Source organism: Phyllobates terribilis, unplaced genomic scaffold (assembly GCF_046119375.1).
Source record: "Phyllobates terribilis strain yellow unplaced genomic scaffold, ASM4611937v1 Scaffold_1__5_contigs__length_1240528914, whole genome shotgun sequence".
NCBI lineage: Eukaryota > Metazoa > Chordata > Amphibia > Anura > Dendrobatidae > Phyllobates > Phyllobates terribilis.
This window is the reverse complement of record NW_027362761.1, coordinates 256,931,026-257,003,114: the sequence shown is the minus strand read 5'-3', so window position 1 is coordinate 257,003,114 and position 72,089 is coordinate 256,931,026. Positions and strand designations below refer to the sequence as shown.

At 45.3% G+C, this 72,089-nt stretch overlaps 1 protein-coding gene and 1 pseudogene across 1 annotated transcript; both read right to left on the bottom strand.

Moving 5' to 3' along the window:
- Positions 1-18,442: 18,442 nt before the first annotated feature.
- LOC141166722 (olfactory receptor 10A7-like) lies at positions 18,443-19,360 on the bottom strand. Its single transcript, XM_073653683.1, has one exon. It carries the CDS (start codon positions 19,358-19,360, stop codon positions 18,443-18,445), a length of 918 nt encoding a protein of 305 aa, XP_073509784.1.
- A 15,199-nt stretch (positions 19,361-34,559) lies between these two features.
- On the bottom strand, positions 34,560-69,959 carry LOC141257125 (olfactory receptor 11A1-like; annotated as a pseudogene).
- Positions 69,960-72,089: the final 2,130 nt, after the last annotated feature.

Sequence of the window (72,089 nt, the reverse complement as noted above, 5' to 3'; positions counted from 1 at the left end):
GATATCAAATATGTGTATTTTTTTATTGTTTTATTGTGAATGGAGAATGATTTGAATTTTTTTTTTTTTTTATTTAATATATTTTTTAAAACTTTTTTTACCTTTTACTTGCTTCAATAGTCCTCTTAGGAGACCTAAAGCTGCGATATTTCGATCGCCTGTGCTACACATAGCAGGGCTTCAGCTATGCTATATATAGCATAAATGCTGATCTCCTATGAAGAAAGTTCTCAATGACAAGCATGGGTGTCTTCTGCAGACCCCCGGCTATCATGACAACCCATCGGCGCCCTGCGCTCACGTGACAGGGGTGCCGATGGGCGTGTCTTGTGACACGCTTCCTGTTAGCGTGAGTTCAATGCCGCTGTCAGAGATTGACAGCGGCATTTAACATGTTAACAACTGCGGATGGGTTGCGATTTCACCCACAGCTGTTAGCAGCACATGACAGCTGATCGGGAAAGATGCAAGCTCAGCACTGGAGCCCGTATCAAATGCAAGGAGAAAAAAGGGGTTAATATACAGTGAAGGAAATAATTATTTGATCCCTTGCTGTTTTTTTAAGTTTTCCTACTGACAAAGACATGAACAGTCTATAATTTTAAGGGTAGGTTAATTTTAACATTGAGAGATAGAATATCCAAAAAAATAATCAAGAAAATCACATTGTATAAATTAGATAAATGTATTTGCATTTTGCAGTGAGAAATAAGTATTTGATTCCTCTGGCAAACAACACTTAATGCTTGGTGGCAAAACCCTTGTTGGCAAGCACAGCAGTCAGATGTTTTTTGTAGTTGATGATGAGGGTTGCGCACATGTCAGGAGGAATTTTGGTCCACTCCCCTTTGCCGATCATCTCTAAATCTTTTAGATTTTGATGCTGTCGCTTGGCAACTCGGAGTTTCAACTCCCTCCATAAGTTTTCTATGGGATTAAGGTATGGAGACTTGCTAGGCCACTTCATGACCTTAATGTGCTTCTTTTTGAGCCACTCCTTTGTTGCCTTGGCTGTATGTTTTGGGTCATTATCTTGCTGGACGACCCAGCCGCGACCCATTTTTAATGTCCTGAGGGAGGGAAGGAGGTTATCACTCAGGATTTTGCGGTACATGGCTCCATCCATTCTCCCATTGATGCGGTGAAGTAGTCCTGTGCCTTTAGCAGAGAAACACCCCCAAAACATAATGTTTCCATCTCCATGCTTGACAGTGGGGACGGTGTTCTTTGGGTCACAGGCAGCATTTCTCTTCCTCCAAACACTGCGAGTTGAGTTAATGCCAAAGAGCTCAATTTTTTTCTCATCTGACCACAGCACCTTCTCCCAATAACTCACAGAATCATCCAGGTGTTAAATGGCAAACTTTAAACGGGCCTGCACATGTGCCTTCTTGAGCAGGGGGACCTTGCGGACACTGCGGATTTTAAACCTTTAATGTTTTACCAATGGTTTTCTTGGTGACTGTGGTCCCAGCTGCCTTGAGATCATTAACAAGTTTCCCCCGTGTAGTTTTAGGCTGATCGCTCACCTTCCTCATGATCAAAGATACCCCTCGAGGTGAGATTTTGCTTGGTGCCCTAAATCGATGTCGATTGACAGTCATTTTGTATTTCTTCCATTTTCTTACTATTGCACCAACAGTTGTCTCCTTCTCACCCGGCGTCTTACTTATGATTTTGCAGCCCATTCCAGCTTTGTGCAGGTCTATGATCTTGTCCCTGACATCCTTAGAAAGCTCTTTGGTCTTGCCCATGTTGTAGAGGTTAGAGTCTGACTGATTAATTGAGTCTGTGGACAGGAGTCTTTTATACAGGTGACTGTGTAAGACAGCTGTCTTTAATGCAGGTAACCAGTTGATTAGGAGCGTCTAACTGGTCTGTAGGAGCCAGAACTCATAATGGTTTGTAGGGGATCAAATACTTATTTCTCACTGCAAAATGCAAATAAATGTATCTAATTTATACAATGTGATTTTCTTGATTTTTTGGGGGGGATATTCTATCTCTCTATGTTAAAATTAACTTACCCTTAAAATTATAGACTGTTCATGTCTTTGTCAGTGGGCAAACTTACAAAAACAGCAAAGGATCAAATAATTATTTCCTTCACTGTATAGGAGGCAGTACTAATACATATAGGCACAGAGTAGTAGACTATTACTATATTGAGGCAGAAAATATCCATATTGGTGGTGAGGGAACTGTTAATGTGGGGAGAACAGCACAGATGTACTAGTACTAATAAATGTAAGTCACTTGGGGGTATGAGTACTGTCTAAAATACTATGAATAATAATCTCATTATGGAGTGCCAAAAAAGAAGGCAGACAAAAATGTCTGAGATACACAAGAACCTGTTGAAGTACCAGTTAGTGAGAAACAGATGTCGCCCTGTAAGCCTTCCATTCACCCCTGCAAACCCTATGTTTTAATTTTCCAATAAAGAAGAGACATTGGACGGTGAGTGTAATTTTGGCTCTATTTTTCATAAGACAAAAATGTCTGTGTGCTAAATTCTGCAGAGACGAGATGTGGACGTGTTCGTGGCGGCCTGGAACTGATTGAGAAGGAAAAATAAATTACTCCAACCAAAGGTGAAATGTTCTGTGAGTAACTGCATTTACCTGTGCAGTAATCACTCATACTATCTCACATCTGGTGTATGGTCACCTTATGGGTGTCATATTAGTACAGTGTTTTTTTGTTCATTGTAATATGCAGTCATTTTATGGCAGAATTATTTTTTTTGCCCAGTATTCAGTGTATTATTATCATCCTTGAGAAAGCAAGGATACCTCCACGCCCAAAGCAAGTTGGGGACTCCCCTGGCCCATCCCCAGCAGCCTACCTGTTAGACATAGGGGTAAATGGTGTTAACTAGTGTTGAGCGAGCATGCTCGACACTGCTCGGTACTCGCCCGAGCATCTCACTACTCGGGATGTTCGGTGAGCACCGAGCATTTTTGGGTTACTCGGGTGGGAGCTCGGGTCTCCGCCCTAAATGTTTGGCCCTCTTTACAGAGCCAATGAACATGCAGGGATTGCCAGCCAGTCACTGTAATGCCGCAGCCATGTTCGTTGTGGGCATTACAGTGATTGGCTGGCCGCACAGAGTCACCTCGAGTATTTAAAACCGGGCGCCGCCATCTTGGACACAGTCGCTCCGGATCAGACAGTTTAGGGAGAGTGCTGCTGAGCTAGGAAGAGATTTATACTGTGAAATAGGTAGTATAGGGTCTGTAAAGCCTGCAAAATCAAACAAACAGTCCTTCTGAGTAGAGATGAGCGGTGTTCGACTAGAACTGTTCGCCAATCTCAAATTCGAGCTGTTTTGGGCGGTGTTCGAGTTGTTCGACGAACCCGAACGATTTGCAAAAAATTTGGCTGTTCGAGGTTATGTTCGATAACTGTTCGTGCACCAAAAGCGTGTCCTGCATGTCTGGCGCTATTTAGAGCACCAATCATGGAGGGATTGTCTGCCACTCACTGTAATGCCACAGCCATGGTGGTTGTGGCATTACAGTGATTGCCCAAATCTATGGGAACAGTGCTCACAGTGAAACATGGAAAGCCGGCAATTCAGCAGCGGCATACACCGGTACTAACAATTTAGAACAGAAAGAATAGAGCTTCACACATAGATTAGATAGATAGAAACATATCAGTCACATATATATGAAGTACAGTGACAGTGTTGCTTACTGTACTTGTCATTTAGTGTAAAGGATTTATTAAAAAAAATAATAGTGTTTTCATGCACCGTCTGTTTAAAAAAGCCGGCCGGCAATTCAGCATCGGTACCCGACAATTTAGAATAGAAGGAATAGAGAATCACACATAGATTAGATAGATAGAAACATGTCAGTCACATATATATGAAGTACCGTGACAGTGTTGCTTACTGTACTTGTCATTTAGTGTTAAAATAAAGGATTTATTTAAAAAAAAAATTGGCGTGGGATTCCCCATAATTTTAGTCTCTAGCGGAGGTTAAGCAGACAGCTGGGGCAGATGTTTGAAGCCTGGGAAGGGGGTAATACCCACGGAGCTTCCCAGGCTACTAATATCAGCCCCCAGCTGAATACCTAGCCATTACTAGCTATTAAAATGTGGGACCCCCCAAAAATTGACGTGGGGTCCCCCTATTTTAATAGCTAGCAAAGGCTAGGCAGACAGCTGGGGGCTGATATTAATAGCCCAGAAAGGGTGCCATGAATATTGGCCCCCTCCCAGGCTAGAAACACCAGCTGTCAGCCGTCCCAGAAATGGCGCATCCATAGGATGTGCCAATTCTGGCACTTAGCCTCGCTCTTCCCACTGCCCTGTAGCGGTGGCAGTGGGGTAATAGGGTTGGGGTTGATGTCAGCTTATAATGCCAGCTGACATCAAGTCCAGGTTAGTAATGGAGAGGCGTCAATAAGACACCCCCATTACTAACCCCATAGTCGAAGTTAAAAAAAAAACACAAACACCCAGAATAAAGTCCTTTAATTGAAATAAAGACACAATTCTTTATTGTTCTAAATTAAACCATACTTACCATCACACCCATTCCAGCTGAAGCCAACGATCCCCTGCAATAAAAGTAAAATAATAAAGCAACATCATCCTTACCTTTCCATGGTTCCCACGACGGCTTCAGCTCTGCTGCATTCACATGACAGGCTGGATCGCAGCAGAACGCTGCCATCCAGCTTGCCATGCTGCACACACTGAGAAGCGCAGGCATGCTTGCGCTCCTCAGTGTCTCGCTGTGACGGCATAAAGATGAGCCGAGGTCATGTCCAATGAACTCGGCTCACCTCAGGCACATCACTGACAGCGTGGGAAAATTCTCCTGCACTCAGCGCTTCAGCGTGAGAATTCTTCCACGCTGTCAGTGACGTGCATGAGGTGAGCTGAGATCATTGGACATGAACTCACCTCATGCACGTCACTGACAGCGTGGGAAAATTCTCACGCTGAAGCGCTGAGTGCAGGAGAATTTTCCCATGCTGTCAGTGACGTGCATGAAGTGAGCTGAGTTCATTGGACATGAGCTCACCTCATGCACGTCACTGAGAGCGTGGGAGAATTCTCACGCTGAAGCGCTGAGTGCAGGAGAATTTTCCCACGCTGTCAGTGACGTGCATGAGCTGAGCCGAGTTCATTGGACATGACCACGGCTCATCTGGATGCCGTCACAGCGAGACACTGAGGAGCGCAAGCATGCCTGCGCTTCTCAGTGTCTGCGGGATGACAGGCTGGATGGCAGCTTTCTGCTGCAGTCCAGCCTGTCATCTCGATGTAGCAGAGCTGAAGCTGTCCTGGGAACCATAGAAAGGTAAGGATGATGTTGCTTTATTATTTTTCTTTTATTGCAGGAGATCGTTGGCTTCAGCTGGAATGGGCGTGATGGTAAGTATGGTTTAATTTAGAACAATAAAGAATTGTGTGTTTATTTCAATTAAAGGACTTTTTTCTGGGTGTTGTGTTTTTTTTAAATACTTTACATGAAATTCATGGTGGTCATGTCTAATAATGGCGTGACTCCATAAATTTCGGGCTTAGGGCCAGCTGATAATGCCAAGCTGGCCCTAACCCCTTTATTACCCAGTGAGCCACCGCACCAGGGCCCTGGATGAGTTGGGTACAGCGCCAGAAGATGGCACTTCTATGAACGCGCCATTTTCCGGGGTGGCTGCGGACTGCAATTTGCAGTGGGGGGGGGGGGCCCAGAAAGCTTGGGCCTCCCTGCTCTGCGGATTCCAGCCCCCAGCTGCCTAGTTGTACCTGGCTGGACACAAAAATAGGGCGAAGCCCCACGTATTTTTTTTTTTTTATTATTTCATGAAATTCATGAAATAATTAAGAAAAAAAGGGCTTCCCTATATTGTTGTGTCCGGCCAGGTACAAATAGGCAGCTGGTGGTTGGGGGCAGCCCGTTCCTGCCTGCTGTACCTGGCTGGACACAAATATAGTGCGAAGCCTCACGTCAATTTTTTTTTAATTATTTCATGAGATAATTTAAAAAAAAGGGCTTCCCTATATTGTTGTGTCCGGCCAGGTACAAATATGCAGCTGGTGGTTGGGGGCAGCCCGTTCCTGCCTGCTGTACCTGGTTGGACACAAATATAGTGCGAAGCCCCACGTCAATTTTTTTTAAATTATTTCATGAATTTCCTGAAATAATTTAAAAAAATTGACGTGGGGCTTCGCACTATATTTGTGTCCAGCCAGGTACAGCAGGCAGGAACGGGCAGCCCCCAACCACCAGCTGCCTATTTGTACCTGGCCGGACACAACAATATAGGGAAGCCCTTTTTTCTTTAATTATTTCATGAATTTCATGAAATAATTAAAAAAAAAATACTTGGGGCTTCGCCCTATTTTTGTGTCCAGTCAGGTACAACTAGGCAGCTGGGGGCTGGAATCTGCAGCGCAGGGAGGTCCAAGCTTTCTGGGCCCCCCCCGCTGCAAATTGCAGTCCGCAGACACCCCGGAAAATGGCGCGTTCATAGAAGCGCCATCTTCTGGCGCTGTACCCAACTCATCCAGGGCCCTGGTGCGGTGGCTCACTGGGTAATAAAGGGGTTAGGGCCAGCTTGGTATTATCAGCTGGCCCTAAGCCCGAAATTCATGGGGTCATGCCAATATTAGACATGACCGCCATGAATTTCTAGTAAAGTATTTAAAAAAAAACACAACACCCAGAATAAAGTCCTTTAATTGAAATAAACACACAATTCTTTATTGTTCTAAATTAAACCATACTTACCATCACGCCCTTTCCAGCTGAAGCCAACGATCTCCTGCAATAAAAGTAAAATAATAAAGCAACATCATCCTTACCTTTCCATGGTTCCCACGACAGCTTCAGCTCTGCTACATCGAGATGACAGGCTGGACCGCAGCAGAAAGCTGCCATCCAGCCTGTCATCCCGCAGACACTGAGAAGCGCAGGCATGCTTGCGCTCCTCAGTGTCTCGCTGTGACGTTATCCAGATGAGCCGAGTTCATGTCCAATGAACTCGGCTCTCCTCATGCACGTCACTAACAGCGTGGGAAAATTCTCCTGCACTCAGCGCTTCAGCGTCTGAATTCTCCCACGCTGTCAGTGACGTACATGAGGTGAGCTGAGTTCATTGGACATGAGCTCACCTCATGCACGTCACTGACAGCGTGGGAAAATTCTCACGCTGAAGCGCTGAGTGCAGGAGAATTTGCCCACGCTGTCAGTGACGTGCATGAGGTGAGCTGAGTTCATTGGACATGAACTCACCTCATGCACGTCACTGACAGCATGGGAAAATTCTCATGCTGAAGCGCTGAGTGCAGGAGAATTTTCCCACACTGTCAGTGACGTACATGAGGTGAGCTGAGTTCATTGGACATGAGCTCACCTCATGCACGTCACTGACAGCCTGGGAAAATTCTCACGCTGAAGCGCTGAGCGCAGGAGAATTCTGCCACGCTGTCAGTGACGTGCATGAGGTGAGCTGAGTTCATTGGACATGACCTCGGCTCATCTGGATGCCGTCACAGCCTGACACTGAGGAGCGCAAGCATGCCTGCGCTTCTCAGTGTCTGCGGGATGACAGGCTGGATGGCAGAGTTCTGCTGCAGTCCAGCCTGTCATCTCGATGTAGCAGAGCTGGAGCTGTCCTGGGAACCATCGAAAGGTAAGGATGATGTTGCTTTATTATTTTTCTTTTATTGCAGGAGATCATTGGCTTCAGCTGGAATGGGCGTGATGGTAAGTATGGTTTAATTTAGAACAATAAAGAATTGTGTGTTTATTTCAATTAAAGGACTTTATTCTGGGTGTTTGTGTTTTTTTTTAACTTTGACTATGGGGTTAGTAATGGGGGTGTCTTATAGACGCCTCTCCATTACTAACCAGGGCTTGATGTCAGCTGGCATTATAAGCTGACATCAACCCCAGCCCTATTACCCCACTGCCACCGCTACAGGGCAGTGAGAAGAGCGAGGCTAAGTGCCAGAATTGACGCATCCTATGGATGTGCCATTTCTGGGACGGCTGACGGCTGGTGTTTCTAGCCTGGGAGGGGGCCAATATTCATGGCACCCTTCCTGGGCTATTAATATCAGCCCCCAGCTGTCTGCCTAGCCTTTGCTAGCTATTAAACCCCACGTCATTTTTTTGGGGGGGTCCCTCATTTTAATAGCTAGTAAAGGCTAGGTATTCAGCTGGGGACTGATATTAGTAGCCTGGGAAGCTCCATGGGTATTACCCCCTTCCCAGGCTTCAAACATCTGCCCCAGCCGTCTGCTTAACCTCCGCTAGAGCCTAAAATTACGGGGAACCCCACGCCAATTTTGTTTTTAATAAATCCTTTATTTTAACACTAAATGACAAGTACAGTAACCAACACTGTCACTGTACTTCTTATATATGTGACTGACATGTTTCTATCTATCTAATCTATGTGTGATGCTCTATCTTTCTGTTCTAAATTGTCGGGTACCGCTGCTGAATTGCCGGCCGGCTTTTTTAAAGAGACGGTGCATGAAAACACTAATATTTTTTTAAATAAATCCTTTACACTAAATGACAAGCACAGTAAGCAACACTGTCACTGTACTTATTATATATGTGACTGACATGTTTCTATCTATCTAATCTATGTGTGATGCTCTATTCCTTCTTATCTAAATTGTCGGGTACCGGTGTATGCCGCTGCTGAATTGCCGGACGGCTTTTTTAAAGAGAGCGTCTTCTGAGCAGTTTGTCAGCTTTTGGACACCTTTGAAGGTGTTTTCTATGTGTTTCCATGTGTTTTTGCTTGCCTGCCATTGGTTTTAACGGTGTTCGACGGTGTTCTAAGGTGTTCGACGAACAGTTCCTCGAACATCCCGGTGTTCGACGAACCGAACCCGAACACTACGGGGGAGGCTCAACACTACTTCTGAGGACTAATATCCATCCCAGTTATCAGGCAGGCTGTATAGGAGACGCAGTGGTTATACCAACAAACACTGCGTTACAGTCCTGTTTGCTGCTGCTTCTCAAATTGCTAGACTTAGCCCCAGGTCTCAGGGGCCAGGAAAAATCCTTTTTTTTCATCTAAATCCTCTTCTTTTTTTTTTCCTCAGTCAGACTGTACAAATACCCATCTTATTAACCTTTTGGTATTCCTCCCCCCCCCAAAAAAAAAAAATTGAGTGTGTCTGTGAATGTTCAGACACAAATATATCTGTTTAAAAGATTCTGATGTAGGCCAGAGAAATAGAACTGTGGTTTTGCAGTTCCACGGTTCAAATCTCTGTATTATCCACTTTTTTGCCTTTTTTCCATAAAAAAAAACAGTGAGTGTCTCGCTGACTGTTCAGACACAAATATATCTGTTTAAACGATTCTGGCGTAGGCCAGAGAAATAGAACTGTGGTTTTCCTCTTCCATGGTTCAAATCTGGGTGAAATCCACCTTTCTGGCTTTTTTACATAAAAAAACAGTTTGAGTGTCTCGCTGACTGTTCAGACACAAATATATCTGTTTAAAAGATTCTGGTGTAGGCCAGAGAAATAGATCTGTGGTTTTCCTCTTCCACGGTTCAAATCTGGGTGTAATACACCTTTTTGCCTTTTTTACATAAAAAAAACAGTTTGAGTGTCTCGCTGACTGTTCAGACACAAATATATCTGTTTAAAAGATTCTGGTGTAGGCAAGAGAACTAGAACTGTGGATTTCCTCTTCCACGGTTCAAATCTGGGTGAAATCCACCTTTCTGGCTTTTTTACATAAAAAAACAGTTTGAGTGTCTCGCTGACTGTTCAGACACAAATATATCTGTTTAAAAGATTCTGGTGTAGGCCAGAGAAATAGATCTGTGGTTTTCCTCTTCCACGGTTCAAATCTGGGTGTAATTCACCTTTTTGCCTTTTTTACGTAAAAAAAAATAGTTTGAGTGTCTCGCTGACTGTTCAGACACAAATATATCTGTTTAAAAGATTCTGGTGTAGGCCAGAGAACTAGAACTGTGGTTTTCCTCTTCCACGGTTCAAATCTGGGTGTAGTACACCTTTTTGCCTTTTTTACATAAAAAAAACAGTTTGAGTGTCTCGCTGACTGTTCAGACACAAATATATCTGTTTAAAAGATTCTGGTGTAGGCAAGAGAACTAGAACTGTGGATTTCCTCTTCCACGGTTCAAATCTGGGTGTAATCCACCTTTTTGCCTTTTATTACATAAAAAAAACAGTTTGAGTGTCTCGCTGACTGTTCAGACACAAATATATCTGTTTAAATCTGGCCGTGTAGGCCAGAGAAATAGAACTGTGGTTTTCCTCTTCCACGGTTCTAATCTCTTTTCTATTATCCTTTTGCCATTGATAGTGCAATTGTAAGCTATTTTACTTCATTTACAATGGGCAAGGCGCGTGGCAAGGGACGTGGAACTGGACGTTCTGGTGATGGTGCGTGCAGAGGATGGAGCCGTGACCAAGGTGAAAATGTGCCACAACCAACAGCCATATCTTCTCGCTCCCAGCTCTTGACTGAATTACTAGGGAAGAACACAACAAAAACACTATTGCGAACTGATCAGTGTGAACAGGTTATTAATTGGATAGCAGATAATACTTCCAGTCACCTGGGCACCACCACCTCCGGTCTGTCTTCCACATGGTCAAGTGTTAGTAGCCGTGAGTCTCGACCGCATACTCCTCCTCACCCTGATGCTCCTTCCTCCCACCATGCCGAGTGTTGTCAGACAGCAACTGATCCCACAGTTGGACACTCAGAAGAGCTGTTCACTGGTCCATTTCCATATTTGGGCCCCTTGCCTGCTCCGCTTGAAGTAATGGAAGAGGAGATCCCATGTAGCGATGTCCAAATATTTGAACAGCCACGGCCACAGGAAGGCGACGCTGGCAATTTTTCACAAGAGGAGGACGATGACAAGACATAATTGCCACAAAGGGAGGAGGAGGACCGTGGTGAGGAAGTGGAAGAGGAGGAGGTGGTGGGTGATCTAGTAACTGACCCAACGTGGTAGGAGGACACGCAGAGCAAGGCCAGCAGCACACAGGGGGAGGGAGGCAGAGTACCCCAACAGGCAGGAAGAAGCAGTGTGGTGGCTGCAGACAGAAGGCGGGCAACCGTTCCCCGTAACACCAACACGAGGGACATTGCCAGTACAACTGGTAGGTCTTCCAGAGTCTGGAATATTTTTAAAGACTCTGCTGATAACCCCAAAAAGGCCGTTTGTACCACCTGCCAGGCCATCATCAGCAGGGGTGACAAAACTACCAGCCTGACCACCACCAGCATGATCAGGCACATGTCAGCAAAGCACCCAACTTTGTGGGGCGAACCCCAGGGTCCACGACCTGTGTCAGCGGGTGTCACCACTGCTTCTTCCACTGTTGTGCGTGTAAGAAAACCCCCTGTTGTGCGTGCAAGGCAATCCCCAGTCCATACTGCATGCAAAGATGTCCCCTCCTCTCAGTCTTCACTTGTTATGGCAGTTTCTCAAGAAACAGCATCAACGTCCACGTCCACGTCCCACCGTAGCGTTCAATTGTCCATATCCCAGACCTTTAAATGAAAGCGCAAATTCGCAGCCAACGCCCCACAGGCCACAGTCCTAAATTCGCACATTTCATGACAGCTTGCATTGGAAATGCTGCCTTTTAGGCTGGTGGAGACAGAATCCTTCAGCAACCTTATGGCGGTGGCCATCCCTCGGTACTAGGTCCCCAGCCGACACTATTTTGCCCGGTGTGCCATCCCCGCACTACACAAGCACGTGTCCCAAAACTTATTCCATGCCCTCAACAACGCAGTTACTGAGAGAGTCCACCTGACAACGGACACATGGACATGTGCTTGTGGCCAGGGGTGGTACATCTCCCTGAGGGCACACTGGGAAAACATAGTGGAAGCCGGGACTCAGTCGGACCATGGGACGGAACACATCCTCCCCACACCGAGGATTGCGGCCCTATGTCAGTCAGAGTTGCCCCCACAGTGTACAGCTCCTGCGCATCATCCTCCTCCTCATGTTCAGCCTCCATCTCAGATATCACCACATCAGTTACAAGCTGGAAGCACTGCAGTACTGCTTCAGCCAAGCGGCAACAGGCTGTGCTGAAACTCATAAGCTTAGGTGATAAACCTCACACTGCTTGTGAATTGTGGACAGCTGTGAAAGAGCAGGAAGATCTGTGGCTGAGACTGCTGAACCTACATCCCGGCATGGTCGTGTGTGACAATGGCCGTAACCTGGTGGCGGCTCTGAGCCAGGTGTGCCTGGCTCATGTGCTTAACCTCGTGGTTCAGCGGTATCTTAAATCGTACCCCGAGTTGCCAGATCTGCTCGTCAAAGTACGCTGCCTGTCAGCTCATTTTTGGAAGTCGGCTACAGCTTCCGCCGCCCTTGCTGTGTTGCAGCAGCGTTTGCAGCTTCCGGCACACCGACTGGTGTGTGATGTCCCCACATGATGAAACTCTACCCTCCACATGTTGCAAAGGATTTGTGAGCAGAGGAGAGCAGTTGTGGAGTACCAGCTGCAACAAGGCCGTCGATATTCAGGTCAGACTAAACACATAAGACCTCAGGAGTAGACCTGGATGTCTGACATATGTGCCATCCTGACAAACTTTGAGGAGTCCACCAAGATGGTGAGTGGCGATGACGCCATCATTAGCGTCAGCATCCCACTTGTCTGTCTTTTACAAAGCTCTATGCAGAGAATTAAAGAGGAGGCATTGCAGCCAGAGTATGATGAGATGGATCAAGAAGCCGTAGCAGGCGATTACATACAGCCCAGCCTCATCTCATCCCAACGTGCATTGGGGGACAATGAGGGAGAGGAGGAGGAAGGACAGGTGCTGGTATCATGCGCTGTAGACGGTAGTACCTGTACTACTGTCATACCGTCGGTTCAGCGTGGGTGGCCTGAGGACAGGGGGGAGGAGAAGAAGGAGGAGGAGAAGGAGGAGGAGGAGAAGAGCATGGTCAGTTGTCATCTTGGTGAGGACACGGAAGTCTTGCGCGTTACCAGTCTGGCACGCATGGCTGACTTTATGTTATGCTGCCTTAACCGTGACCCTCGCGTCAAAATGTTGGGTGACAGTCATTACTGATTGGTGACACTTTTAGACCCCCGCTACAAGGAGAACTTTCACTCTATTATTCCTGAGGTGGAGAGGTCTACAAAAATGGGGCAGTACCAGAAGGCCCTTGCTGCAGAACTGTTAAAAAAATTCCCATCTGAACATTCTAGCGGCAGAGGTCACAGTACGTTGCCCAACCGAGGCGTACAGGCGAGAGAGACTCAACTCCAATCCAGCAGAGGCAGGGGAACACTGTCAATGTTCTGGGACCGTTTTCTGAGACCCGCCCAGCTTACAGGCCCTGAGGTGCGGGGTACTCTCGCAAGGAGTGTAAAGTTTCAAAAGATTGTGAAGGAGTACCTGGCCGACCGTACCAGCGTCCTCCGTGATTCCTCTGTGCCTTTTAATTATTGGGTATCCAAGCTGGACACGTGGAATAAACTCGCTCTGTACGCCTTGGAGGTTCTGGTCTGCCCTGCCGCTAGCGTGTTATCGGAGCGTGTTTTTAGTGCCGCTGGGGGAATTATAACTGACAAGCGCACTCGTCTGTCAACTGACAATGCTGACAAGCTGACCCTTATCAAAATGAACAAAGGCTGGATTGGGCCAGACTTTTCATCACCACCAAATGACAGCAGAGAAACATAAAGTCAAATCCACTGTGTTATTTCGGGAGGTGTATTCCCATGCACCGCTTCACACCCACACATGGGTATACGCTTCCTCATTTCGGCTGTTTTTTGCTCTTCTCCTTATCCTCAGCCTCCACCACCACTATACCACCAGAGTGACCGTGGTCCATGTTGCCAGCATTGCAAGTTCCTCCGTCCTAATTTTTGGCAGCTTTTGCTTGGAAGGCATTGGCAAAGACTATGGGAGACCCACTCCCCAATAATGGGAATAATGTTTTTAATATGCTGTACTGCATGGCTCTTGTAAGGGGCATTGCAAGTTCCTCCGTCCTAATTTTTGGCAGCTTTTGCTTGGAAGGCATAGGCAAAGACTATGGGAGACCCACTCCTCAATAATGGGAATGTTTTTAATATACTGTACTGCATCGCTGTTGTAAGGGGCATTGCAAGTTCCTCCGTCCTAATTTTTGGCAGCTTTTGCTTGGAAGGCATAGGCAAAGACTATGGGAGACCCACTCCCCAATAATGGGAATAATATTTTTAATATGCTGTACTGCATGGCTCTTGTAAGGGGCATTGCAAGTTCCTCCGTTCTAATTTTTGGCAGCTTTTGCTTGGAAGGCATAGGCAAAGACTATGGGAGACCTACTCCCCAATAATGGGAATAATGTTTTTAATATGCTGTACTGCATGGCTCTTGTAAGGGGCATTGCAAGTTCCTCCGTCCTAATTTTTGACAGCTTTTGCTTGAAAGGCATAGGCAAAGACTATGGGAGACCCACTCCCCAATAATGGGAATAATGTTATTAATATCTTGTACTGCATGGATCTTGTAAGGGGTATTAAAATCATCTTGTTAAGCTACTGTGACCTCCATGTCTCTTCCAAGGGTCATTGATATTGTCTTTTTATTCCACTGGAACCTCCACGTCTCTTCCCAGGGGCATTGATATTGTCTTTTTATTCCACTGTGACCTCCACGTCTCTTCCAAGGGGCATTAAAACCGTCTTGTTAAGCTACTGTGACCTCCACGTCTCTTCCAAGGGGCATTAAAACCATCTTCTTAAACCACTCTGAACTCCATCACTCTTCCAAGGGGCATTGATATTGTCTTTTTATTCCATTGTGACCTCCACGTATCTTCCAAGGGGCATTAAAACCGTCTTGTTAAACCACTCTGAACTCTATGTCTCTTCCAAGGGGCATTAAAACCATCTCTTAAGCTACTGTGACCTTCACATCTCTTCCAAGGGGCATTAAACCGTCTTGTTAAACCACTCTGAACTCCACAGCTCTTCCAAGGGGCATTGAAATGTTGTTTTTAATTACCTCTAACCTCCACGACTCTTCCAATGGGCATTGCATTTCCTCCTAATTTTAGTCAGCTTTTGCTTTTCAATGCATAGGCGAACACTAATGGAGACCCACTCCCCAATAATGAGTAGAAGGTTTTTAGTATGCTGTAATCCACATCTGTTTCAAGGGGCATTGAAGTTCCTCATAATTTTTGGAAAGCCTTCCATTCACTGCTTAGGCCAACAGTGTACAGGAGACCCAGTTGCTATAAATGGAAAAAACGGTTTAGTTAAGGCCCTCTGACCTCCATGTCACTTCCAAGGGGCATTGGAGTGCCTCGAAATTTTTGGTAAGTATTGCACTCACTGTATGCCCTATAACTGTGTAGCCGAACCACTCCTTTTGGTACAGAAACATATCCTACAAGACATGTGTGGTTGACTGGCCTGATATTGATGTGATTGGTCCCTGTTCCTCCTGCTCTTTCTCCTTTGCCACCACCTCATCCATCATTCATCACCTGAATCTTTGTTTTAAAAGGAGTCATAGAACTGGAATAGTAGCAGGAAAACATCCAGCTATCCTCGGAGGAGGTAGGATATGCGCCAAAACGCTGACCACCTCAGGCCTAGCCGCTACTACATACATGCGCTTGCATTCCAAGGAACAGAAAGCTAAGGAGATGGATGGCCTCATGATCATGAATAATTTACTCGTTGTGTAGGAGGCCGACCACTGCTGCTGTCTACCTTCTGAACTTTGTGTTGAAGCCTGATTGACCCAGGACCCGCAATCCTCTATGTCTGGAGGACGTGTTGCATCCCAGTGTCCAACTGTGTCCCGGCTTCCACAATATTAACCCAGTGTGAAGGCGTCAGTGAGATGGACCATCCCTGGCCACATTCACTTGTCCACGTGTTTGTGGTTAGGCTGTCCTTCCCACTAAATGCACTGGGGAGGGCACAGGTAATGTTTTGGTATGCGCACTTGTGTATAAGGCGCACCGGGACAAATAGGGATGGCTGGGGACCGTTTATGGACACCCGGCCGCCCCCAGGAGGCTGGGGACCGTGTGTGGGCACCCGGCCACAGGGCAGCTGGGGACCAAGCGTGGACACCCGGCTGCCGGGCGGCTGGGGACTGAGTATGGATACCAGGCCTCCGACGCAGCCATGGCCAGATTCTGCCTCAACATGCCTAAAAGGCCCAATTTCAAGTGAAAGCAAGCAAGCAGTATGGTATTGCAGCCTGGGGGTGGGTGGGTGGCAGGCTGCATACTTGCAAGGAATGGGGGAGGTACAATTGAACACTGCCCTGGGACAAGGACTTGCACAGGGATAGTTGCAAGTCTGCATCTTCTGATGTGGCAAGGATGACTTCTGATGGGCACACCTTTAGGCAGTGACCTGGGTGTCAGAGATGCTTCCAGGGGTCTTCTCCATGCTGTTCCCATGTCTTTTCAGCACTGTATGCATGTGTCACACAGCACATGGGCAGATAAGGTTGCAAAATGTTAAAATGACATTTTACCGGTGAATGCATTTGTCACGGTTGAAAGCAATACAAAAGTGCAAAAACGCATAAAAAATGCTACTTGTGAACATAGCCCAAGTTGTGGTGGAGTATTTTTGTTTTTGGTTATTTATTTTACCTTATACACAAGTCTTTACGCTGGAATGGATGTTCCTTAACATATTTCACAGGAAAACAGTTTCAGTTTCGTTTTTGAACGTTTTATTGTGAGCCCATAAAAGTGGCTTAATACCTCTGACCACGTTGTTGACAGCAGTGACCTGGGGGTCAGAAATGCTTCCTGGGGCGATCCCCATGCTGTCCCCATGCCATTTGAGCACTGTCACTATAGTTTTGGGCACTTTTTAGGCTTTTTAAAGACTGAAAAAATGCTCGGGTCTCCCATAGACTATTATTGGGCTCGTTGCTCGGGTCGAGCACCCGAGTATCACGGTGAGCTCGGCCCGAGCTTCGAGCACCTGAGCATTTTAGTGCTCGATCAACACTAGTGTTTACATATTAAGTTGCATGTAACATCGTGTTTTTGGGATTTAGAGACACTTGTATTGGTCAATGTGATCCATTCTTATGCACTGTCTTGTAAATTTACTTACCTGCTTGACCAATTGCATGTGTCTCTCCCACTTACACTGCATAACACACCCCGACCCCCTGTGTCTATCCCTTATATTTATTATTAATTCTTTATATGATACTAATTACTAGGGATTTACTACAAGTGGTTTGCCAGGGTGGCTCCCCCTTTTCCTTACAAACATATCGCTTTTATCTATTTTTGTATGTGTTGTTTTTCTACATTATTTAATTCTTATATTTAATAAAAATCATGCTATATTTATACCAAAAACTCCTTTGCTCTACTGTTTTAAGTTATGATTAAAGGGGTGGTCCTAAACAAACATTGATTTAATCCTAAATGCCTATATATTTTATGTAGTAATCAAAATTTTTTTCTAATATGTTTTAATTAAAAAGTCCCTACTATTTTCCCTCTTTTCCACTTTTGGGTGCGGGGCTGGTTTATGCTTTCCCTGCTGGCTGGATTATCTCCTTAGAATGCACACTTTCCGGCTTTTCGCTTCTCATTAGAGTCTAGAAGGGAGCGTACTAAAAATAATATTGCACAGTGACAAGATCCTACTGAGCATATGTTGGAATTAACAACTGATGCATGCTCAGTAGAGAAGGGACTAGCCCAGCCCCTAAAATGGATGACACTTCATTTCAGGATGGGAACAGAGGCCGTGGCTGTAACCGCAGCCTCTGCCCCCTGATGACGTTTCACTTGAGTATTACAGCATTCACTGGGGATTCTTAAACATAACATCCACACACAAGTTGGTAAAAAAAATGCAGCTAGAAAAAGTAGTAAAGGGAAAGATAGAGACGTTTTAATTAAAATATATTAGAAAATAGGTTATATTATTACAATAAATAGACATTTAGAACTAAATCAATGTTCATTTCTGGCCACCCCTATAAAATAAACTTGAAATGATAGCTTTTGCTCAGTAGCAGCATGGTGGTATAATTAAGTCACATCATATATATTTTTTAATATATATATATATATATATATTTATATTTATATATATATATTTATGCACAATTTTCTCACAAAGGGGAGAACATATTGTATATAAATCTTAGCAATGGGGCAGCCTAACAATAAGCTGGTGGGGATGACAACCCAGATCCAGGAGTTGCTCTTTAAACCTTTAGTTGCACCCTTTGGATAGAAAACATTCAATTGTAAAAATTGTAAAGTGCTGTGGAATACGTAGTCACTATATAAAAAAAAATATTATTATTATTAGGTGGGAAAGTGCACTGAACTGCCTCGCCATGCCCAGGAAGCACCAAGTACTTGTCCTTGGTTTGAACAGTCATTTTGTGCTGACAGACTCCCTTGGCTGTTTATTATAGTTTTATTAATTTAGTAATAGCATTCTTAATTACTGAGTTTCTTAAACTATATATTAGGGGGTTGAGCATCGGTATGAAGACAGTGTAGAGCAAGGATATTACTTTTGTCCCTCCAAATGTTTGCAAGGATTTTGTCTTTAGATAAGTTATAGTGGCTGTTCCATAGAATAAAGTCACAGATGTAAGGTGAGACCCACATGTAGAAAAAGCTTTCTTTCTCCCAATAGCAGTAGGAATTTTTAATATACTGTCAATGATACGGATATAGGAGACCAGAATTAACAGGAATGGTAACGGTATAACCAGAGAGCTATATATTAAAATAGCAATCTCATTTGCAAAAGTGTCAGCACAGGCCAATTTTACCACTGGTAGTATATCACAAAAGAAGTGGTCAATGATGTTTGAAGAGCAAAATGGCAAACTAAAGACATAGGAAATCTGGATCAAAGACAAGAAAACCCCAGAAAGCCAGGAGCCCAAAGAAAGCCCTAAACACTTAGTTTTAGTCATTATGGCCATGTAGTGAAGTGGATGACAAATCGCCACAAATCGATCATATGCCATAAATGCAAGAAGGAAACACTCTGTTGTACCAAGGAAACAGAAGAAGTACAGTTGAGCAGCACATCCTATGAATGAAATTCGTTTATCCAAATATAAAAAGTCTCTAAGCATCCTAGGAACTGTTACCGAAACATAGAAGATTTCAGTAAAGGACAAACTGCGGAGGAAAAGATACATTGGGGAGTGGAGTCGTGATTCTATGGTCACAATCAAAATGATCATCATGTTTCCCGTTAAGGTGAAAAAATAAATAATTACAAACATTGTAAAAAGCAATGGCTGATGGTTTGCTGTGAATCCCAGAAGAATAAAATCACTCAACCGTGTCTCATTTTGCTTGGTCATTATAGTCAATCTATGCATAAAGATGCAAGAAGGTGAAGTTCAAGAGATGTCAGTCATTATTTCTGATCTAGATCTAAAAAGGGGTTGTCCTCTACTCGGACAACCCCTTCTCAATTGCTATATTCCATGCAAAATATAATCAGGCTGCACTCACCTCCAGTGTGGACTTAGTTCCAGCCATATCGGCACTGGGGCTTGCGTGACATTGTTATGAAGGACGTTTTATTCTCACTTCCTTAGGACAAAACTGACATCTGGAAGAAGTAACAGTTGTTGCTCTCTGACCTCCTCAAAATGTCAGTTGTGCCCGAGGGCAGGTCTCACATGGCATAATAAGAACAGGTGAACCCTGGGAGACCCAGCACCAACAACACTAGGATAGCTCTGGCACTGGAGATAAGTGCTGGCTGTTATTATTTTACACAAGGGAATATAGCAATTGAGAAGGGGTTGTCTGAATAGTGGATACCCCTTTTAGTTATTTAGTTTTTTGCATTGCCTTAGAACTTTTGCATAGATTAGCATTTTGGCTCCATACATTTCATTTGTAAGGAGCCATAATGAGATGTCTACAGAAGGCTATGGACCACAATATGCCTCTAAAGGTCTCCAATTTCATATAAAATGTTTTCTATCATATAGAAAACCACAGTTATGATTTGTAATAAAAATATTCTAAATTCACTATCGATAAAAGCAGGTTATCGTTAAATTCACTTGGATCTATAAAACCCAGCTCTCAATCATAGGCATTAACCACAATTGGATTTCTATGATTCAATGCATAGGGTTTTTTTTGTCTTTATATTCATTTTAAAGCAACACAATAAGTTTTGTGCATGGCAAGAATATATATATGAAAATCAAGACATTCACTGCAATTTGCAAATTTAGACCGTATTTAACAAAAATGTATTGGCCTTTTGAAGCCCATGAGACATTGTACAAAGTGGTTACAGCAAGGAAGGGCATACCTGGACATTTTGGGGGCCTGCCCATCTTGAAAAAGGGTGCATGCACCCAAAATATACAGTGGGGAAAAAAAGTATTCAGTCATTTACCAATTGTGCAAGTTCTCCCACTTAAAAAGATGAGAGAGGTCTGTAATTGACATCATAGGTATATCTCAACTATGAGAGACAAAATGAGAAAACAAATCCCGAAAATCACATTGTCTGATTTGGAAAGAAATTTTTTTTCAAATTTTGGTGGAAAATAAGTATTTGGTCAAGTACAAACAAGCAAGATTTCTGGCTCTCACAGACCTGTAACTTCTTATTTAAGAGGCTCCTCTGTCCTCCACTCATTACCTGTAGTACTGGCACCTGTTTGAACTTGTTATCAGCATAAAAGACACCTGTCCGCAACCTCAAACAGTCACACTCCAAACTCCACTATAGTGAAGACCAAAGAGCTGTCGAAGGACACCAGAAACAAAATTGCAGCCCTGCACCAGGCTGGGAAGTCTGAATCTGCAATAGGCAAGCAGCTTGGTGTGAAGAAATCAATTGTGGGAGCAATAATTAGAAAATGGAAGACATACAAGACAACTGATAATCTCCCTCGATCTGGGGCTCCATACAAGATCTCACCCCGTGGGGTCTAAATTATCTCAAGAACGGTGAGCAAAAATTCCAGAACCACATGGGGGGACCTAGTGAATGACCTGCAGAGAGCTGGGACCAACGTTACACAAGCTACCATCAGTAACAATCTACACTGCCAGGGACACAGATCCTGCAGTGCCAGATGTGTCCTCTACTTAAGCTGCTTAAGCCATTACATGTCCGGACCCGTCTAAAGTTTGCTAGAGAGCATTCAGATGATCCAGAAGAGTATTGAGAGAATGTCATATGGTCAGATGAAACCAAAGTAGAACTGTTTGGTAGAAACACAACTCGGCATGTTTGGAGGAGAAAGAATGCTGAGTTGCATCAAAAGAACACCATACCTACTGTGAAGCATGGGGGTGGCAACATCATGTTTTGGGGCTGTTTCTTTGCCAAGGGACCAGGACAACTGATCTGTGTACATGAAAGAATGAATAGGGCCATGTACAATGAGATTTTAAGTGCAAACCTCCTTCCATCAGCAAGGGCATTGAAGATGATACGTGGCTGGGTCTTTCAGCATGACAATGATCCCAAGCATACCACCAGGGCAATGAAGGAGTGGCTTCGTAAGAAACATTTCAAGGTCCTGGAGTGGCCTAGCCAGTCTCCAGATCTAAACCCTATAGAAAACCTTTGGAGGGAGTTGAAAGTCCGTGTTGCCCAGTGACAGTTCCAAAACATCACTGCTCTAGAGGAGATCTGCATGGAGGAATGGGCCAACATACCAGCAACAGTGTGTGCCAACAAAGGATATATAACAAAGTATTGAGATGAACTTTTGTAATTGACCAAATACTTATTTTCCACTAAAATTTTAAAAAAAAATTCTTTCCAAATGAGACAATGTGATTTTTAGGATTTGTTTTCTCATTTTGTCTCTTATAGTTGAGGTCTACCTATGATGTCAATTACAGGCCTCTCTCATCTTTTTAAGTGGGAGAACTTGCACAATTGGTGGCTGACTACATACGTTTTTTCCCCACTGTATATGTTCAAACCACTGCTTAGCATCAATACTGCAGATTACAAGTTTACATTGTTCTCATCCAAATTGAATTTAGTTACTGACAGCAAATATACAAAATTTAATAAATCAAGTCTGTAATGAGGATTACATTTTGATTAACCTCTGGAAGTGTAATGTGACTTCAAGGTATTGATAGGTTGTCATGGCATCATGGCAGCTAATGATGCTAAATTATATTACAATACAAAAATTCTTGTAGGTTCAAGATTAAAACTGATTTTACAGTTTAAATCACTCCCCTTTAGCCCAAACTTAAACAGCGAAATGTAAAAAATAGACAAAATTAACATATACCTCCCCTAAAAAAATTAATTACAAAAAAAAAGTCACATGGGCCCCAAAACAGTACATATAAAATCTACAGTTCGGCCGCAAAAAGAGAAAAAAAAAAGCCTTCAGACCATTCTATCAACCGAAAAAATAAAAGTTATGGCTCTCAAAATATGATTGCAATCAAATTAATGTTTTGCAAGTTTTTTCTATTTTTTTAGGTAGTAAAAATAATTTATACAAATTTGGCATCTCCTTAACCATACTGATTCGTAGCATATGTTATCAGGTAATTTTTACAGCAAAAATAAACATTGTGTTAAGAAAACTCAAAAATCAACAGTGAAATTGTTTCTTTCCAATTCCAGTCCACTTGGAATTATTTTACAAATGTGTTAGTACATTACATGGTTAAATGATAGATTTCATTCAAACTTAGAATTCATTTAGTAAAGAGCAGCCCCTCATATGTCTACATTGACAGGAAAATAAAAAAAAAGTTATGGCTCTTGGACGAAGGGTAGGAAAAAAAAAACGCAAAACCTAAAAATCACCTGTTCCTCAGGCCTCATTCAAACGTCTGTTTTTCATGTCTGTAATCGATCTGTATTTTTCACATCTATCTGTATTTTTCACAGAGAGAACACATACCTATTATAATCAAAAGTGCTACTCACGTGGTTTATATGGACTTTGTGTCCACAAAAAATTCATGGAGACATGTCAATTTTTGATTGGAGTCAGAGATCAAAATTACCCACACAAGCGTATAGGTCAGTGAAAATCATTGACAGCACACGGTGCCATCTGTGTGCTATCTGTGATTAACATTGTAAGGGTATGTGCACACGTTAAGTATTTGGTGCAGAAATTTCTGCATCTCTAGGAAAAATGCAGCAGCAAAAATGCGCTGTGTTTGCCAAGTTTTTGATGGATTTTTGACGTAAGTTTTTGTTATTAGTATGTGAGAAATCCTCAGATTACTGAGGAAGAAGTAGGTTCTATACCAAAACGAGTTGCAATAATTTGGAAGTTTTTTTTGACTTACCGCCTGGATTAACGTTTGTCAACTGCAGCGCCCGCGATCTACCGCATACTCTTTCCTTTACTTGCATCACGGTCCATGGCACATGGATGTCTGAATGCATTCTAATGCTATGTTCACACTTAGCGTTTATGCAGCACTTTTTCTGCAGCCATAACCTGCTCTCTTGGCAGTAAAAATGCTGCTTTCAAATTCCCTGTTTTTCGGCAGCTTCACTGCATCTTTCACACCGTTTTCACTGTGCATTTTGTCCTTTTTTTTATTGCAGATTACATATGTTCTTTGTCTACAGTACATGTTTAATACAGTTATTTTTATTAATCAAAAACGCTGTGAAAAACCCTGTTTCATTTTTTTGCAGCGCTTTTCACTTTCTCATTGCTTTCTATGGCTGAAAAAAAAACTTAAAATAATCGATAAGGCACAGATTTAAAAACGCCAGTTCTCAAACCCAGGGGAAAAAAAGAAACATGTACATGAAATTTCTGAAATCTCATTGCTTTTACTGGTACTGTAAAATGCCGCCTTTAATTTGCATAAAAAAACGCAGCAAAAACACTACTTGTGAACATAGCCTAAGTCTCTGTGAAACTGCAGACAGGCAAAGTTGCATTAAGCACAAAGTGCTACATATTTGGAAAAGCCTCAGCAGACATATATAAAGACAAGTTTACCATCATTGGCAACATCTTTTTCTTGACAACACAGCCAAACTTCCCAAATTAGGTTTATGTCCATAAATCAGAAGTGCTTTGTACTCACCTATTGTGAATAAGAGAGATATGATAATTGCAATTATATTAATAGAACTAATGTCATCATTTTTAATTCGGGAATCAATAGCGCCAAAAAAAATATAGCACCAGACTTAGTACCAGCCAAAATTTCCATAAAATTATATCACAACATCAATAAAATTAGATAAGATATTTAGTAACTCTATGTTCTTATCAGAGGCAATTAGCAAAGAGCTGGGATTTTAAAGTGAGGATTAGTGTAGAAACCTTTATAATAAAGTGGGGATGCTTTTGAAAACTTCACAGCTAAAAAAATCAATTGACTTTAGCTGGCACTCTTCCACAAAACTTCTTTTAAAACCATAAGTTTTTTTGCCACCATACCAAGGTAAAAAAAAATGCATATAACCAGAACATATAAATACATCTTGAAGCTTGCATTCAGCTACTGACCCTGCAGTCTTTATTTCTTGTTGCTGTGCAGACCTACAAACTCATGTTTGAACAGTTGAAAGGGGTATGATGCTCATGTACAATAAGTCTGTATAATAAAAGCCATATGTAAAATTTGCAGATCTAGGATGGATTCAACAATTCACAATAGTACAGCTATTAATATGTGATTATTATATGTATACTATGTGTGTTTAAAAGCAATTATTTATAGTAAATACATAGTAAATATTTTATATGCACTAATTACATTGTTTTAAACTTCAGCCATTAATATCCTTTGAATAACAAATAAAGAATTGAGCAGAGTATAATTAACAATGATATATACAGGTAATTCAATTTACTCACTATAGATAATGCATAAGTAAGAGCCACCAACATTCCCAGCCCTGCTTTATATCAAAGAAAGGTTGTGTAGATTGGAAAACTTCCAGAGGCGGGGGTACTCTACAGACTATAGCTTTAGGGAATTGACTTGAAGGTTATTGGTGTGTTTAAAAGTAAGATACTTCTGGCTTGTACTACAGAGTTGATGAAACTTTTCTGTTATTTTTTAAGTCGTTTTTTTAAGGAAAAAGTTGTTTCTAGTTATGAAAGGTCAAAAAGAATGGTAAAGGTCAAAATATAAAAAAGATATGGAGAAAACATATGGAAATTGGGACGTAAAGACCTGATCCAAAGCGAAAATAGATTTCCAGCCTAAATGTCTATTTATTTTAATATTATAATAGCTTTTGTAATATGGTTTAATCAAAAAGTCCCTACTATTCCTTCTCTATTTGCTCTATTTTATGTATTTTTTTAACCTATTTCCATTTTGATGATGCTTTGTTTGAGAATCTCCAGTGCATGCTGGCATACTCAAAAGGGATTTTATCAGGGACCAGAGACTGCGGTCACTGCCACAGCCTCTGTCCCTACACTGAAACAAGGCATCATCAGTGTTGCCCATTTCAGGGACTTGACTAGTCCCTGATCTACTGAGCATGCGTCAATTGTCAACCTCAGTTCTTCTCAGTGCACAGCGACAATGCACTTGTGGTGGCGGTGGGTGTGGACCCACTGCAGGACTGGCTGGGCTTATCGTGGTGGGGCGTAACTAAGTGACTACCTGTTGTTCACTAGAGCTTCTGATGGTAAGGATAGGCTTGGCCATTCGGGTAGTCACCAGGTGCCACTCCAGGGCAATGCCCGGACCTGCAGCAGCTGACCTGTGGGTCAAGGCAGAAATGTGAGGACAACGACAGAAATGTGGTCAAACAAGGTCGGGCGGGCAACACAGGTTCATAATTCAAAGCCGGACAGGAGCGAAGAGATCAGACAAGACACAGTGGGTTAAATTCCTGCAGAATCTGGCCGCGCCTCCCTATAGACAGGTGAGACAGCAGGAATATGCTTTTTTTGGCCAGATCGATGGAGAGACCTTTCAATAAGAGGCACAGATGTTCTTATCAGGCTCCCAAGATTTCTCCTCAAGATCAAAGCCCTTCCAATCAAACAAATTGAAGGTCCTCCCCTGAACCTTTTTAAATTCAGAATGTCCTTTACTTCAAAAACATCCGAAGGATCCTCAGGAACAGAAGTAGAGGCAGAAGTATGGATCTTAGAGAAGTGATTCAGGACCACCTGTTTCAAGAGCGTGATGTGGAAAAAATTCGGATTTTGAAAGAACCAAGGTACTGAGGAGCAAACTTATAAGAAGGCACCTTCAGGCGAATATTCCGTGAAAATAGCCAGACTTCATCTTCAGGTTGGTAATGGGGTGGCAAACTTCTTTTGTCTGCATGAGACTTTATCTGAGACACGGTCTTAAGATGAAAGAACCAAGTTTGCTTACAGATCTGAAAAAAATTGCCATATGAAGAATCAGCTGCTGGTACCCTAGAGGAAGCAAACATAGAAGAGAGCACTTGGAGATGCTGGTAGTATACAATGAAAAATGGAGATGTTACGGAAGACTAACCAACACAGTTGTTGTAGGAAAACTCTGCCCAGGGAAGCACCCAATCATCCTGACGGGAAGAGATAAAATGGCGTAGGTAGTTCTCATGAACCTGGTTGACCCGCTCCACTTTCCATTGGTCTGAGGATGGTACATGGAAGAGAAATCCATCTGAACATTCAGCAGCTTGCGAAGAGCTCTCCAAAATTTAGATGTGAACTGAACCTCACGATCAGAGATAATGTGGAGAGGAAGACCATGGAGATGAAACGCATGCTGAAAAACTGTGGCGAGCTTAGGAGCGGAGAGCAATGAAGTGAGCAATCTTGTCCACCATGACCCAGATAGTGTTGAAACCCTCAGAGAGAGGCAAGTCCGTGATGAAATCCATGGCTTTGTGTTTGCAGGAGACGGATGGAACTGACAGAGGCTGAAGGAGACCTGCAGGCTTGTTCCTGTTAGACTTGTTTCTGGTTCACATAGGACAGGCAGTTACAAAGTCCCAAACATCCTTGGCCAGTGAAGGCCACCAGAAGTGGCAAGCAATCAGCTCAGTAGACCTAAGTGTGCCCACATGGCCGGCAAGATTGAATTCATGACCACAGAACAGAATTCTCCTCCTCCTATCAGTTGGGACAAAGGTCTTACCCGGAGGAATGTCTTATAACAGAACAGGAGCTGCTTCAACAAGCCTAGTCTGGTTAATGATGTGCTGTTATTCCTCCTCAGAATCAGACACATCAAAGGATCGAGACAATGTATCCATTTTAACATTCTTCTCCACAGGACGGAAGTGCAACTCAAAGTCAACTGGGAAAGAAGAGTGCCCACCTGGCTTGACGAGGATTTAACTGTTCAGAGATCTGCAGAAAGGTCAAATTCTTTTTGTCAGTGAATATTATTACTGGAGAGACCATTCTTCAAGCGCCATCTTAATGGTCAGTAGTTCATGATCCCCAATAGTATAGTTTCACTCAGCCGATGAAAAAAAAAAACAGAGAAAAAACCACAAGAGACAGACTTCCCTGAAGAAGTTCTTTGCAGAAGAATATATAGGAGGCATCCACTTTCAGTAGAAACTGTTTGGTAGGGTTGGGTTACTGCAGCACCGAAGCTCTCGCAAAGGCCTGTTTCAAGTTCTGGAAGGCCAGTACAGACTAGATTCTGGCATTAGCTCCCTTCTTGGTTAGGGCAGTGATGGGTGCCATGAGAGATGAGAAGTGTGGAATAAATTATCTGTAGAAGTTGGCGAAATCCATGAACCGCTGGATGGCACACAAGCCTTGGTGACGAGACAAGGAGAGAACAGCAGAAACTTGGCAAACAAATTGTTCTCCCGTGGACGCTGCAGAACTTGACGTACGTGTCTTCTATGGGTAGGTAGATTATGAGAGAAAATAAGGAAGTAGTCCAAATACACAACAATGGAAACATAGAGGAGATCCCGTAAGAGGTCTTTAATGAATTCCTGAAACGCGGCAGGTGCATTGAACAAACCAAAGGGCATGATGAGATAGTCGTAGTGACCGTCAAGGGTGTTAAAGGCCATCTTCCATTTGTCGCCCTTGCGGATCTGAATCAAGTTATAAGCCACTTGTAAATCCAATTTGGTAAAAAGTTTTGCCCCACAGATTTTGACAAATAGTTCAGAAATCAAAGGCAAAAGATACTTATTCTTTATGGTGATTTTGTTAAGGTCTCGATAGCCAATATAGAGACATAGCAAACTATATTTTTCTTTGTCACAAAGAAGAAAATGCCATCGGCAGGATAAGAGGATATACGGATGAATCCCTTGGCTAAGTTTTCTTGTATGTATTCCAACATGGCCTGAGTCTCTGGTAGAGATAGGGGATATACCCAGCCCTGGGGTGGAGAGGTTCCAGATTGAAGATTGATGGGACAATCATAAGGTCTATTGGGTGGCAAGACCTCCGCCTTCTTTTCACAAAATACGTCTGCAAAGGCACAATAATAGGTGGGCAGAGAAGAAAGGTTTGAAGGCATGACAGGTGGAGACTTGGGCAAGACCTTGACAAGGCAGTTTGTAGCATGCAACGGTCCCCACAGTGCAACCATGGTAGGTCCAAAAAAGCATAATTTACTGATTTAAGTAGTATGTAGGAAGAAATTCTTTAGGAATACAGGGATATCTGCAATGAGACTGGCAGCGTTATATATGGGATAGGCTCAGCCAGGAGTCGTCCGTCAATAGAGGCAATAGTCAGGGGATGATCTAGCTGTTGTATAGGAAGATTAAGTTGAAGAACAAGGTCCTGATGGATGAAGTTGGCAGCGGATCCAGAGTCTAAATTGGCTGCTGTGGAGAGAGACCTCTCTCTTCATGTCAGAGTGACCTCGGTCAATAGTTTTGAAGAGAAAGCTTTCTCACATAGGGTCATCTCTCCTACCAACCCTAGGTGCTGGACTTTCCAGTCCTCACTAGTAGAGTAAACATGTAAGTAAAATGTTCGGTAATTTTAAATTCGGTACGAACATTGCACCGTTGCACATTCGGATTCGTGATTGGACCTCCGAGCGTTTTTACTCCAAATCGGCAAAATTCGGCCAAAGTGCAGTAAATGATCGCGCTTACACTACTGTATTTTTATGACTTTGGCTAGGATAGTGGGGGAGAAATGTTTGATGAGAGGAGGGGGTGGGGAGAGGTCAGAGGAGTGGCGGACTGTTATTCTTCTTTTTTTTTTTTCTTAACTTAATGTGTGGAGATTCTAGCAGCCAATCAGGACGCAGGAACCATCCACAACATTCAGACACAAGGGCTTGGGTCATTGGCTGCTGAAGTCACATGTCCCTTTCCATATAAAGAGCAGACATGTTGTTTTGGCACCATTTTGTCAGTGCAACAGTGCTGAGAGGCTGCTCCTGCTGCTGCTACTGGATAGTGAGAGATTGAGATAGTTAGCTAGGCGGTTGCTTGTAAGTCAGATAGTTTAGATAGATAGGATCCTGTGTGGCTTTGAAATTGACCTTCCAGCAGATCAATCATTTTAAATTGCTCGCTCTCACCCACAAAGCTCTCCACAGTGCGGCTCCCCCCTACATCTCTTCCCTCATTTCTGTTTATTGGCCTACCCGTTCTCTACGCAAGCGACTTTCGACTAACATCTGCACTAATCCGTACCTCCCACTCCCGGCTCCAAGACTTCTCCCGAGCTGCACCTATTCTTTGGAATGCTCTACCCCAAGAAATTAGGACAAACCACAACTTACACAGTGTTAGGCGCTCCCTAAAAACACACCTGTTTAGGGCGGCCTATCACGTTCCCTAATCAAAGTCCTTTTTATATTTTTATAGCACATTTATTATTTCTCCAAACATAAGTCTCCACCAAACTCCACCACACCCAAAAGTACTACAGATACTGGCTGGTGATGAGCTCATTCAGCCTTTATCTATCCCTCATCCCCTCAAGATGGCTGGACCATCATTGTAAATAAGCCCTTGTACTTTGTGTCACCCCCACCTCATTGTAGATCGTCACTATTTTTGCTTTAATTTTGTATTATCTTTAGCTATGTTACTTATGACTGTTGTATATGAACCTCTGAATTGTAAAGCGCTGTAGAATATGTTGGCGCTATATAAATAAAGATTATTATTTTTGCTAATAGTGTGGTCCAGACAGAGACCACATTTCAGCATATCACACATGTGCTGATATTGTGCTCCATGCAGGAGTATACCTTTGAAACTCTAATTTTTTATAGTACTACTGTGCTACATAAACCAGGCCACATCTGAGCTCGTAATTGTTTTGCACTGAGATTCTGCTCTATCTAGGGTTCCACATTTGAAAATCTAAATTTTTTCCTGTACTACCGTTTTACAGAAACAAGGCCACATCTGAGCTTGTAATTGCATTGCGCTGCGATTCTGCTCCATCCAGGGCTCCACATTAGAAAACCTATATTTTTCTGGTACTACTGTACAACATAAACCAGGCCACATCTGAGCTTGTAATTGTTTTGTGCTGAGATTCTGCTCTACCCAGGGCTCCACATTAGAAAATCTAATTTATTTTCTGATACTACCGTGCTACATAAACAAGCCCACATCTGAGCTTGTAATTGTTTTGTGCTGTGATTCTGCTCCATCTAGGGCTCTACATTAGAAAATCTATTTTTTCTAGTACTACTGTGCAACATAAACTAGGCCACATCTGAGCTTGTAATTGTTTTGTGCTGAGATTCTGCTCCATCCAGGGCTCCACATTAGAAAACCTATATTTTTATGGTACTACCGTGCAACGTAAACCAGACCACATCTGAGCTTGTAATGGTTTTGTGCTGAGATTCTGCTCCATCCAGGGCTCCACATTAGAAAATCTATTTTTTATGGTACTACCGTGATACATAAAACAAGGCCCTATCTGAGCTTGTAATTGTATTGCGCTGTGATTCTGCTCCATCTAAGGCTCCACATCAGAAAATCTATTTTTTCTAGTACTACTGTGCAACATAAACCAGGCCACATCTGAGCTTGTAATTGTTTTGTGCTGACAATCTGCTCTATCCAGGACTCCACATTAGAAGATCTAATATATTTTCTATTACTACCGTGCTACATAAACATGCCCACATCTGAGCTTGTAATTGTTTTGAGCTATGATTCTGCTCCATCTAGGGCTCTACATTGAAAAACCTATTTTTTTCTGGTACTACCGTGCTACATAAACTAGACCACATCTGAGCTTGTAATTGTTTTGCTCTGACATTCTGCTCTATCCAGGGCTCTACATTAGAAAATCTAAATTTTTGTTGCTAATAGCGTGCTCCAGCCAAGCTATCTGTATAAATAAATACTGATTTGCAATTTAGCGACAGGTGACTGACAGGTCTGGGCATTGGTTTGTTAATCAGCTGGTTAAAAGAAGGGATGGGTACATCCAGCATGAGTGGGAAAAAGCAAGGTCATGGGGTAAGGGGGAATTGGCTTGGTGCTCAAGGTGTACGTGGGGTACGTCAGAATGTTACTGAATGCTCTAGTGAACAAACACTGTCACGTCATATCCAAAGACAACTGACAACTTCTGTTACTGGATGGGCTACTTCGCTCCATTTCTTTGGCAGCCGCACAGCGGTACGCCTTGTAGATGAGGGTCAGAAAGAGCATGTAGCATGTGTTCCAGTGGATGGCAAGCACTGCATCAAGTGACCTCTCCTCCTCTTCCTCCACCTCAACAGCACACACAGTGCAGTCCTCAGAGGTGACACCACAGTTACCCTTGTTTTCCCCGCGTCACAACTCTCCAACTGCACAACTGACTCACCACTCCTGTGTTAGAGATAAGAATCGAAGGAAACTTCCAGGGTTGACAGTGTGTGGTCTGGATGTGCACTGAGTATATAGTGGTCTGGATTTCAGGTTAAATAGCTCTCAACGGTTCAAAAGGGGATGTTCTCCAGCACCAAAGGAAGTAGTTAAAACATGTAGTATAAAAAATGGCAGAATTTGCATATAATAAAAAAAACATAATGCATTTTTTTAATCTTTATAATGTTTTGAATTTGCTCTAAATAGGGGTGAGTCATAATACCTCCACAATTGAGGATTGCCCATTTTATCTATTTATCTGCATTATATTTGTAATATCCATTGATTTGTTTAAATCAAGCCAGTAGTATACATATTTACTTTTTTATTATCATTTAAATATACACTTTTTTGCCAATGAATTTTTTTTTAGCCACAGGGGTAGGGAATCTTTTTTCTGCCAAGGGTCATTTAAATATTCATACTATTCTTCAGGGGCTGTACCAATTGTATGCAAACTCCACCCACAAAATACATCCTCATGCTAACACTGGTGTCAGGACATATTCTTTCATTGCACGCGCTTCAGCATTTCAGAGTGAACACTATGTGTGCATGCTCACAGTGAAAGAAGAAATGAATGGGCCGGCAGCTGACAAAATGCAGCTTCCGGCACAAGCACTGCAGTCCCCGGGAATCTGCCAGGGGGCCGGATAAAAGGTCATCGAGGGTCGTAAACAACATGCAGGCAGGAGGTTCTCCACCCCTGATCTAGCATATTATCAGCCTGGTTTAAATACACCTCATACCTCATATTTATTTCACTGTACCACTGAGTCTGCACTTTTTGTGTCTCTGCATTCTCGCACCTCTTTACAATAATATTCACATAAATATTTAATAATAACCATTTAAAACACATACATTAAAACTTATTTATTGTGTGCAAGTAGCAAGTATCAACCGGCAACATGGCTGTACCCTCTGCATGGAAAAACACTTTAAGGCTATGTGCCCACGATGCAGAAATGCTCCGGATTTTTTCCTGAGCATTTCTGCATCTCCCTGGCAGAAAAAACGCATGCGGATTGTACATGCGGATTTTACATGCGTTTTTCCTGCCAGGGACAAGTGGAAGTGAAGCGTTCTTCACATGCATTTCCACATGCGGGTTGTCAAGCGCTTTGCAAGCGATTTTAGCATCACTTGGAAAGTGCTTGACAACTTGGTCACACTATATAAATCCATGCAAATGTAAAAGAATGGTAAAAAATAAAAAATAAATATTATACTTACCTTCTGATGGCCACCGGTGTCCTTATCCGATCCGTCCTGGCTTGCCGGCTGCTCGCGGTGGTCTAAAAGGACCTGCCATGACGTCATTTAGTCATGTGATGGGTCACGCGAGCACCGACGTCAGCGGTCGCGTGACCCGTCACATGACTAAATGACGTCATGGCAGGTCCTTTTAGACCATCGCGAGCTGCCGGCAAGCCAGGACGGATCGGATAAAGACACCGGGGGCCATCAGAAGGTGAGTATAATGTATATTTTTTATTTTATACTTTTTATTACAGGTACTATGGTACCCGGGTCCGGAGGAGAGTCTCCTCTTCTCCAAACCCGGGTACCATCCACACATTGAACCGCATGATATCTGCATGTGCACATGTAGTGATGCGGATGTCATGCGGTCCAATGCAAGTCAATGGAGGCGAAAACGCCGCGATTCCGCAAAATAATTGGTAGTGCTGCGAATTTTTCCGCAATGATAATCCGCAGCGGAAATTTCCGCAGCATGTGCACAGCACATGCGGATTATCATTGGGGGACATGGCAGACCTTCTACCAAGCATTTTTTAAGTGTTTCTGCAGCGTTTTTGCCACTGTAGAAACGCTTAAAAAACGCATCGTGGGCTCACAGCCTTACAACTTTCACTTAAGTGAAAATGTAAAACCAAAAATTAAAGAAAAATGATATTGTTATTTTATAAAACTACAATATAATGTGCATCGTAACATTTTTGGATATAATAGTCAGTGGCATATAATTACAGAATAATGCTTAGACTACAAGGTATACAGAAATCTGTTACATAAAAAATGTAATTATTTCAGACATTAATAAGGATAAAAGTGGAAGTGATTTAAAGGTTGTTTTGTTTCAAAAACTTCTATTTAAATAACATATGGAAAACGTAGTCAATAGATGGAGATTCAAAATCAGTTGTCGAAATCAATGTTTTATAGACAGACCATTGTATTAGTATTTAATGTCAACTATGTAATGCTTCAATTCCTCTGGAGTGATGCTGTTGGGGAACTGGACATTTAGTTTACCCAGAGGCTACAAGTAAGTTAGGGGACCTGTCAAAAATAAAAAATGTGGTGGAACACTAAACTACACTACATTAGAATTAGATTGACTAACATAAACTAATAGACTCACAAGTATAGATAAAGTGGAGAGTGTTCAAAAAATGGCTCCCAATAGGCATATCTCATCCAGTTAAAAAGTCATAATTTTATTAATATCTTAAAAAGAAAAGCAACCGAATTTCTGATCACAGACAATAATAATAGAGTGTTAATATCTACTCAAATGGTAAAGTTTTAATGTAAATGTAAACTCAAAATGCGACACATATACCCAGTGTTATATTGCTGTTACTCAGTAGGGTTGAGATGATATAGACACAACTTTTAAAGATATTAATACAATTAGGACTTTTTAACTGGATGAGATAGGCCAACTAAACTACATCCATTTGGGTGAACTTTTTCTAAATTAACAATTATTTTTGTGGAAGAATGTTAGAAATTATTAATTTTTACATGTTGAACAAACTTTTCAAGGTACTTATATTGGAGCGACAAGCCTTATGAAAATCTTTGTTTTTTAATGTGTAAATGATAGGGCTAAGCATTGGAGTCACCACAATATAAACTAAAGACAAACCCTTTTTAATAGCTGCTGATTAGCTTCCAGGCACTGCATATATGGTGAAAAATGTAAAGTAATAAATAAAGACCACAATTAAATGGGAGCTACATGTGGAAAAAGCTTTCTTTCTTCCTTCAGCTGAAGGTATCTTGATTATAGCATAAATGATCAAAACATATGTAAAAATGATAATTACAAATGGAATGAATGTTAAAGAACCGCTAACGATAATCTCTGATAAATTAACAGATGTCGTGTCTGAGCAGGCAATCTTCATCAGTATATTGTGTTCACAATAAAAATGATCAATGACATTGTTACAACAGAATTTCAATTGTAAAAGGAAAGATTAGAACAGAGTATTAGGTTACCTAATGCAAACAGGTATAATACACATGTAACGGGTCTGGGAGGCGGAACCTCTGAGCTACTATACAAGGGGGCGGTCCTTGTAAGGGAGCGGGTGGCGACCAGGGAAGACGGGCAGGCAGTCACAGCAGGTGACCGGGACAGTCTCTGGGTGAACGGGCTGGAGGTCACGGCAAGTGACCGGGGTAGTCTCTGGATGAACGGGCAGGAGGTCACGGCAAGTGACCGGGGCAGTCTCTGGATGAACGGGCAGGAGGTCACGGCAAGTGACCGGGGCAGTCTCTGGGTAAAGGGTAGGTACGACCTGTGATGGCTGAGCCTCCAGGTAGGCTAGCAGGCAGATGGTAGACGTGTGCTCCCAGGTGAGCAAGCGAGAGTCTCTGGATAAACGGGTGGTCACAGCATGTGACGGCGGAGCCTCCAGGTAGGCCAACAGACAGGCAGCAGATGAGCGCTCCCAGGTGAGCGGGCAGGAGTCTCTGGAATGGCAGGTGGTCACAGCACGTGACGGCGGAGCCTCCAGGTAGGCTAGCAGGCAGGTAGCAGATGTGCGCTCCCAGGTGAGCGGGCAGGAGTCTCTGGAATGGCAGGTGGTCACAGCACGTGACGGCGGAGCCTCCAGGTAGGCTAGCAGGCAGGTAGCAGATGTGCGCTCCCAGGTGAGCGGGCAAGCTGGTCCATAGACAGACTGACAGGAGCAGGAAGGCAGACCGTCGGACCTCAGGCTAGCAAGCAGGTAGGAGGAATGTCAGGCAGGAAACAGACAGCAAACTGGCAGGTTTCTGGCAGGTAACTGGCAGGCAACTGGCAACGGGACCTGAGGGCTGAAGCAGAGTAGTGAACAGTGCAACAACATTGCTCGGGCACCTCCATTTTGGAGGAGGTGCCTTATATATGGTGAAGTCCTCCGGCCATTGGCCGGGGACTCCTTAGGACGGCGCGCGCGGCCCCTTTAAGAGGGAGGGAGCGCGCGCGCACCCTAAGCACAGTGGCCGGGAAGGAGCGCGCGCTGCCAGCAGAGCGGGAGGAGGACGCCGGGCTCGGAGCAGAGGGGTGAGGGGAACAGCGTCCCTGCCTAGCAGAGGGCAGGGACGCCGGCGCTACAGTACCCCCCCCTTTAGGCCCCCCCTTTTTTAGGCCAGAGAGAAATTATCAAGGATGAGAGGGGCATGGATGTTCTCCCGGGGCTCCCACGTTCTCTCTTCAGGACCAAACCCCTTCCAATCTACTAGAAAAAAGGTCTTCCCTCTTACCCTTTTGGTGGCCAGAATGTTCTCTACCTCAAATTCGTTTTCAGCGGAAACCGGAGCAGGAGGCGTACCTGTAGACTTGGAAAAAGAGTTAAGTACCACAGGTTTGAGGAGAGATACATGGAAGGAGTTATGGATCCGCAAGTTGGCCGGGAGTTTCAATTTATAGGCCACCGGGTTGATCTGACTGATGACCTCCAGAGGACCGATGAACCGAGGCCCTAACTTATAGGAAGGAATCTTGAGCCGGACATACTTGGACGAGAGCCAGACCTTATCCCCTGGACGGAATTGAGGAGGATCCAGACGTTTTTTGTCAGCATGTCTTTTCATACGCTCGGATGACAGAAGGAGTGCGGACCGGGTACTCTCCCATATGGAGGAAAATTTGTTAACAAGAGATTCCGCAGCCGGATTGTCCACCGAGGTGGAGACGGGAAGTCGGATCCGAGGATGCTGACCGAAGACAACAAAAAACGGGGATTTGGAGGAAGATTCGCTCTCGTGATTGTTGTAAGAAAATTCGGCCCATGGCAGGAGATCCACCCAGTCTGAATGGTGGGCATTAACGAAGTGCCGGAGGTAACTGGTCAGGTTCTGATTGATCCGCTCCACTTGACCATTAGACTGTGGGTGGTAAGTGGAGGAGAAGTCCAGGGTGACGTCTAGCAGTTTACAAGTGGCTCTCCAGAAGCGTGAGGTGAACTGTACCCCACGATCCGACACTATGTGGAGGGGCAGTCCATGAAGACGGAAGATGTGGCGGATAAAGTCTTTAGCCAGCTCGGGTGCAGACACACAGGCAGAAACAAAGTCTATTATGTCCTTGTGCAGGGTAGGCCACCAGTAGTGCCGGGTAATAAGCTGGAGGGTCTTTTTCTGACCGGCGTGGCCAGCTAGTTTAGACGAGTGACCCCAGTGTAGGATCTTCTCCCGATCAGGTACTGATAAGAACGTCTTACCGGGAGGGAGACGATTTAGACTCACGGGAGCCACCTGCATTACTCTGGCGGGATCGATGATGTGTTTCGGTTCTTCCTCGAGATCAGACACCAGAAAGGATCGGGACAAGGCGTCCGCCTTGATGTTTTTGTCAGCCGGGCGAAAATGAAGAAAAAAATCAAAGCGAGCAAAAAACAAGGACCACCGAGCTTGGCGTGGGTTAAGTCTCTGGGCATGCTGGAGGTAAGCCAAGTTCTTGTGGTCAGTGTAAATTATTACCGGGTGAAGAGCCCCTTCGAGCAGGTAACGCCACTCCTCCAATGCCAGCTTGATGGCCAATAACTCTCGATCTCCTATGGAATAGTTGCGCTCAGAAGAGGAGAAGAGTTTGGAGAAGAAGCCACAAGTTACCATTCTCCCGGAAGATGATTTTTGGGTAAGTACCGCTCCGGCTCCAGAGGAGGAGGCGTCAACCTCCAGGAAGAACTGCTTCTTGCCATCTGGGCGATGCAGCACCGGGGCGGAAGAGAAGGCCTGTTTTAAGGAAAGAAAGGCCTCCTCTGCTTCGGGCGGCCACTCTCTGGGATTAGTGCCCTTACGGGTGAGCGCGGAAATTGGGGCAGTCCGGGAAGAGAAGTGCGGTATGAAGAGGCGGTAGTAGTTGGCGAAGCCCAGGAACCGCTGAATGGCCTTCAACCCCTCCGGTCGGGGCCATTTCTCGATGGCAGACAGTTTCTCTGGATCCATTCGTAGGCCGGTCTGAGAAATAATGTAGCCCAAAAACGGAAGCGAGGTCTGCTCAAAGAGGCACTTCTCATATTTAGCGAAGAGGTGATTCTGCCTGAGCCTGAGCAGGACCTGACGAACGTCTCTCCGGTGAGTCTGGAGATCCGGAGAGAAGACCAAGATGTCGTCCAGGTACACCACTACGCAGGAGTAGAGAAGGTCCCGGAAGATGTCATTGACCAACTCTTGAAAGACGGCAGGAGCGTTACAGAGACCAAAGGGCATTACCAGATATTCATAGTGGCCGTCCCGGGTGTTGAATGCAGTCTTCCATTCATCCCCTTGACGGATACGGACCAGGTTGTGCGCCCCACGGAGGTCCAGTTTGGTGAAGATTCTAGCCCCCCTCAGACGATCAAATAATTCTGGAATGAGCGGAAGGGGGTACTTATTCTTCACCGTGATCTGGTTAAGGCCTCTATAGTCTATACAGGGACAGAGAGAGCCGTCCTTCTTTTTTACGAAAAAGAAGCCTGCTCCCGCCGGGGAGGTAGATTTCCGGATGAATCCCCTGGCCAAATTTTCCTCAATATATTCGGACATCGACCGGGTCTCAGCAGCGGACAATGGGTAAATACGCCCACGGGGAGGCATAGTACCGGGTAACAGGTCGATAAGACAGTCGTATGGTCTATGAGGGGGTAATGTCTCTGCCTCCTTTTTATTAAAGACATCAGCAAATGACCAATAGGGAATCGGAAGTCCAGGTAGATTAGTTGGGGTAGGAGAAGGACGGGTGGGATGAACAGGAACCAAACAAGTCTTATGACAGTCCTGTCCCAGCGAAGGACTTCTCCGGTCTGCCAGTCAAGCACGGGTGCATGTCTCTGGAGCCAAGGTAGACCTAGTAAGAGGGCGTGAGAGAGTCCAGGCAGAACATAAAAAGAGATGCTCTCAGAATGCAGCATTCCCACCTGCAGAGTTATGGATTCGGTGATGAGTTGGATGGGACGTGGTAAGAGGCCCCCATCCACAGCAGCGACAGATAATGGTATAGCCAGAGGTTTGGTGGGAATGCGGTATTTTTCTACCAGGGCCTGTGAAATAAGATTCCCGGCCACTCCAGAGTCAAGTTGGGCTAGTTCGAAATAACGATTCTCCCCGCAGATAATTGAGACAGACAGCAGCAGAGATGGAGAGGATTTATTCTTGTCTAGGTCGACCTCTCTGAGCGAACCTAGACACAGGCGTTTCCCGACCTCTCCGGGCAGGTACGGATCCGGTGCTCCTTACTGCCACAGTAGAAGCAGCTCCCCTCGGCACGGCGTAAGTCCTGACGGGTTTTGACCATCTTGGTCTGGTCGACCTGCATAGGCTCAGTAGAGTGTACCTGGGGAGAAACGGAGGGAGTGACGGGTTTCTGAAAAGTAGGAGCTAGACGTGGAAACCTCCTCTCACGGGTGACTTCTTTGGCACGCTCCTGGAACCGTAGGTCAATCCGGGTGGCAAGAGTTATTAGGTCATCGAGAGTGGTAGGAATGTCTCGACCGGCGAGTTCATCTTTAATACGGCCGGACAGACCCTCCCAGAAGACAGATACCAGAGCGTCATTATCCAAGGCCAGCTCCGAGGCAAGGGTATGGAACCGTATGGCATATTGGCCCACGGTGAGACTTCCCTGACGGAGGCGTAGCAGAGATGATGCGGATGAGGTCTTCCGTCCGGGTTCGTCGAAGACTTTCCGGAAAGCCATGAGAAAGGCAGGCAAGTCGGACACCAGGGGGTCTCCTCTCTCCCATAGAGGATTTAGCCAGGCCAGGGCCTCCCCGGTGAGATGGGACATGATGAAGGCAATTTTGGCCCGGTCGGAGTTAAACTGGTGGGACAGGAGTTCAAAGTGCAGGGTGCACTGATTTATAAAGCCCCGAGCCTGAGCGGAGTCACCTCCGAAGCGAGGAGGTGCAGAAAGCCGGGGTCCGGGGTAGGATACCATAGTATTGGTGGGCAGCGGAGCTGCCGGATTGCGAGTCATGGCACTGGCGGTGGTTGCTGGTGGAGCAGTCAGAGTGTCCAGGTGAGAATTGACATTCTGCAGGTGACCCAGGATGGACTCCTGTTGGGACCTCTGACGGGACAGTTCATGACACAGGTCCGAGAGTGAGGGAGCTTGGGTGCCACCGGGTTCCATGGCCCGAGCAAACTGTAACGGGTCTGGGAGGCGGAACCTCTGAGCTACTATACAAGGTGGCGGTCCTTGTAAGGGAGCGGGTGGCGACCAGGGAAGACGGGCAGGCAGTCACAGCAGGTGACCGGGACAGTCTCTGGGTGAACGGGCTGGAGGTCACGGCAAGTGACCGGGGTAGTCTCTGGATGAACGGGCAGGAGGTCACGGCAAGTGACCGGGGCAGTCTCTGGATGAACGGGCAGGAGGTCACGGCAAGTGACCGGGGCAGTCTCTGGGTAAAGGTTAGGTACGACCTGTGATGGCTGAGCCTCCAGGTAGGCTAGCAGGCAGATGGTAGACGTGTGCTCCCAGGTGAGCAAGCGAGAGTCTCTGGATAAACGGGTGGTCACAGCATGTGACGGCGGAGCCTCCAGGTAGGCCAACAGACAGGCAGCAGATGAGCGCTCCCAGGTGAGCGGGCAGGAGTCTCTGGAATGGCAGGTGGTCACAGCACGTGACGGCGGAGCCTCCAGGTAGGCTAGCAGGCAGGTAGCAGATGTGCGCTCCCAGGTGAGCGGGCAGGAGTCTCTGGAATGGCAGGTGGTCACAGCACGTGACGGCAGAGCCTCCAGGTAGGCTAGCAGGCAGGTAGCAGATGTGCGCTCCCAGGTGAGCGGGCAAGCTGGTCCATAGACAGACTGACAGGTGTAGGAAGGCAGACCGTCGGACCTCAGGCTAGGTAGGAGGAATGTCAGGCAGGAAACAGACAGCAAACTGGCAGGTAACTGGCAGGCAACTGGCAACGGGACCTGAGGGCTGAAGCAGAGTAGTGAAGAGTGCAACAACATTGCTCGGGCACCTCCATTTTGGAGGAGGTGCCTTATATATGGTGAAGTCCTCCGGCCATTGGCCGGGGACTCCTTAGGACGGCGCGCGCGGCCCCTTTAAGAGGGAGGGAGCGCGCACGCGCGCGCCCTAAGCACAGTGGCCGGGAAGGAGCGCGCGCTGCCAGCAGAGCGGGAGGAGGACGCCGGGCTCGGAGCAGAGGGGTGAGGGGAACAGCGTCCCTGCCTAGCAGAGGGCAGGGACGCCGGCGCTACAACACATCTATTATCCATATTGTAACCTACTCTTTTAGGATATATATATCCGGCCATTCGAATCAACAACAATATATTGGGGGGCGCTGAAGCATAAAAAAACGAACATATGGCCCATTTTATAGAGAATTAGAAAACATTTTTATTTAACAAAATCTTACTGTACAGGATTTAAAGTGATGCGGCAGATGTCAAAAAATACATACAGAATTATTAAAAACATACTTAAAAACAAACAGGTATCACAAAAGTGTAGGTGTCACATCCAAAAGGTATCATTATTTATAATATTACATCCCTAAAGATATAGACTGGATGGATAGGGGGAGTGTGGACAACCAATCCATATGCAAACAAAATTCAGTCCAAAAGACCATATATATATGTATAGCTCTCCCTACCCCTGTTCATCAACAATCACCAATGTCCATCATAGTTACCTTCGTGGAGTGAAGCCCACACGCTGCGTGGCTCCCCGACGCGCGTTTCGGCGATATTGCCTTCCTCAAGTGGATGGCTCTGACTGAACATCAGGACCTTTAAATATGTTTTGTGCGCATTTCCTAGCCAATGGGGCAACAATACCGCCCCCACCGGAAATAAATGGTCATGTGATCATTGTCATGGCAATCCACGACGCTACCCAGTAATACACTGCGACTCGGAAGTGACGCAGAGTGCGTCGCCGTAACCAAGACAGCAGACCCCAGCGGCATCACAGCAGCGACGCTGCCCAGGACGCCAATGGAGTCAGATGTGTAGGGACAGCAAAGCACCTGCGTACAGGGTCTTACGGTAATGCACTACTCATATTACAATAGACCACTACATATAGAGATCGCACCTTGGAAAAAAGGGGGTCGCTAGAGTGTCACCCCATGGTATTACAAGGATACAAAAAAAAGTATATTCTATAGTGACTAGTGTTGAGCGAACATGCTCGACACTGCTCGGTACTCGCCCGAGCATCACGCTACTCGGGATGTTCGGCGAGCACCGAGCATTTCCGGGTTACTCGGGCGGGAGCTCGGGTCTCCGCCCTGCATGTTTGGCGCTCTTTACAGAGCCGATGAACATGCAGGGATTGCCAGCCAGTCACTGTAATGCCGCAGCCATGTTGTTTGTGGGCATTACAGTGATTGGCTGGCCGCACAGCGTCACCTCGAGTATTTAAAACCGGGCGCCGCCATCTTGGACACAGTCGCTCCGGATCAGACAGTGTAGGGACAGCGCTGCTGATTTAGGGAGAGATATATCCTGCAAAATAGTTAGTGTAGGGTCTGTAAAGGCTGCCAGATCAAACAAACAGTCCTTCTCAGGACTAATATCCATCCCAGGTATATCAGGCAGGCAGGCAGGCAGGCTGTATAGGAGACGCAGTGGTTATACCAGCAAACGCTGCTTTACAGTCCTGTGTGCTGCTCCTGTTGCTGAAATTGCTGGACTTAGCTCCAGGTCCCGGGGGCCAGGAAAAATCCTTTTTTTTATCTAAATCCTCTTTTTTTTTTCCTCCTTCACAATGTACAAATACCCATCTTATTAACCTTTTGGTGCCCCCCCCCCCCCCCAAAAAAAAAGTGTGCCTCTGATTTTTCAGACACAAATATATCTGTTGAAAATAGTCTGGTGTAGGCCAGAGAAATAGAAGTGTGGTTTTGCAGTTCAATGGGCCATTTGTATAAAAAAAAAACTGTTTGAGTGTGTCGCTCACTGTTCAGCCGCAAATATATATATATTTTAAAAAGCCTGGTATACACCAGTAAATTATTACTGTGGTTTTGATGTTCCACGGTAAAACATCTCTATTATCCTGTTTTTGGCATTTTTTGCTGTATAAAAATAATAATAGTGTCTCCCTGATTTTTCAGACACAAATATATCTGTTGAAAATAGTCTGGTGTAGGCCCGAGAAATACAAGTGTGGTTTTGCAGTTCCACGGTACAAACCTCTGTATTATCCACTTTTGGGCCATTTGTATCTAAAAAAAACAGTTTGAGTGTGTCGCTCACTGTTCAGCCGCAAATATATATATATGTTAAAAAGCCTGGTTTACACCAGTAAATTATAGCTGTGGTTTTGCTGTTCCACGGTAAAAAATCTCTATTATTCAGGTTTTGGTATTTTTTTCGGTAAAGAAAAACAGTAGTGTCTCCTGACTGTTGTGACACAAAAATATATCTGTTGAAAATAGTCTTGTGTAGGCCCGACATCCCAGTGTGGTTTCGCAGTTCCACGGGTCAAATCGCTGTACTATCCAGTTTTGGGCCTATGGTATCTAAAAAAAAAAGCAGTTTGAGTGTGTCGCTCACTGTTCAGCCGCAAATATCTCTATTTAAAAAAGTGTGGTATACCCCAGTAAACAATAACTGTGGTTTTCCTCTTCCACGGTTCTAATCTACTCTTTATTACCCTTTTTCCATTGATAGTGCAAGTGTAAGCTATTTTACTTCATTTACAATGGGCAAGGCGCGTGGCAAGGGACGTGGAAGTGGACGTTCTGGTGATGGTTCGTGCAGAGGAGGGGGCCGTGGCCAAGGTGAAAATGTGCCACAACCAACAGCCACATCTTCTCGCTCCCACTTCTTGACCGAATTACTAGGGAAGCACAGAACAACACCAGTATTGAGAACTGATCAGTGTGAACAGGTTATTAATTGGATAGCAGACAATACTTCCAGTTACCTGGGCACCACCACCTCCGGTCTGTCTTCCACACGGTCAACTCTTAGTAGCCCTGAGTCTGGACCGCATACTCCTCCTCACCCTGATGCTCCTTCCTCCCACCATGCCGAGTGTCATCAGACAGCAAGTGATCCCACACTTGGACACTCTGAAGAGCTGTTCACTGGTCCATTTCCATATTTGGGCCCCTCGCCTGATACGCTTGAAGTGGTGGAAGAGGAGATCCCATGTTGCGATGCCCAAATATTTGAACAGCCACGGCCACAGGAAGTCGACCCAACGTGGAAGGAGGACATGCAGAGTGAGGCCAGCAGCACACAGGGGGAGAGAGGCAGAGTACCCCAACAGGCAGGAAGAAGCAGTGTGGTGGCAGCAGACAGAAGGCAGGCAACCGTTCCCCGTAACACCAACACGAGGGACGTTGCCAGTACAAGCGGTAGGTCTTCCAGAGTCTGGAATTTTTTTAAAGACTCTGCTGATAACCCCAAAAAGGCCATATGTTCCACCTGCCATGCCAGCATCAGCAGGGGTGACAAAACTACCAGCCTGACCACCACCAGCATGATCAGGCACATGGCAGCAAAGCACCCGACTTTGTGGGGCGAAACCCAGGGTCCACGACCAGTGTCAGCGGGTGTCACCACTGCTTCTTCCACTGTTGTGCGTGCAATAGAACCCCCTGTTGTGTGTGCAAGGCAATCCCCTGTCCATACTGCATGTAAAGATGCCCCCTCCTCTCAGTCTTCACTTGTTATGGCAGTTTCTCAAGAAACAGCATCAACGTCCACGTCCACGTCCCACCGCAGCGTTCAATTGTCCATATCCCAGACCTTTGAACGAAAGCGGAAATTCGCAGCTAACGCCCCACAGGCCACAGTCCTAAATTCGCACATTTCACGACTGCTTGCATTTGAAATGCTGCCTTTTAGGCTGGTGGAGACGGAATCCTTCCGCAATCTTATGGCGGTGGCCGTCCCTCGGTACTCGGTCCCCAGCCGACACTATTTTGCCCGGTGTGCCATCCCCGCACTACACAAGCACGTGTCCCAAAGCATCTGCCGTGCCCTCAACAACGCAGTTACTGGGAGAGTCCACCTGACAACGGACACGTGGACAAGTGCTTGTGGCCAGGGACGGTACATCTCTCTGACGGCACACTGGGTAAACATAGTGGAAGCCGGGACCCAGTCGGACCTTGGGACGGAACACATCCTCCCCACACCGAGGATTGCGGGCCCTATGTCAGTCAGAGTTGCCCCCACAGTGTACAGCTCCTGCGCATCCTCCTCCTCCTCCTCCTCCTCATGTTCAGCCTCCATCTCAGATATCACCACATCAGTTACAAGCTGGAAGCATTGCAGTACTGCCTCCTCCAAGCGGCAACAGGCTGTGCTGAAACTCATAAGCTTATGTGATAAACCTCACACTGCTTGTGAGTTGTGGACAGCTGTGAAAGAGCAGGCAGATCTGTAGCTGAGACCGCTGAACCTACATCCCGGCATGGTCGTGTGTGACAATGGCCGTAACCTGGTGGCGGCTCTGAGGCGAGGTGAGATCACACACGTACCATGCCTGGCTCATGTGCTTAACCTCGTGGTTCAGCGCTTTCTTAAATCATACCACGAGTTGCCAGATCTGCTCGTGAAAGTACGCCGCCTGTCAGCTCATTTTCGCAAGTCGGCTACAGCTTCCGCCGCCCTTGCTGTGTTGCAGCAGCGTTTCCAGCTTCCGGCACACCGACTGGTGTGTGATGTCCCCACACGTTGGAACTCTACCCTCCACATGTTGCAAAGGATTTGTGAGCAGAAGAGAGCAGTTGTGGAGTACCAGCTGCAACAAGGCCGTCGATATTCAGGTCAGACTCCACACATAAGACCTCAGGAGTGGACCTGGATGTCTGACATATGTACCATCCTGACAAACTTTGAGGAGGTCACCAAGATGGTGAGTGGCGATGACGCCATCATTAGTGTCAGCATCCCACCACTTGTCTGTCTTTTGCAACGCTCTCTGCAGAGAATTAAAGAGGAGGCATTGCAGCCAGAGTATGATGAGATGGATCAAGAAGCCTAAGCGGGCGATTACACACAGCCCAGCCTCATCTCATCCCAACGTGCATTGGGGGACAATGAGGGAGAGGAGGAGGAGGAGGAGGAAGAACAGGAGCTGCTATCATGCGTTGTAGACGTTAGTACCTGTACAAGTGTCATACCGTCGGTTCAGCGTGGGTGGCCTGAGGACAGGGGGGAGGAGGAAGAGGAGGAGGAGGAGGAGGAGGAGAGCATGGTCAGTCGTCATCTTGGTGAGGTCACGGAAATCTTGCCCGTTACCTGTACTGCATGGCTCTTGTAAGGGGCATTGCAAGTTGCTCCGTCCTAATTTTTGGCAGCTTTTGCTTGCAAGGCATAAGCAAATACTATGGGACACCCTTTCCCCAATAATGGGACTTATGTTTGTAATATGATGTACTGCATGTGACGCGCCCCCTGGGCCATGTGTACACGTGTGTGGGATACCCGGTGCCGGGTCTCTGGGGTCTGTAGTCTCCGTGGCGGTGAGCCAGTCCCGTGGCTCAGGCTGGTCAAACCAGTGGCAGTCTATCTTAGGTTTTGAGGTTAATTGTCCGACTGCGCCACCCGTGGATTGCGGTCAGGGAGTACCACTGCTGCGAGGCAGACCACTGAGGCTGGTGTTGTGTGCGCAGCATAGAATGGGATAACTCCCCTCAGGAGGAGTATAGCCTCAGGGCAGTGAGTGTGGATGATGGGGGTGATGGTGCACGAGCGCAGCAGAAATGACTCAGAGACTTTGCAGTGCAGTTCAGGGTCTTTACTGATGATTGTAAGGTAGACCCTCCCGGGAGTAGCTAGCATAAGAGGCCTGGTCAGTCTGTGAGCAAGCAGGAGTTCCCCTGGCCAGGTGGAGTTGTAGGCCTCCCCGTCTGTCTGCACTCTTCCTGGCTACCTTGCTGTAAGCGGGTAGAAGTAGCCCACGTCCCTGAGTGTACCGTGTAGTGCTCACCCGTATGACTGGTGACTTGGGGCCTTCTGTTAGCCTCCGCTCCACGACGACGGTGCTGGTCCCTTGCTTGTGACTGAGCCTCCGAGCTTCTATGGCCAGAGGACCTGAAATCCCCTGCCGGCTGGTTTCTGCTGCTGGATATATAAGTCCTCACAGCTTCGGACTCCTGTGTCCGGTTCCTATTGTCTTCTGCCAGGGCGAGCTCTGCTCAGCTTCCAGCCCCTGGTCTTTAGCTCCTAGCTCCTACAGAGCTCCTTGCTGTTACTTTCCCTTGCTCTCACTCTGACTCTGACTGTTCTCTGACTCACTCAACCCCACCCCAGATCCAGTTTATAAGGGCAGAATTCTCCCCTCCCAGGACTGGGGCAGGAGGATGTTGCAGGAGGATGTTGCATGTTTAAGGGATCCTGACCAGGAAACCTCCCACTTGCTCTCCGACGTAATATCTCTATTACTGTGGTGACCAGACCCCTGGGGTGCCACACATGGCTCTTGTAAGGGGCATTGCAGTTCCTCATAATTTTTGGAAAGCCTTCCATTCACTGCTTAGGCCAACAGTGCACGGGAGACCCAGTTGCTATAAATTGAAAAAAAGGTTTAGTTAACGCCCTCTGACCTCCATGTCATTTCCAAGGGGCATTGGAGTGGCTCGAAATTTTTGGTAGGCATTGCACTCACTGTATGCCCTATAACTGTGTAACCGAACCGCTCCTTTTGTTACAGAAACATATCCTACAAGACATATCTGGTTGACTGGCCTGATATTGATGTGAATGGTCCCTGTTCCTCCTGCTCTTTCTCCTTTGCCACCACCTCATCCATCATTCATCACCTGAAGCTTTGTTTTAACGGGAGTCATAGAACTGGGATAGTAGCAGGAAAACATCCAGCAATCCTCGAAGGAGGTAGAATATGCGCCAAAATGCTGACCACCTCAGGCCTAGCTGCTACTACATACATGCGCTTGCATTCCAAGGAACAGAAAGCTAAGGAGGTGGATGGCCTCATGATCATGAATAATTTACTCGTTGTGTAGGAGGCCGACCACTGCTGCTGTCTACCTTCTGAACTTTGTGTTGAAGCCTGATTGACCCAGGACCCGCAATCCTCTATGTCTGGAGGACGTGTTGCATCCCAGTGTCCAACTGTGTCCCGGCTTCCACAATATTAACCCAGTGTGAAGGCGTCAGTGAGATGGACCATTCCTGGCCACATTCACTTGTCCACATGTTTGTGGTTAGGCTGTCCTTCCCACTAAATGCACTGGGGAGGGCACAGGTAATGTTTTGGTATGCGCTCTTGTGTATAAGGCGCACTGGGACAAATAGGGGCGGCTGGGGACCGTTTATGGACACCCGGCCACCCCCACGCGGCTGGGGACTGCGTGTGGGCACCCGGCCGCGCGGCGGCTGGGGACTGAGTATGGACACCCGGCCGCCCCCTGGCGGCTGGGGACCAAGCGTGGACACCCGGCCGCCGGGCGGCTGGGGACTGAGTATGAATACCAGGCTACTGACGCAGCCATGACGTGGTGGCCAGATTCCACCTCCACATGCCTAAAAGGCCCAATTTCAAGTGCAAGCAAGCTAGCAGTATGGTATTGCAGCCTGCGGGTGGGTGGGTGGCAGGCGGCATACTTGCGCTTGTATTGCAAGTTATGGGGGAGGTACAATTGAACACTGCCCTGGAACAAGGACTTGCACGGGGATAGTTGCAAGTCTGCATCTTCTGATGCGGCAAGGATCACTTCTGATGGGCACACTTTTAGGCAGTGACCTGGGTGTCAGAGATGCTTCCAGGGGTCTTCCCCAGGCTGTTCCCATGTCGTTTTAGCACTGTATGCATGTGTCACACAGCACATGGCCAGATAAGGTTGTAAAATGTTAAAATGACATTTCCCGGTGAATGCATTTGTCACGGTTGAAAGCAATACAAACGTGCAAAAACGCATAAAAAATGCTACTTGTGAACATAGCCCAAGGTGTGGAGGAGTATTTTTGTTTTTGGTTATTTATTTTACCTTATACACAAGTCTTTACCCTGGAAAGCATGTTCCTTAACCCCTTTCCGACCTGGTCAGTAATAGTACGCACCAGGTCTGGAAGGCCGGTTCAGCGGGGGCTCCGGCGGTGAGGCCGCACTGAAGCGAGCACATGTCAGCTGATTATTGGAATCGCAATCCACCCGCGGCTGTTAACATGTTAAATCTCTGACAGTGGCATTTAACTCGCGCTTCCGGGAGTCCTAAGCCCCGCCCATCAGTGACCCCGTCACGTGATCGCGGGTCACCAATGGGTGGGCATGACAACTCAGGGTCTGCAGCAGACGCCTGTGGTTGTCATGTCTCAATTGCTATGAGCGCCACCTAGTGGTCAGCGCTCATAGCAAGTGAGCATTTCTCCTGCATACAAGCGATCTGCTCATCGCTTGTATGCAGTAGAAGCAATCAGACAACTGCTGCTTCTAGTCTCCTCTGGAGACTATAGAAGCAAGCAGAAAGTGTAAAAAAAAAGTTTTTAAAAAAATAAAAAAAATAAAAAATATATAAAGGTTTAAGTCACCCCCCTTTCGCCCCATTCAAAATAAAATATATATATATAAAAAAAAAAACACATACACATATTTGGTATCGCCGCGTTCAGAATCGCCCGATCTATCAATATAAAAGAAGAATTAATACAATCAGTAAACGGCGTAACGAGAAAAGAATTTTAAACGCCAGAATTAAGTTTTTTTTGGTCGCTACAACTTTGCAATAAAATGCAATCAAAACATCGGATCTACCCCAAAATGGTATCAATAAAAACATCAGCCCGGCACGCAAAAAATAAGCCCTCACCTGGCCCCAGATCCCGAAAAATGGAGAAGCTAAGGGTCTCGGAAAATGGCGTCATTTTTTTTTTGTTTTTTTAGCAAGCTTTGGATTTTTTTTTCACCACTTAAATAAAAAAGAACCTATACATGTTTGGTGTCTATGAACTCGTAACGACCTGGAAAATAATGATAGCAGGTCAGTTTTAGCAATCTGTGAACGTGGTAAAAAAAGGACCCAAAAAACAACTGTGGAATTGCATTTTTTTTGCTGTTTCACTGCACTTGGAATTTTTTTCCCATTTTCCAGCACAAGATATGGTAAAACCAGTGATGGTGTTTAAAAGTACAACTCGTCCCGCAAAAAATAAGCCCTCACATGGCCATATTGAACGAAAACTAAAAAAGTTCTGGCTCTGGGAAGAAGGGGAGCAAAAAAGGAAAACACAAAAACAGAAAGACCCATGGTCGTTAAGGGGTTAACATATTTCACAGGAAAGCACTTTCACTTTCGTTTTTTTATGTTTTATTGTGAGCCTGTAAAAGTGGCTTAATACCTCTGACCACATTGTTGACAGCAGTGACCTGGGGGTCAGAAATGCTTCCAGGGGCGTATCCATGCTGTCCCCATGTCATTTGAGCACTGTCACTATTGTTTTGGGCACTTTTTAGGCTTTCTACAGACTGCCGGGGGAGCCGCCGCAAAAATGTTCGGGTCTCCCATAGACTAACATTGGGCTCGTTGCTCGGGTCGAGCACCCGAGTATCACAGTGAGCTCGGCCCGAGCTTCGAGCACCCGAGCATTTTAGTGCTCGCTCAACACTAATAGTGACACATCTCATAATTCCTAACCAGTGACACATATCATAACTCATAGTGTGTATACATTATAGAATAATGCATATATCTTACATTGCTAATAACATCTCATTTCACAATATATCTGTGTATATAAATACACACCGATATATATTTCATATAACACACAACTAGAGATGAGCGTTGTTCTACTCGAACTGTTCGCCAATCTCAAATTCGAGCTGTTTTGGGCGGTGTTCGAGCCGGTCGGCGAACACGAACAATTTGAGAAAAATTTGGCTGTTCGAGGTTATGTTCGATAACTGTTCGTGCACCAAAATCATAACTGGATTTTTTCTCAGTAATGATGAAAATTAATGTTAATACGCAGTTTGAGTGTACAGCGGGGCGGGGGGAGGGGCAGGGGATGGATCTCTGCAGGAACAATGAAGATCTCCATTTTTTTTTCTCTTTCCCGCATATGCAGTGGGGAGGTGCAATCTGTCAGCGTATCAGCAGCGCACACACGGAGCGAAGTGCTTTTTTTCACACAAGCAAGGGCATGTGTGATTGGCAGTGTATGTCACATGTCCTTGCCCTATAAGACCAAGCCATTTTCCCCGTCGCCACCATTTTCTCACTGCTGCAGCTGCGTGTTAGACGGCACCGCTGTTGCTGTGTGCGCTATACCTTGTTAATTTCAAGCCAATTTTCGCACAAATATACAGATAGCTTGGGAGTAGGGAATAGTTGTGATTGCAGTCCTTTTAAGGACTAGGTTACAGCATTTCCTACGACTTTTATCAGGCAGGTCTGTGCTCTTAAATAGATAGATTGTGGGAGTAAAGACTAATTGTAATTGGAGTCCTTTTCAGGACTAGGTTACATCAGTTCCTATCAGTTTTTGCCAGGCAGGTCTGTGCCAGTGCTGTGCAAGTTTTTTTCACAGCATTTGGCTGAATCTAGCAAAGCTAATCCTTTTTGGCCTATTGCAGAGTGTGTTAGTCAGTGGAGTAGCCTATCTGTGTTGCAAGATATACCACCTGTGTATAGAATACCAATTTTTTTACTGCACCTAGTGAAGTAAAATCTTTTGGGCATAGCATCATTCTATTAGTCCATCTATACTGACCTCCATCAGGTTGCAAACTGAATATAATTTTTTTCTGCATCTAGCTCTGAAAAAATATTTGGGCTTCTAGCAGTGTGTGGGACTTGGTCTATTAGTCCATCTATACTGACCTCCATCAGGTTGCAAATTAAAAATAATTTTTTTCTTCATTTAGCTCTGAAAAATAATTTGGGCTTCTAGCAGTGTGTGGGACTTGTTCTATTAGTCCTTCTATACTGACCTCCAGCAGGTTGCAAATTGAATATAATTTTTTTCTGCATCTAGCTCTGAAAAAATATTTGGGCTTCTAGCGGTGTGTGGGACTTGGTCTATTAGTCCATCTATACTGACCTCCATCAGGTTGCAAATTAAAAATAATTTTTTTCTGCATCTAGCTCTGAAAAAATATTTGGGCTTCTAGCAGTGTGTGGGACTTGGTCTATTAGTCCATCTATACTGACCTCCATCAGGTTGCAAATTAAAAATAATTTTTTTCTTCATTTATCTCTGAAAAAATATTTGGGCTTCTAGCAGCGTGTGGGACTTGTTCTATTAGTCCATCTATACTGACCTCCATCAGGTTGCAAATTAAAAATATTTTTTTTCTGCATCTAGCTCTGAAAAAATATTTGGGCTTCTAGCAGTGTGTGGGACTTGGTCTATTAGTCCATCTATACTGACCTCCATCAGGTTGCAAATTAAAAATAATTTTTTTCTGCATCTAGCTCTGAAAAAATATTTGGGCTTCTAGCAGTGTGTGGGACTTGGTCTATTAGTCCATCTATACTGACCTCCATCAGGTTGCAAATTGAATAAAAAAATTTTCTGCATCTAGCTCTGAAAAAATATTTGGGCTTCTAGCGGTGTGTGGGACTTGGTCTATTAGTCCATCTATACTGACCTCCATCAGGTTGCAAATTAAAAATAATTTTTTTCTGCATCTAGCTCTGAAAAAATATTTGGGCTTCTAGCAGTGTGTGGGACTTGGTCTATTAGTCCATCTATACTGACCTCCATCAGGTTGCAAATTAAAAATAATTTTTTTCTTCATTTAGCTCTGAAAAAATATTTGGGCTTCTAGCAGTGTGTGGGACTTGGTCTATTAGTCCTTCTATACTGACCTCCAGCAGGTTGCAAATTGAATATAATTTTTTTCTGCATCTAGCTCTGAAAAAATATTTGGGCTTCTAGCGGTGTGTGGGACTTGGTCTATTAGTCCATCTATACTGACCTCCATCAGGTTGCAAATTAAAAATAATTTTTTTCTGCATCTAGCTCTGAAAAAATATTTGGGCTTCTAGCGGTGTGTGGGACTTGGTCTATTAGTCCATCTATACTGACCTCCATCAGGTTGCAAATTAAAAATAATTTTTTTCTGCATCTAGCTCTGAAAAAATATTTGGGCTTCTAGCAGTGTGTAGGACTTGGTCTATTAGTCCATCTATACTGACCTCCATCAGGTTGCAAATTGAATAAAAAAAATTTTTGCATCTAGCTCTGAAAAAATATTTGGGCTTCTAGCGGTGTGTGGGACTTGGTCTATTAGTCCATCTATACTGACCTCCATCAGGTTGCAAATTAAAAATAATTTTTTTCTGCATCTAACCCAGCCAATAGTTTTGGCCTAATACCACAGTTTGGCCACTCAGCTCTGCTCGGTTACCATCCATTGTTTTTTTGTGCAAACAACTCCAGAGTTGTGAATTAGTTAACCACCAAAATGAGTGGAAAAAGGCCTGCTGCTGGTGGAAAGGGGAATAGGCGTGTTGGGAAGGGGAAAAAAGGTTGTGTCCGTGGGGTAGGTGCTGAAGAAAGACCATCTTCCAGCCAAACTAAAATGTCTACTTCTTTTAGCGGACAATGTGATAAGATCCCTTTCTTACGGCCACGCCAATCGCTACAAATTCCAGATGAGGCACAAAAACAGCAGGTGCTTCAACGGATATCAAGTGCTCCTTTAAGTGGGCTCTCCTCCACATCAACTTCAACATCACAAATACTCCAGTCCTCAAAGGTGTCACCCAAATCGCACTTGCTTCCTCACAGCTCCCAAATCTCCAGCTGCCCGTCTGAGTATGAGGTAGAACAGATGGTTGAGTCTGCAGAGCTGTTTACTCATACTATAGCCTGGGAATCAGAGGTCAACTCCAGCGCTTCTGTGAATCCAGACGAGGAAATGATCTGCACTGATGCCCAGAATCTTTATGAGTCGGATCCAGGACCAGACGCAGAAGGTTCTGACCATAATGTAGACCCTCATTCCCAAACTGTAACTCTTGTTGGTGGAGACAATGAGGAAGACGATGATAAGACTCAAATACCTGATTGGAGCGACAACTTTAGTTTTTTGTCAGGGCAGGAACAGGTTGGCTCTGAGGACGACGGGTGTGATAACGCACAGGGTGATGATGATGAGGTCGGAGATCCCACTTACTGTCAACCCACAGTCAGCCAAGAGATGAGGTCAGCAGAGGAGGTGGAGGAAGATGCTAGTGACGACGAGGTCAGGTTGCGCCTTCCTGGACAGAGACGTAGTACTGGAAGCACGTCAACAACTGCATCCTCAAACACAACTCTGCCTCTCACCACAAGTCGTGGTGGCTCTTCAGGGCGCATGGGTGCTAAGCCTTGCATAGCCTGGGCATTTTTTCAGATCGATAAAGATGACCCAACTCGTGTTATCTGTAACATTTGTCAGCAAAAGCTAAGTAGAGGCCAAAAAATACATAGTTTGAGTACTTCATGCATGAACCGGCACATGGACATGAAGCATAAGTTGCAGTGGGAAGCTCAGTGTGCTACAATGCGGGCCAACCACCGTCTGCCATATCTTGTGCATCCGCGGCCTCTTCATCCTCTGTGACTGGGGGGACAGCAGTCACACCTGTTTTGGGGCGCAGACCTGCCACCTCTTTACCCGCAACAGCCAGCGTGATTGGCAGGTCATCATTTTCTTTGGAGGTGGTAACACCAGCTGGTCTTGAGCGCTGTCCGACATCGATAGCACCACCTTTGGATCAAGGCAACCTAACATGTCCGCCTGCATCTTCCTCACAGACCGGCAGTTTGCCGGGGACACCCTTATCAACCCCGTCTAAGCACAATAGCCAGCCCTCGGTCCCTCAGATATGGACAAGTAAAAGACCATTTCCTCCTAGCCATGAGAAAGCTAAGAGGTTGAATTTCACCATCTGCAAGCTCTTGGCTACAGAAATGCTGCCTTTCCGCCTGGTGGACACAGAGGATTTTCGAGACCTTATGTCCGTCGCAGTGCCCCAGTACCAGATGCCCAGTCGGCACTACTTCTCAAAGAAAGGTGTGCCTGCGCTCCACCAGCATGTCGCACACAACATCACCGCTTCTTTGAGAAACTCTGTGTGTGACAGGGTGCATTTCACCACAGACACTTGGACGAGTAGGCATGGACAGGGGCGTTACATGTCGCTGACTGGGCACTGGGTAACTATGGTGACAGCAGGACAAGGGGCTGCTGTCCAAGTCTTGCCGTCCCCACGAGTTGTGCGTCAATCCTCTTTATGTCATTTTTCCTCCACTGCTTCTGCCTCCTCAACCTCCTCTCGGTCTTCCACCTGCACCCAAAGCCTGTCTGGTCATGCCACAAGCTTTCTAACTGCGCAGAAGGGATCCTGCACACCTCCTTACTATGCTGGCAGTAGGGCTCAACGTCATCAGGCGGTTTTTACATTGAAATGTCTGGGAAATGTGAGTCACACAGCTGAGGAGTTGTGGTCAGCTCTGGAGAACCAATTTCATGAATGGTTGTCTCCACTGGACCTGAAACCAGGGAAGGCCGTGTGCGACAATGCTGCAAACCTGGGTGCGGCCCTTCGCCGGGGCAATGTCACACACGTGCCTTGTATGGCTCACGTGTTGAACCTGGTTGTCCAGCAATTTTTAGCCCACTATCCCAGACTAGATGGCCTTCTGCAGAGGGCACGGTCGCTGTGTGCTCACTTCCGCCGTTCACATCCCGCAGCTCAGCGACTTACATCTCTACAGAAGTCGTTGGGCCTGCCACTTCACCGGCTAAAATGCGATGTGCCTACCCGGTGGAATTCAACTCTGCACATGTTGCAGCGACTGTGGCAGCACCGACAAGCCCTGGTGCAATACGTTCTGACGTATAGCCTGGGCCAACGAGATTCAGAGGTGGGGCAAATCACGCTGGAGGAGTGGTCTCAGATCAGGGACCTATGCACCCTTCTGCACAGTTTTGAAATGGCGACGAAGATGTTTAGTGCTGACGATGCCATTATCAGCATGACTATTCCGGTGATTTACATGCTGGAGCACATGTTAAACAGAATTCGGAGTCAGGTGGTGGCACAAGAGGAGGTGGAGGAAGTAGAGGAGGAGGAGTTGTATGCGGAAGGGCTAACATCTGCAAGGTCCAGACGGTCGGCAGCACCAGGGCGGCAGGCATGTGAGGGTGGGGGAGATGATTTTACCAGGGCGCATGGTAGCAGCCAAACTAGTGAGGAAGGTGCAGGAGCCCAGGAAGAAGTGGAGGACGAACTGATGGAAGACTCATCAGATGAGGGAGACCTTGATCACATTTCTGTTGTGCGAGGTTGGGGGGAGAGGACAGAGGAAGGAAGCATGATTGTTACCTCGCCACCAACACAACAGGGACTTGGTGCTCCTGGATGCGCAACACACATGAGTGCCTTCTTGCTGCACTACCTGCAACATGACCCTCGAATTGTGAGAATTAGAAATAATCCTGACTACTGGGTTGCCACACTGTTAGATCCCCGGTACAAAAGTAAATTTGCAGAAATTATTCCTGCCATAGAAAGGGATGCACGCATGCAGGAGTATCAGCAGAGACTGTTGCAGAATCTTACATGTGCTTTTCCACAAAATACCAGTGGTGCACGTAGTGAATCTCACAGTTCCAACTTGCCAACCGTGGGACCGTCAAGTGTTCAGAACTCAAACCGTAACAGAACCACAGTATCTGCTGGTAACATCAATTTTGCGGAATCATTTCACCACTTTTTTAGCCCATCCTTTGCAAGGCCACAGGAGACAAGAAGTCTGACACATAGTCAACGCCTAGAGACGATGGTACAGGAGTATCTCCAAGTAAACATTGAAGCCACGACTGTGTCACTGGACCCTTGCTCTTTTTGGGCTTCCAATCTGGATAAATGGCCGGAGCTAGCCACTTACGCCTTGGAGATCTTGTCATGCCCCGCAGCCAGCGTTCTGTCTGAACGTGTGTTCAGCGCTGCTGGTGGTGTGCTGACAGATAAGCGCACGCGGCTCTCCACTGATAATGTAGACAGACTCACGTTCATAAAGATGAACAAATCATGGATCCGAAACGACTTTTCTACCCCTGTGTCATCCTGGGGAGAGTAAAAGCTTGATGATTGGTTAAAATCACCCTACCAACCGTTTTAAGCTTTCAAATTACTAATCATGTTTATCTGTATCTTGACTGGAAAATAATTTGGGCTTTGTAGCAGTGTGCAGCACTGATCCTATTAGGCCATCTATAATAAGCTTCACCAGATTTAAAATTAAAAATAATTTTTAGCTGCATCTAGCCCGGAAAATAATTTTGGGGCTCCGAGATGCGCAAGACACATAAGTGCCTTCTTGCTGCACTACCTGCAGCATGACCCTCATATTGTCAGAATTCGAAGTAATCATGACTACTGGGTTGCCACACTCTTAGATCCCCCAAACTTTTCGATCAACCTTTTCATTTTAATAAAGACCAAAAAAATGGTCATTTTTGAAATTATAAGCATTAGCAGGTTGTTAGAAACTGAAATCAAACAGTTTTCAACTCAAAACTTTATTCTAGGTGATGTTACATTTTCACATAGGACCCCTTGTTCGAAAGGAGCTTCTGAACTCTCTCGTCCATTGAATTTGTCAGGTTTTGGATGGTTTCTGCTTCAATTGTTTTGCATGAGGACAGAATACCCTCCCAGAGCTGTTGCTTAGATGTGAACTGCCTCCCGCCATCATAGACACTCCTTTTAATGATGCTCCAAAGGTTCTGAATGGGGTAGAGGTCAGGGGAGCATGGGGGTCACACCATAAGTTTGTCCCCTTTTATGCCCATATCAGCCAGAGATGCAGATGTTTTATGTGCAGCATGAGATGGTGCATTATCATGCAGAAAAATGATCTTGCTGTGAAATACACGGTTCTTCTTCTTGAACCATGGCAGGAAGTGCTGTTTGAGAAAATCCACATACATTATGGAGTTCATCTTTAGCGCCTTCAGGGATCCTAAAGGGGCCGACAATCTCTCTCCCCATGATTCCAGCCCAAAACATTACTCCACCTCCTCCTTGTTGGCGCTGTAGCCGTGTTTGCGTGGGGTGTCCATCAACCAGCCATCCTCCACTCCATTCATCTGGACCATCGAGCGCTGCACGGCACTCATCCGTGAACAAAACAGTTTTGAAATCAGTCTTCATGTAATGTTTGGCCCACTGGAGCCGTTTCTGCTTGTGTGAAGTGGATAGAGGAGGTCGACAGGATGGCGTATGCACAGCTGCAAACCTCTGAAGGACCCTGCATCTTGTTGTTCGGGGGACGTTGGAGGCACAAGCAGCTTCAAAAACTTGTCTGCTGCTATGACAAGGCTTTTTTGCCGCTGCTCTTTCAACCTGTCGTAATTGCCTGTAGGAAAGAGTCCTCAATTTGCCCTTATCAGCACGCACACGTGTGTACTGTGAATCAGCTACATACTTCTTGATTGCCAAGACACTTCATCCTGATCATCGCACAATGTTGATTGTAGTCATGCCTTGACCTAAACACTCCACAATTTGTTGCTTCTCAGCAGCCGACACATCCTTTTTCTTTCCCATTTTGGCAGAAAATGTAGGCTGCTTAATAATGTGAGAGAGCCTTCTTAAGTAGTCTTGCCTTTCATTGGACACACCTGCCAAACTAATTAGCACAGGTGTCTGCAATTGCTTACAGTGATATAAAGAGCCCTGACACACATCACCATCAATGAGTTTAACTGACAAACAAACAAATTCTTCCCTTATCACTCCTAAACACTTTTTGCATAATAATTTGGAACGCGGTGTACATGTGCTTTTCCACAAAACACCAGTGGTTCACGTAGTGAATCTTACAGTTCTAACTTGCCAACCGTGGTCTGTATGGAATTGTTCAATAAAGGGCCCAAAATTAAGATAACATAGATGGGAGAGGTCTCTATGAATAGGAATTCCTAAGTATTTGATACCCTGTGAGGGCCAGGCAAAGGGAAAGTTGGACTGGATGGAATCCTATATGGATTTAGGGAGGGAGACATCGAGGGCCTCAGACTTCGCTGCATTGATTTTAAAATTTTACCATGTAACAAAGTGATCTATTTCAGCCATAACAGCAGGGATGGATATATGTGATTGAGTGATATATACTAGGACATCATCAGCAAATAGAGAGCACTTGTACTCGGTGCCTCCCACCTCAATCCACCTAATATTGGGGTTATGGCGAATTGATGAGAGCAGGTGCTCCGTCACTAGGATGTATAAGAGAGGGGACAGAGGACATCCCTGCCTTGTCCCATTGGTGATTGTGAAAGGTGATGAAAATGTTCTGACGCACCCCCTGGGCCTTGGGACACCCGGAGCCGGACCCTTTTTGGTGGATGCTGGTGGTTGTAGTCTTCGTGGCGGCGATCCGGTTCCGTGGCTCAGGGCGGTCAAACCAGTGGCGGAACTATTTATGTGGTTTTGATGTTTAAATGTCCGACTACGCCACCCGTGGATTGCGGTCAGAGTGAACCGCCGCTACAGGGCAGACCGCTAAGGCTGGTGTTGTGGGTGCAGCAGAGCGTAGCATAACTCCCCACGGGAGGAGTATAGCCTCAGGGCAGTGTATGCGGAGGATGGGGGTGATGGTGCAGGGCAGCAGCAGTAACGACACGGAGTCAGTGATGCAGTTCAGGGCCTTTACTCACAGTTCTTATTATCCAGACCACGTCTGCAGGTAACGGCTGCCCACGTCGTACTGTGCTCACCAGGTGAGGGGCTCAGACAACTCCCAGATAACTTTGGAGCGCTTCACAGGACCCCCTTTGTGTGTCCTTTGTCTGGCCTTTCTTACCAACACTTCTGTCCGGCTGCCTCGGGCCTCCTCTTGGTAAACTTGGCGCCAGTTTCCCTGACCCTATGTGGTGCCTTCCTAGCGGGTGGAGCAAGGGGCTGCGCCACATAAAATGTCAGAGCCTCCGGTTTCTAGCTGAGGGTCGTTTCCTGCCTCCACTAGTTCGGGGACCGGTCTCCCCCTTTGGCCTGACCCCTCCACGCAGGTGGATTCGGGCGTGCGGTGGCGACTCGCCCGTCCGCACCCCTGGGATCCCTTCATTCCTCGTTCCTGGAGCCTTCTCCGCTCCTCTTCCTTCCTTCTCCCTCTTGCAGGCCTGGGCCTCTGTTACTAGGCCCGCCTCCGGAGCAGAGCTCATGCAGAGCCCCTGCTCCCTGCCACTTCTGCTCAGACTTCTCTGCACTGAACTAAGATGGTGCCCACCTTTTATACTCCCTTCTCAATGCACCCAGGAACTGCTTCCTCCCTGCTCCTGCACTGCAGGGTTCCCCTTCCTCAGTGTTCCCTCCCCCCACTCCAGCCAGGGACAGGGACTGTCGTGCCCATCTCAGGGGCATATTGGTCGCCCTGCCCCACGGCAATGTGGTGTAATGCATGCAGGTGTCGGGTCCTGATCCACACTCCATCCTTATCTGAGAGTGAGATATCACACCTCTGGGTGAGGTGCAATACCTCTGTAGCAACCGAGCCCTCGGTGCTACAGTTCCATTTATCTTCAGCCTAGGTGACGTATTGTGATACAGGGCCGTGATTTTGGCTATAAAAGGGTCCCCTAGACCCCTACCCCAAGCTTTTTAAGAGAATCATATATGGCGTGCCAGGAGACTCTATGGAATGCTTTCTCAGCATCCAACGAGAGTATCTACTTACAAATTTTTAACTGCATCTAGCCCAGGAAATACTTTGTGCCTAGTAGCAGTGTTTGCTAGTCAGCGGATTATCCCGGCTGTTAAGCAAGCTACACCACCTGTAGTTTGGACACTTAATTTTTTCAAAGGAAATGCTTCGGGACCACGGGATACTTAGTGAAGAGCATCAGGAGGCACCCCAAGGCATAGGGGCTGGGACTGGCACTAGGATGCCTTGCGGTGGACAGCCGAGCTCGATCCTTATAAAAGCTTTTTAACTGCAGCAGCTTTAGTGGACGCTACTGGAGCTGGAATTACGCGGCTGCTGGCATGAGACTTGCCCTCCAATAGATCCTTGTAAATGGATTTAAAGTGTATTCATTCAAATTAGAGGGACAATTTAAATTAAAAAGCTTAGAGCTGCCTCCACCACAGGGGGGCTCTCTCGACCCACCAGCGGACAGGCACCAGTATTGGGAGAGGGGGGCTGGCCGTCAGGGTTCACCGCGGCTCTGGCACAAACCCGGCGACACGGAGGTGGCACGGGCAGGAGCGGACTGGCCGTCTCGGCTTCTCACTTTTTGGATATTAGAAGGGCATGACATGCCTATATATGTGTCTCCCCCTCCTTTTACTCCTCCACCTCTTTTCTTTTCGCATGACTATATGTACTTGTCACTTTTCCATGTGTTAGTTGTGTCTTCTGAGCAGTTTGTCAGCTTTTGGACACCTTTGAAGGTGTTTTCTATGTGTTTCTATGTGTTTTTGTTTGCCTGCCATTGGTTTTAACGGTGTTCGAAGGTGTTCGACGAACAGTTCGACGAACAGTTCGGCGAACACACGGGTGTTCGACGAACCGAACCGAACTCGAACACTACGGGGGTGGCTCAACACTACACACAACCCCAATCCAATGAGAAGTTACATAGAAAAACAGGAGGGGAAACATACCCCAATTATACCTAGATTTTCTCAAATCCTTCCCCATCACCATTTATACGGGATAATATTTTACAATTGTAAATATAGCTAGATATCATATTTTTTATATATTTATATATATAACCCCATCGCCATTTCATAGGGAACATATTTTACAATTACAAAAGTCAATATTACGTTCTTATACAGAAGACAATGGCAAAGGAACCTTCCCCGAATAGCAACCAATATGTAGAATATGTATACACACATGGAAAAATGCACATAACATAATACAGATAGAAGACCATTAGCCATAGATTTCTTCATTTTACGTATTGCATAACTTCCAAGTTGGATTGCTATTGTGTGAATTTCACAAATGTGGCATGCAGATGTCTTGTCACGATAATCCCATATATAAAGCGCACAAAGATATCATCATGTTCAACCAGAACCATAAATTCATTCAAATTCATTAAACCTGTTAAAGAATACGTATAATTAAAAAAGAAAAACAACAACCACCTTAGAAAGAGACAATGCATGTATTGATGGCACAGGTACTCAGATGTAATAGCAGGACTGGGTTCACAGAAAAGGGGCGAAAGTATTGTTTTCATTTAGGCCCCTAGGATGTAATGTTTTAAGGGACCAGATCCACCTTGTCTCCATACGAGCGAGTCTCTGGGAAATGGGACCACCCCGTATCCCCACATCAACCATGTCAATCCCTCTTACTTCCAATAATTTGGCGTCACAATTGTGGTGTATTTTAAAGTGTTTTGGTATCGTCTTGAGAATGGATACATCATTTTGTTCCGATGCAGCCAATATCCCCAAAGACATGTTCCCTCACTCGTGTTTTTAGACGTGTAGTCATCCCAATGTAGATCAGACCACACTGACATGTGGCATAATATATCACATTACGTGACACACATGTGATATGTTTTTTTATTTTATACACATGTTTACCTGTAGAATCCACAAAAGTGGTGCTTCTGATCACGTTGGGACAGGCCACACATTGGCCACACGGGATGCATCCCAAACGAACACCAAAATTATCTATAAACGTGTGGACCCTACCGCCCTCATAATGACTGTGAACCAAGGGATCTCGGAGAGCTATACATATATATATGGTCTTTTGGACTGAATTTTGTTTACATATGGATTGGTTGTCCACACTCCCCATATCCATCCAGTCTATATCTTTAGGGATGTAATATTATAAATAATGATACCTTTTGGATGTGACACCTACACTTTTGTGATACCTGTTTGTTTTTAAGTATGTTTTTAAAAGCTCTGTATGTATATTTTGACATATGCCGCGTCACTTTAAATCCTGTACAGTAAGATTTTGTTAAATAAAAATGTTTTCTAATTCTCTATAAAATGGGCCATATGTTCGTTTTTTTCTGCTTCGGCGCCCCCCAATAGAATTTCAATTGTGTATGAAAGTAGGTTATCGAAGCGGTCCATGCGAAGGAACATAACCACAATTGTGGTTATGTTCACAATTGTGGTGTATTTTAAAGTGTTTTGGTATCGTCTTGAGAATGGATACATCATTTTGTTCCGATGCAGCCAATATCCCCAAAGACATGTTCCCTCACTCGTGTTTTTAGACGTGTAGTCATCCCAATGTAGATCAGACCACACTGACATGTGGCATAATATATCACATTACGTGACACACATGTGATATGTTTTTTTATTTTATACACATGTTTACCTGTAGAATCCACAAAAGTGGTGCTTCTGATCACGTTGGGACAGGCCACACATCGGCCACACGGGATGCATCCCAAACGAACACCAAAATTATCTATAAACGTGTGGACCCTACCGCCCTCATAATGACTGTGAACCAAGGGATCTCGGAGAGCTATACATATATATATGGTCTTTTGGACTGAATTTTGTTTACATATGGATTGGTTGTCCACACTCCCCATATCCATCCAGTCTATATCTTTAGGGATGTAATATTATAAATAATGATACCTTTTGGATGTGACACCTACACTTTTGTGATACCTGTTTGTTTTTAAGTATGTTTTTAAAAGCTCTGTATGTATATTTTGACATATGCCGCGTCACTTTAAATCCTGTACAGTAAGATTTTGTTAAATAAAAATGTTTTCTAATTCTCTATAAAATGGGCCATATGTTCGTTTTTTTCTGCTTCGGCGCCCCCCAATAGAATTTCAATTGTGTATGAAAGTAGGTTATCGAAGCGGTCCATGCGAAGGAACATAACCAAAACCCAATAACTAAGTGAAGACAAAGCCTTATGTTGATAAGACCTGAATACCGCAATGGATTACAAACTGCTAAGTATCTGTCATAGGACACAAGTGTGAAAACTAATGATATAACTGAAGTAACAACTAGTGTTGAGCCACCCCCGTAGTGTTCGGGTTCGGTTCGGTTCGTCGAACACTGGGATGTTCGAGGAACTGTTCGTCGAACTGTTCGTCGAACACCTTAGAACACCGTCGAACACCGTTAAAACCAATGGCAGGCAAACAAAAACACATAGAAACACATAGAAAACACCTGCAAAGGTGTCCAAAAGCTGACAAACTGCTCAGAAGACACTCTCTTTAAAAAAGCCGGCCGGCAAATTCAGCAGCGGCATACACCGGTACCCGACAATTTAGACAAGAAGGAATAGAGCATCACACATAGATTAGATAGATAGAAACATGTCAGTCACACATATAAGAAGCACAGTGACAGTGTTGGTTATTGCACTTGTCATTTAGTGTAAAGGATTTATTAAAAAAAATATTAGTGTTTTCATGCACCGTCTCTTTAAAAAAGCCGGCCGGCAATTCAGCATCTGTACCCGACAATTTAGAACAGAAAGAATAGAGCTTCACACATAGATTAGATAGATAGAAACATGTCAGTCACATATATATGAAGTACAGTGACAGTGTTGCTTACTGTACTTGTCATTTAGTGTAAAGGATTTATTTAAAAAAATAATAGTGTTTTCATGCACCGTCTCTTTAAAAAAGCCGGCCGGCAATTCAGCAGCGGTACCCGACAATTTAGAACAGAAAGATAGAGCATCACACATAGATTAGATAGATAGAAACATGTCAGTCACATATATAAGAAGTACAGTGATAGTGTTGGTTACTGTACTTGTCATTTAGTATTAAAATAAAGGATTTATTATTAAAAAAATTGGCGTGGGGTTCCCCTTAATTTTAGGCTCTAGCGGAGGTTAAGCAGACGGCTGGGGCAGATGTTTGAAGCCTGGGAAGGGGGTAATACCCACGGAGCTTCCCAGGCTACTAATATCAGCCCCCAGCTGAATACATAGCCTTTACTAGCTATTAAAATGGGGGACCCCCCCAAAAAAATGACGTGGGGTCCCCCCTAATTTAATAGCTAGCAAAGGCTAGGCAGACAGCTGGGGGCTGATATTAATAGCCCAGGAAGGGAGCCATGAATATTGGCCCCCTCCCAGGCTAGAAACACCAGCCGTCAGCCGCCCCAGAAATGGCGCATTCATAGGATGCGCCAATTCTGGCACTTAGCCTCGCTCTTCCACGCTGCCCTGGTGCGGTGGCAGGGGGTAATAGGGTTGGGGTTGATGTCAGCTTATAATGCCAGCTGACATCAAGCCCAGGTTAGTAATGGAGAGGCGTCTATAAGACACCCCCATTACTAACCCCATAGTCAAAGTTAAAAAAAACACAAACACCCAGAATAAAGTCCTTTAATTGAAATAAAGACACAATCCTTTATTGTTCTAAATTAAACCATACTTACCATCACGCCCATTCCAGCTGAAGCCAACGATCTCCTGCAATAAAAGAAAAATAATAAAGCAACATCATCCTTACCTTTCCATGGTTCCCACGACAGCTTCAGCTCTGCTACATCGAGATGACAGGCTGGACCGCAGCAGAACGCTGCCATCCAGCCTGTCATCCCGCAGACACTGAGAAGCGCAGGCTTGCTTGCGCTGCTCAGCGTCTCTCTGTGACGACATCCAGATGAGCCGAGTTCATGTCCAATGAACTCAGCTCACCTCCTGCACGTCACTGACAGTGTGGGAAAATTCTCACGCTGAAGCGCTGATTGCAGGAGAATTTTCCCACGCTGTCAGTGACGTGCAGGAGGTGAGCTGAGTTCATTGGACATGAGCTCACCTCATGCACATCACTGACAGCGTGGGAGAATTCTCCTGCACTCAGCACTTCAGCGTGAGAATTTTCCCACGCTGTCAGTGACGTGCATGAGGTGAGCCGAGTTCATTGGACATGACCTCGGCTCATCTGGATGCCGTCACAGCGAGACAGTGAGGAGCGCAAGCATGCCTGCGCTTCTCAGTGTCTGCGGGATGACAGACTGGATGGCAGCGTTCTGCTGCGGTCCAGCCAGTCATCTCGATGTAGCAGAGCTGAAGCTGTCGTGGGAACCATGGAATGGTAAGGATGAGGTTGGTTTATTATTTTTCTTTTATTGCAGGAGATCGTTGGCTTCAGCTGGAATGGGTGTGATGGTAAGTATGGTTTAATTTAGAACAATAAAGAATTGTGTCTTTATTTCAATTAAAGGACTTTATTCTGGGTGTTGTGTTTTTTTTAAATACTTTACTAGAAATTCATGGCGGTCATGTCTAATAATGGCGTGACCCCATGAATTTTGGGCTTGGGGCCAGCTGATAATACCAAGCTGGCCCTAACCCCTTTATTACCCAGTGAGCCACCGCACCAGGGCCCTGGATGAGTTGGGTACAGCGCCAGAAGATGGCGCTTCTATGAACGCGCCATTTTCCGGGGTGGCTGCGGACTGCAATTTGTAGCGGGGGGGGGCCCAGAAAGCTTGGGCCTCCCTGCGCTGCAGATTCCAGCCCCCAGCTGCCTAGTTGTACCTGGCTGGACACAAAAATAGGGCGAAGCCCCACGTACTTTTTTTTTAATTATTTCATGAAATTCATGAAATAATTAAGAAAAAAAGGCCTTCCCTATATTGTTGTGTCCGGCCAGGTACAAATAGGCAGCTGGTGGTTGGGGGCAGCCCGTTCCTGCCTGCTGTACCTGGCTGGACACAAATATAGTGCGAAGCCCCACGTCAATTTTTTTAAATTATTTCATGAAATTCATGAAATAATTAAGAAAAAAAGGGCTTCCCTATATTGTTGTGTCCGGCCAGGTACAAATAGGCAGCTGGTGGATGGGGGCAGCCCGTTCCTGCCTGCTGTACCTGGCTGGACACAAATATAGTGCGAAGCCCCACTTCAATTTTTTTAAATTATTTCAGGAAATTCATGAAATAATTTAAAAAAAATTGACGTGGGGCTTCGCACTATATTTGTGTCCAGCCAGGTACAGCAGGCAGGAACGGGCTGCCCCCAACCACCAGCTGCCTATTTGTACCTGGCCGGACACAACAATATAGGGAAGCCCTTTTTTTCTTAATTATTTCATGAAATAATTTAAAGAAAATTGACGTGGGGCTTCGCCCTGTTTTTGTGTCCAGCCAGGTACAACTAGGCAGCTGGGGGCTGGAATCCGCAGCGCAGGGACGCCCAAGCTTTCTGGGCCACCCCCGCTGCAAATTGCAGTCCGCAGCCACCCCGGAAAATGGCGCGTTCATAGAAGCGCCATCTTCTGGCGCTGTACCCAACTCATCCAGGGCCCTGATGCGGTGGCTCACTGGGTAATAAAGGGGTTAGGGCCAGCTTGGCATTATCAGCTGGCCCTAAGCCCGAAATTCATGGGGTCACGCCAATATTAGACATGACCACCATGAATTTCTAGTAAAGTATTTAAAAAAAACACAACACCCAGAAAAAAGTCCTTTAATTGAAATAAACACACAATTCTTTATTGTTCTAAATTAAACCATACTTACCATCACGCCCATTCCAGCTGAAGCCAACGATCTCCTGAAATAAAAGAAAAATAATAAAGCAACATCATCCTTACCTTTCCATGGTTCCCATGACAGCTTCAGCTCTGCTACATCGAGATGACAGGCTGGACCGCAGCAGAACGCTGCCATCCAGCCTGTCATCCCGCAGACACTGAGAAGCGCAGGCTTGCTTGCGCTCCACAGTGTCTCTCTGTGAGGGCATCCAGATGAGCCGAGTTAATGTCCAATGAACTCGGCTCACCTCATGCACGTCACTGACAGCGTGGGAAAATTCTCCTGCACTCAGCGCTTCAGCGTGGGAGAATTCTCACACTGAAGCGCTGAGTGCAGGAGAATTCTCCCACGCTGTCAGTGACGTGCAGGAGGTGAGCTGAGTTCATTGGACATGAGCTCACCTTATGCACGTCACTGACAGCGTGGGAAAATTCTCCTGCACTCAGCGCTTCAGCGTGGGAGAATTCTCACGCTGAAGCGCTGAGTGCAGGAGAATTCTCCCACGCTGTCAGTGACGTGCAGGAGGTGAGCTGAGCTCATTGGACATGAGCTCACCTTATGCACGTCACTGACAGCGTGGGAGAATTCTCCTGCACTCACCGCTTCAGCGTGAGAATTTTCCCACGCTGTCAGTGACGTGCATGAGGTGAGCCGAGTTCATTGGACATGAACTCGGCTCATCTGGATGTCGTCACAGAGAGACGCTGAGCAGCGCAAGCAAGCCTGCGCTTCTCAGTGTCTGCGGGATGAGAGGCTGGATGGCAGCGTTCTGCTGCGGTCCAGCCTGTCATCTCGATGTAGCAGAGCTGAAGCTGTCGTGGGAACCATGGAAAGGTAAGGATGAGGTTGCTTTATTATTTTTCTTTTATTGCAGGAGATCGTTGGCTTCAGCTGGAATGGGCGTGACGGTAAGTATGGTTTAATTTAGAACAATAAAGGATTGTGTCTTTATTTCAATTAAAGGACTTTATTCTGGGTGTTTGTGTTTTTTTTAACTTTGACTATGGGGTTAGTAATGGGGGTGTCTTATAGACGCCTCTCCATTACTAACCTGGGCTTGATGTCAGCTGGCATTATAAGCTGACATCAACCCCAACCCTATTACCCCCTGCCACCGCACCAGGGCAGCGTGGAAGAGCGAGGCTAAGTGCCAGAATTGGCGCATCCTATGAATGCGCCATTTCTGGGGCGGCTGACGGCTGGTGTTTCTAGCCTGGGAGGGGGCCAATATTCATGGCTCCCTTCCTGGGCTATTAATATCAGCCCCCAGCTGTCTGCCTAGCCTTTGCTAGCTATTAAATTAGGGGGGACCCAACGTCATTTTTTTTGGGGGGGTCCCCCATTTTAATAGCTAGTAAAGGCTATGTATTCAGCTGGGGGCTGATATTAGTAGCCTGGGAAGCTCCGTGGGTATTACCCCCTTCCCAGGCTTCAAACATCTGCCCCAGCCGTCTGCTTAACCTCCGCTAGAGCCTAAAATTAAGGGGAACCCCACGCCAATTTTTTTAATAATAAATCCTTTATTTTAATACTAAATGACAAGTACAGTAACCAACACTATCACTGTACTTCATATATATGTGACTGACATGTTTCTATCTATCTAATCTATGTGTGAAGCTCTATTCTGTCTGTTATAAATTGTCGGGTACCGCTGCTGAATTGCCGGCCGGCTTTTTTAAAGAGACGGTGCATGAAAACACTATTATTTTTTTTGATAAATCCTTTACGCTAAATGACAAGTACAGTAAGCAACACTGTCACTGTACTTCGTATATATGTGGCTGACATGTTTCTATCTATCTAATCTATGTGTGAAGTTCTATTCTGTCTGTTATAAATTGTCGGGTACCGCTGCTGAATTGCCGGCCGGCTTTTTTAAAGAGACGGTGCATGAAAACACTATTATTTTTTTTGATAAATCCTTTACGCTAAATGACAAGTACAGTAAGCAGCACTTTCACTGTACTTCGTATATATGTGGCTGACATGTTTCTATCTATCTAATCTATGTGTGAAGCTCTATTCTTTCGGTTCTAAATTGTCGGGTACAGGTGTATGCCGCTGCTGAATTGCCGGCTTTTCATGTTTCACTGTTGACACTGTTCCCATCGATTTGGGCAATCACTGTAATGCCACAACCACCATGGCTGTGGCATTACAGTGAGTGGCAGACAATCCCTGCATGATTGGTGCTCTAAATAGCGCCAGACATGCAGGACACGCTTTTGGTGCACGAACAGTTATCGAACATAACCTCGAACAGCCGAATTTTTTGCAAATCGTTCGGGTTCGAACAACTCGAACACCGCCCAAAACAGCTCGAATTTGAGATTGGCGAACAGTTCTAGTCGAACACCGCTCATCTCTAGTAACAACTCCAAATACATATAAATGTGTAAGGCAGCCAATAAATGTGATGATGTTCCCTTCTAAAAAGCCATAAAGCATTCGAGGAATGATGTTGGTGATGGCCACAATTTCACAGGATGATAAGTTACTGAGTAAAAAGTACATAGGGGTGTGAAGAGATGGATTGACGTATGATAACACGATGATTAGTACGTTTTCAAAGAAGCTCACGCAGTAGATGAACAAGAATATGATGAAGTAAACAAATTTAGTAGCATTAATAGTGTGAAATCCAACAATGATGAAATCAAGAACTTCACTGCAACTTTCATTCATTGTCTATGGTATAAACAGAAAAGGAGATGAACTTTTTAATGTATTTGTCAAGAATTCTAAATTATCTACAGTACAGACCAAAAGTTTGGACACACCTTCTCATTTAAAGATTTTTCTGCATTTTCTTGACTATGAAAATTGTACATTCACACTGAAGGCATCAAAACTATGAATTAACACATGTGGAATTATATACTTAACAAAAAAGTGTGAAACAACTGAAAATATGTCTTATATTCTAGGTTCTTCAAAGTAGCCACCTTTTGCTTTGATGACTGCTTTGCACACTCTTGGCATTCTCTTGATGAGCTTCAAGAGGTAGTCACTGGAAATGGTCTTCCAACAATCTTGAAGGAGTTCCCAGAGATGCTTAGCACTTGTTGGCCCTTTTGCGTTCACTTTGCAGTCCAGCTCACCCCAAACCATCTCGATTGGGTTCAGGTCTGGTGACTGTGGAGGCCAGGTCATCTGGCATAGCACCCCATCACTCTCGTTCTTGGTCAAATAGCCCTTACACAGCCTGGAGGTGTGTTTGGGGTCATTGTCCTGCTGAAAAATAAACGATGGTCCAACTAAACGCAAACCTGATGGAATAGCATGCCGCTGCAAGATGCTGTGGTAGCCATGCTTGTTCAGTATGCCTTCAATTTTGAATAAATCCCCAATAGTGTCACCAGCAAAGCACCCCCACACCATCACACCTTCTCCTCCATGCTTCACGGTGGGAACCAGGGATGTAGAGTCCATTCGTTCACCTTTTCTGCGTCGCACAAAGACACGGTGGTTGGAACCAAAGATATCAAATTTGGACTCATCAGACCACAGTACAGTTTTCCACTGGTCTAATGTCCATTCCTTGTGCTCTTTAGCCCAAACAAGTCTCTTCTGCTTGTTGCCTGTCCTTAGCAGTGGTTTCCTAGCAGCTATTTTACCATGAACGCCTGCTGTACAAAGTCCCCTCTTAACAGTTGTTGAAGAGATGTGTCTGCTGCTAGAACTCTGTGTGGCATTGACCTGGTCTCTAATCTGAGCTGCTGTTAACCTGCGATTTCTGAGGCTGGTGACTCGGATAAGCTTATCCTCAGAAGCAGAGGTGACTCTTGGTCTTGAAGCTCATCAAGAGAATGCCAAGAGTGTGCAAAGCAGTCATCAAAGCAAAAGGTGGCTACTTTGAAGAACCTAGTATATAAGACATATTTTCAGTTGTTTCACACTTTTTTGTTAACTATATACTTCCACATGTGTTAATTCATAGTTTTGATGCTTTCAGTGTGAATGTACAATTTTCATAGTCATGAAAATAGAGAATAATCTTTAAATGAGAAGGTGTGTCCAAACTTTTGGTCTGTACTGTATGAAATTATGGTATAGAGCCGTGTGCAAGATTCTTTATCAAAATGGTCATAGAGGTCATTTGAAAGTTTGTGGAGACGAAAGGAAAAGAAATGCAATGATAGCCACCTTCCCAATAATAGCGCTATATAATGCAGTTTAGACAGATAGGATATTGATGCCTAGTAAAACTGTATATCTTAGTAAAAGATATATAACAGCCCTTTCTGCTACATATTAAAACTTTTATTTTGATTTGGGTTCAGATAAAAACTTTTCAAAAACTTTTATGTCTTACTATTAGGAGTGTCTGAAAAGCTCTACTTGGATTTGGGAGGTTGGTTGAGGAGGCCCTGACCAAATTGTCGTTTTTCCCTTCCTATAAGCTGGTGTATTTCTGCTCTAGTTACTTAATAAAACAACACATTAATCTTTCTATAGTATATTTTGTTTTTGACTAGCTGATATTTAAGACTAATGAAATATCACTGTATTTACAATGGATCCCAATGGTTTATGAAGGCTCTCATACACATTAGACTAAAATGGGCTGGGCCCACCAATATCGGCAGAATCACCAGTTTAATTGTTATGACGACCTTCTAAACCCTTAACCCCCCCCCACCT

Excerpts from the sequence above, each read along its gene's own strand:
- LOC141166722 (XM_073653683.1), bottom strand. The coding sequence starts at position 19,360 with ATGACCAAGCAAAATGAGACACGGTTGAGTGATTTTATTCTTCTGGGA.